Below are 69941 nucleotides of genomic sequence, written 5' to 3'. Positions count from 1 at the left end.
TGGATGTGGAAAAACTTCCTTTGTAATACGATTCCTGTCCAATTTATCACGTATGGTTAATACATCGTTTCGTCATATTTATTGGTACTATGCAGAATGGCAAAATGCATACAGAGAAATTTCGACAAAAGTACAATTTATTGAAGGACTACCTCGAACAAAAGACTTTTTACCTGAAACTGGACCACATCTTATTATTATTGATGATCAAATGTGTGAAGTGAACCGCAATATAGTTGATTTCTTTACAAAGGGTTCTCATCATAGAAATCTTAGTGTACTATTTATTACACCAAACATATTTCATCAGGGAAAAGGAAGCAGAGATATGAGCTTGAATTGTTCTTATCTCGTATTATTTAAAAATCCAAGAGATAAATCACAAATTAAACATTTAAGTTATCAACTAACTCCTGAGAATCCAAAATTTCTTCAAGAAAGTTTCAACGACGCAACAAAGTTACCATATGGATATTTTTTTTATTGATTTAAAACAGGATACGCCAGATGAACTTCGTTTTCAAACAAATATCTTTCCTGATGATATTTATCATTACGTTTATGTTCCAACGAAATAGAAGAAGAAGATGTGTTTTTAATGATTGTTTTAAACTGTGTTTCTTCATTCTGAAAATATATCTCCAAGAGTAAAACACGGAGATCTTCTTCGTACGCTGAGCAAAGCAAATCCTAAATTACGTAAAGCTATACTGGCCAATGCAGACTCTTCAGTGATTCGAAGTATTTGTGAATGTTGTTATAATGTATTAAAAGGGAATGTACCTCTTACAAAGACACAGAAAGCAAGATTAAAGCAATACAAGAGGACGCTTTGATATCTTGTGAAGAAAGGAAACTCCATCCAAAAGAAGAAGAAGCATTTATTAGTGCAGCAGCAGGGTGGATTCCTACCGGCGTTTTTAGCTCCTATTTTAACTGGTGCATTATCAAGTTTACTATTCCGTTAGTACAATGGAACACGCAAAGAAGATGATTTTAGTTCCACCTGAAGTTCTGAATCGTATACAAACACCATCATCATCATCATCATCAGCCCTGGAGAAACGTGAATCTAATTTGGATCAAGAAATGCAAGAGATTTTACAGTTATCATCGCTTAGTGATGAAGAAAAGTGGAATCAGTATAATAATATTCTTCAAAAATATTTACATTTAATACGAAAACAAGAAGAACCTGTGACACTTTCAATTACGTCAACTAAATCAGAGAAACCTGAAGTAGAAGAAATATTATTATCTATACCCAAAATGTTTCGTAAAAGAGCTGAATTACTACTACATAGAATGAAACATGATGATAATATCACGTGGGATAATAAAGGAACTGTTTACATCAGAGGTGATAAACTAGAAGGGTCTCACATTGTAGATTTAATTTCTGATGTGTCGCGACCCCGGAAACACACAAATCCACCGGGATGGGAGAAATTTTGTAATTATTTATCTTCTAATAACACACCTCAAGAACTTATTGGAAATCCAAAACGTTTGTCATATATTTTACGACGAACTAAAGCATCACCAACAGCATCATCGTTGGGAAAAAATACCTCTGAAATCTTTTCCAGAAGACGACGAAGAAGCAGAAGAAGAAGAAGAAGAAGAAGAAGAAAAGGAAAAAGTAATATCTCCTATAAGGAAAAGGAAACGTGCCTGTAAACGTCGAGTATGGTCAAGGTGGAAACCGTAAACAGACAGTTAAGTAAGATTTACTACAACCCTTCACATCCTGCCTCGTTTTCAACTGTTAAAAAATTGTGGATAGCTACAAAGAAGAAAATTCCTATACATTGTATAAGAAGATGGTTACTGCAACAAATAACATATACGTTACACAAACCTGTACGTCGTCGTTTTAAAAGAGATTTCTATGTAGTGAATAACATTGATGATGAGTGGGAAAGTGATATTAATGATCTTCAATCTCTTCATAAATTTAATGATGGATATCGTTATATTCTTACAGTGATAGATGTGTTCAGTCGATATGAATGGGCTGTGCCATTAAAATCTAAAAGTACAAATGATGTCTTAAAAGCATTGCAAATTGTGTTCAAAGACAGAAAAACAATTACATTCCGAACAGATAAAGGAAGTGAGTTTACTAATAAAACAATATAGAAGTACTTAGAGGATTACAAAATAAAACATATTACAACTAAAAATCCTGATATAAAAGCTAGTATTGTAGAACGTTTTAACAGAACTCTAAAAGAAAAAATGTGGAAGTATTTTACAAAGTATCAAACGTATAATTATTTAAATGTATTACCTCTTCTTGTGAAATCATACAATGAAGGTTATCATTCAAGCATAAAGATGTCACCTGCAAATGTTTCTCAAAATAACCTATTACAAGCATGGCATAATCAATATGATAATAAAATAAAGAAGAAGAAGAAGAATCCAAATTTCTCAAAACATCTTAAGATTGGTGATACAGTACGAATTAGTAAAACTAAACGTACATTTGATAAAGGATATATGCAAAATTGGACTTGGAAAAATATTTAAAGTGAAGAAGATAATACCAAGAGATCAACCTGTTTATGAAATTGAAGATTTAAACAAGGAACCACTGGATGGATTGTTTTACAAAGAGGAATTACAACCTGTGACGTTATGAAAGACATTTTACATAGATAAAATCATACGTACAAGAATAAAAGGCAGCAGAAAAGAATAACTTGTTCATTGGAAAGGATATCCTTCTTCTTTCGATTCCTGGATACCTGCATCATCCGTAAAGAAGATCGAGAAGTACAATGGAGATTTTTACGTTACGCTTCCCAGTAATAGTTCTATGGAATATTTTCCTGACAACACCTTAACATCATACACTACAAAACTTAATCGAAGAATGGAATTCCATGAAAAGTGGGAAGTGGCTATTGTTGAAATTCATTATCCTCACTCAATATTAAATATTAATGACGAAAATAATAAATTTTTTTACAAACCTGCAAAAAGTGATGAATGGAAATTTAAAACTATTCCTGTACGTTATTACACTGACATATCAGAATTGATAAAAATAATAAATACGTACAACAGGTTCACAAATTTACATATTTCTTATACTCGTGAGAGTAATACCTGTTTTATACGACGTCTTCATAAAGACATAGATGTAGACGTTGCATTATCACCAAGTGTTAGTGCGATGTTGAGGTTTGATCCAAGCGTTGATTTAAAGGATATGCAACAAGGCCAAAGCATTCCAAATTTACGTTTAGGACTTCCATCTACAATGTATGTGTATTGTGATATAATTCAATCTGTATTTGTTGGAGATACAGTAGCACCATTATTACGTATCATAAATATGAATCCTGTGAATCATACATTTGGAAGTAGTGTTATAGAAATTTTTAATCCGCCACATTATGTGCCTATAGAGAAGATGCATTTTGAACACATCAAAATAGATATAAGAGGTAGTACAGGCTCTCCACTGGCATTCACTTTCGGAACTGTATGCGTTAAACTACATTTTCGACCAGTGCGTCAACATCGACAAATATGAATAATCCATATTTACAATATTATCAAAAACAAGCTCTTTCTGGAACTGGAAACGTTTATGTTGGCTCCCCTTATCAGGTTGGACATGGTATTGGAAGTTTCCTTGGAGGATTATTTCGTTCTGTCATGCCACTAGTAAAACAAGGAGCTAAAACAGTAGGAAAGGAATTATTAAAATCTGGAGCAAACGTTATTACTGATGTCATCATCGACAATCAACCTATTAACGAATCCTTTCATCAACGAATGGGTGAAGCGAGATCCGTCTTGCAAGATAGAGCAAAAAATAAACTGAAATCTATGCTAGGATCTGGATATCAACGAAGGAAAAGAAGAATTACACATCATTCCATCTTTAACCCTTCATCATTACACATCATCAAGCGCAAGAAGAAGAAGAAGGGCAAGAGGAAACGTACACAGAAAACAAAGAAAAATCAGTCTTATAAGAAGACGAAGTTATCACACGATATCTTTGATTAAACCATCACCATTATGGCTTTCTTACATCATCAATCCTGCGAGTGTGTAAAAAGTGAACTAGATATTTTTTCTACAAAACCAACGCAAACCAGTATATTAGATAGTCATGTTGTTACATACAAACCAATGAGTTCACTAGCTGATAATGCTCCTATAGAGTTTGACATCCCAGGAACAAGTGATGAATACATAGATCTACCACATACTCTTCTTTACATTGAAGCTCAAATCGTTAAGCCTGATGGATCAGCATTTGGTGAAAGTGATAAAGCTGTGGCTCCTATTAATGACTTTTTAAATTCTATGTTCAGTGAAGTGGAAGTGTATTTAAATAACAAACTGATTTCATTTCCATCTCATAATCATCCATATCGATCATACATTGAAAAACTGTTAAATTATGATGATTCTGCTAAAAATACTCATCTTCAATGTGCATTCTGGTTTCAAGATACTGCTGAACATATGGATGCAACATCTAGTGGTAATAGAGGATTTCAACAACGTTATGAATTAACAAAAAAAAAAAGTGAAAAATTCGACATGCTTGGACATCTTCATTGTGATATTTTTAATCAAGATAAATTTCTAATCCAAGGAGTAGAATTACGTCTCAAGTTAATTCCTGCAAAGCCAAACTTTTGTCTCATCGCTAGTGATGCGTCTGTTGAGGCTAAAGTGAATATTTTAGACGCTGCTTTACATATTAAAAAGATTAATGTTAGTCCTACAATAAAACTAGCACATAACAAGCTTCTACAATCAACAACAGCCAAATATCCTCTCACAAGAGTGCAAATGAAGTCATTCGTCATTCCAAAGGATCTTCAATCAAAAACAATTGATAATTTATTGATGGGAGTATTACCAACTCGAGTGATTGTGGCGTTTACACAAAATGATGCCTATACAGGAACAATAATTTCAAATCCATTTCATTTCAAACATTTTGACATCAATTTCTTCTCTCTATACATTGATGGAAAACCTGTACCTTCAAAACCATTACAACCAAATTTGGAAAACAACCTCTATGTTTCCTCATATCATACCTTATTCTGTGGATCAGGCATTCACTTTTCCAATCATGGCAACAATATTCCTCGCCTTGACTTTCCTCAAGGATACACTATCTTTGTTTTCGACATTACTCAAGATGGAGAAGCCAGCGCTGTGCAGCATTTGAATCTCATCAAACATGGCTGTGTTCATCTGGAAGTTCATTTTACGAAGCCTCTACCAGCACCTATCTCCTGCATTGTGTATGGAGAATTCCAATCTCTCTTAGAAGTGGATCATCAGAGGAACATCACCATGGATTTTTAAAGGTACGTTATTTAAATATCATATCATATATGTACATGTCTGCATTTTTATACATGATGTCCTCTACACTAGATTTATTGAATGCTTTGCAAACAAATTCTTTATTTCACAATCATTTCGTTGGCGTATATGCAGCCAATGAATTACCAGCACATGTTCCACTACCTGCAGCTATCATCATAAATACAGATCCCTCGAACAAACTTGGCACACACTGGATTTCCGTATATATTCATACTGACGGACGTGCCCACTACTTCGATACATTTGGATTTCCTCCATATGTAATGCAACATATTCAATTTCTACGTAGAAATTCCACTTCTTATACATTTAATAATAAACAAATTCAAAGTGTGAAATCGTCCCTATGTGGGCATTATTCATATATTTTCCTATGCTTCAAAGCTAAAGGAAAGTCCTTAAATGAATTTCATTACACTTTCTCATCAACTCCAGAAAAAAAATGATCGTCGCTTGCTGTATTTACTTTTACAGGTTAATCATAACTTCATTCTTCTTCGTTTGTTTTGATTACTTTCTTTTCATATTAATGCAGGTAGTCATTTCTTCTTCTTCTTCTTTACTATAATGTGTTTGTATGTATTATTATTTGTTGTTTTATTTGTTCATGATTATAGATAAAATAAATTTTAAGTTTGTTTTTCAATTTTTTTTCATTTCAGAGAGTAAAAGATCGTCATCGTGTGTATGGACATTATCTTCATTGTACAGATTGACTTCTATCTACGTTTCATCACCATCATCAACAGCAGTAGTATCATCAGTGAACACTATATGGCAGTTGTGAAGTTATCGTCACATGAACAATGAGAACAAAATCTAACGTTCTTTTAAAATGTACTATACTTAACGTCGTTTTAATTGTGTAAATAGTTTCATCAGCAATAAACACTTTGTATTATTTTTTCTCTTTGAAACAAATGTTTTATTTCTTATTTTCTCCGTTCCCTAATAAATAAATATGTTTTATGATCAGTTATGTAATTAAATACACATATCATAAAACATATTTTTAAGTCATTGAATTAAAGAATTTCATAGTGATTTAAAAAAAAGATTCTAAAATTGATTTTTAATTCAATGATGTAATCATATAACTACATAATAATAATGAATTCAAATACTTAATCAGTTATTCTTTCGTAAATTAAATCATGTGAATTCAATATTATTATTATTATGATAGGACTTTTGTTTTTAAAATTTTAATATTAATTATTTTAGTTCCTTTTTTAAAAACTAAAAAAAAGTCCTATCATACTTAAGACAAAGTTGTATAATAATAATAATAATAATAATAATAACAATTTCAAATACTAATTTTTATTTTAACATTCATTTCAAGAATTTGAATTCATTATTATTATTATTATACGTATCACTTATAATATACGATGAAAAAAATGTTAGGATTTTTTTCTTATAAAAAACTTTAAAATCCTATCATATTGAGGTGTATGAAACGAACACAAAACACACACACAAATAAAACATTTCACTTTTCACTATATATATTTTTATTACATTTGATATTACGTTGTTTAGTATACATGAAAAAACAAATCAATTTTCTTCTTCTTCTCTTTGAAGAGACGTTCACTTCATTGATACCCTCCGAAGGTTGAGTATCGGTTTCCCCCCACCATGGCTGTGTCGATACACTATCAAATAAATCAGCCATAATTGAATCTATGAGTTTTTGTTTGCAAAATACTTTCATTTCCAATTTTAATCGTTCACCATCAATGTTCACATCACTGTTCTTATCAAGAGAGACACTTGGAAAACTAATGTTCATACCATTAATAATACTCTGTTCATCTACACAGGTATGGATTCCGGCAAGTCCTCTGCATGTAAGACACTGCGATTGTACATGATTACAAATAGTATCTGTACACAAGTCAAAATATTCACGTAGCACAACACTACAAACTTTACTGTTTTTCACAGCATGTTCAATACACGGTAATATTTCCAAGAAATAAAGCCAGTCACTTGAAGTTAAGTACACAGTGTTTCGAGGAGCATGAAGTGTTCCTTTCTTCTCTAACATCACTAATTTTTCACCCATTAGTTTTCGCACCACCAGTTCGTTTTTTCAACCAAGAGATTTTATAAATGTAATTTCCACTTGAGAATTTAAATAGTCCGTAACAAATGGGGTTAAATGTACAAGTTTCTCCCACTCTGCCAAATTTAACTCCACTCCAAACACAAGTCCTTTGCCAACACGAATCACTGGTTCAAATGTATCACTATCCAGTCCAATACAAATTAATTTCGTTTTCATTGAATTAAGTCCATATTCAACATTTAACAAGTACTCTTTCTTGGTATCCATAGTTGACGCACAAGCACTCAAAGACATGTTACTCCAGTCGCTGGTCAGCACAGAATAACGACACTATGCATACAGATGACTGCGCATGCATGAAGATGAGGGGCGAAGAGGAAAATTCATGTTTCATCTTGTTTGTACATGCTACCATACACTTACGATGAGTAAACCAGTTCAGTAAATTCAAGATCGTGCATGTTACGTCCAGATACATTAATCTTCATTCCTTTATATATTAAACAGACATTCCCACTTTGTAAATACGTTAATAATGCACCATTATCTGCTTCCAATTTTTCAGTACAACGTCCAGGTAAAATCACTTTTTCACCTTCAAATGTCACACATGCCGTCCTACCATATACCGTTGTAATTATCTCACAGTTTACAATACGAAATGGTACTCCAATCTCCAAATCTCGTATTTTTGTAAAGGGTACCATTGATGGCTTATTAAGCTTATCTAATAAACTCATTGACGATGACATCTTTAAAATTTTTGACGTTTCTTCCTTTGCAACAGCTGCTAACAGAATGATCTACACAAGCACATACGTTCCGCTTACGCTCTTCGCAAGAGGGGTGGGGGGGGTTTGGGGATTCAAATGGTTAGCCAATAAACGACAAGAACACGAAACGGTATGTTTTATCTTGTTTTTTACATCTGGTAGGCGTCCAAGACTATGAGCATAGCAACAGCAAACCAACATTTTCCCACGGGCTTCTGTGGTAACCGTAAAAGGCTATGAACATAGCAACTAAAGAGGAGTAGGGGGTGACGGGGGTTCAAATAAACCAAAATTTTCCCACGCGCTTCTGTACTACCCGTAAAAGGCTATGAACATAGCAACTAAAGGCTTGTCGAAACTTGCCTCCCAATTCCAGGAAATGATATCGATTTCTAGGAAAACAAGACCAAATTTCGCTGACTCGACCTTCTGAAGTGGGGTGCATCTACTTTGACTTTGTTACATTTTTAAAGAAATTATCATCAACTCGTTACTTAGCTAAGAAATTGTGAGATTTGTGCTGCGGTGACAAACAATGTGCTTAGAAATAAGTATTCTGTTTGGCCTCCTTCAAGCAAGCCATTTCACAGAATACATATGGGGTTCGTCAATGTAGGGATTCATATTTTTTGTTTTTGTAGATACGTTTTCGCATTTCATGTTGAGTGTAGACCTACTAATGCTGCTTTCACTTTAAACTCTTTGAATTAGTAGTTTTATCCGAGTCCATTGTAACTGATAACGGACTAAGCTTCAATGGTCAAATATTTAAAGAACATTGTATAAAGAGAAATCTTAATTTTTTAAATTCACAGCCGTATTCACCGGAGTGCAATGGAAGTGCAGAAAGAGCAGTACAAACTTTCAAAAAATATTAAAGAAACGATCTATTCAAAATGGATATAAAGTCAGCAAACAAGCTGTGTGTTAATGGCTAAAAGAAATTACTTAAGTTCTATTGCAAATTCTCTGAAGGCTATACAAACATCACCTGCTTTGTTCTTTTCAATTACGCCTGCTAATTGGATTATGTAAGTATAGGAGTTTCGAACATAGACAATGAGTGGTGTGTGAATAAAGACAAAACAGAACCACAATTAAAGGGTATGAGCATTCGGATAAGGAATTACAGAGCAGATCTTCCTAAGTTTATTAAATGAAGTTTTATTAGATATACAGTTAAATACACATTGGGAGTACTTGTTAATGGTTCGATAAGAAAATGTCATACACATCAAGTAAGAAAAGAGGATCCAGTTTTAAGTCAAAGTAAAGAAGCGACGGATGTAAAAGATGCTAAACTATTCTTCGAGAGAGGATACAGACCATTCTCAAGTAGATAAGGGAGTAGACAAAACTTATTTAAGACAAGAAAAAATGAAAAGAAATCTGTGAGTTCTACGTCCCACGGTTATGCCGGTTAGGTTAAAGGAGACGGTGATTATGAGAAATGAACGAAATGGTGGAATGAAGATAGTGGGAGGAAGCGGAAGAACCCCGAGAAAACCCACGAGCACGATGTTTGTCCACCACAAAGTCCACACGGAGCGAGCTGAGATCGAACCAGGAATCTCAAGCACCGGAGGTGTATTTAAGACAAGAGAATTTGTAAAACTTCCAAATGATCAATAAAGATAGAGGCAAAACAATTATCACTAAAAGGTAGAGTAGATCACAAAGAAGATGAAGACCTCATGAAAGATAGGGATACGAATAAACATTTCTTGGAGAAGAGGAGGATGTTAGGGACAGAATTTGTAATGAATTTGTGCACATGTCATTGTTATTAAAAGGAAGTAGAAAACAGAAGTAGAATATTGAATACTATAGAAGATTGTGAAAGATAGCTTCAAATGGATATTCAGCTACTGAAATAAGTTTTATACTGGTAGTATTTCCTTTAACACTGTTCAATAGTTAAATACATAATAAAAGGCAAAACGCTGAGTTTAGTCGATATCCTATAGTTATTCTATAAGTATTGCTTAAGTTTAACATTTACCACGAACGTCCTGAATAATCTTTCAATATCTCACTAGCTTTTTAGCTGACACCTCATTACAAGTGTATGGTGACTATTTTAATTGTTCTCACTGTTCTCACTGCTCAACGATGTTGTGTTGATTTCCCTTTTATGTAAATAAATATTTTTACGCAACTGCTCCGCTTCGTATAAATAGGAAACCTCCAACAGTCACTTTGATCTTGCAGCTTCTGTGTATCGATATCGGAAAAGTGCACAAATATACTATAGTTAATCGCAGGTGTGAAAGGTTCTCACCAATGCAACGTTCCTTTACTAAACAACCACTAAATCCTTACTGACATATCAACGTGCAATATAATTACTTTCTCACTACCAATAATAGTTTCAATGAAACATAGATGGCAGGACAGTGAAGAAATTAAAAGAATGTGGGAAGGTTAGCGGAATGAAGGGCGAAAATGCTCACTCTCAGCTGCGTGAGTATAGACTGGTTAAAGAGATCAAAGACTAAGGTGCACTAATGTTGCTCACGAAACTGAAATTTATCGCTCCATTTCGAATTTAAAAATGTGTTCTTCTTTTTGTGTGCTTGAGATACGTAAATAAGGAAAAATTACAGTGTCAGAATTTCGTTTGGAGACGTTTTCTTTGACAATTTAGAAGATATATATATAAAGCAAACACTACAATATCAGTTTCCAGGTTAAGAATGATATTCGATTTGAATGGAATATTGGTGATAGAAATTATATAAGAATGATAAAGAAAAATAATATCCTCATTACACTACTAAAACGATTGATTATAGCATGTTTTGAGATATTGAATCTCAAAATTGGAAGAATGTCAAGGTCAAGTGTGTAATACATATTACTCATGAAATTCTTGATATGTCTAGTTGGCTAATAAAAGTTCTTAATATCCATTATTATTATTATTATTATTATTAATAATAATAATAATAATAATAATAATAATAATAATAATAATAATAATATAAATAAAAAGATTAAATCAAGACATAAAGGAAAGCATTGTTACCGCACATATGAAATCTTAGTAAATATTAATATACAGCGGTTTTGAATTTATAACGATTTACACCCTCCTAATCTTGTGTGACTGCTTGCCTCGAAAAATAAAATTTAAATTTCTTGCTCAAAAAAATGTAAATTACTATGTTGTACTTACTCCTTCAATATAAGATCTATATTCCTTTAAAGGGTCTTATTAACATTATAAAACATATATTACGTGAATGTAAGACAGTAATTTCAATTATGGTTTATCTTAGAGAAAGAGAATTGAACCTGTAAAGCGTATGCGCTTTAATCACATGACAAACGGTACCAACGCATACAGAGTTGTTGCTGGAAATACTCTAAACTTATTAAATTCCAATATTTAAATATATGTAAATAACAGAACATCGAACCCTATGTTTTGTTGAGAATGTTTGCGCAATGTTTAATAACAATAGCAGCCAATTAGTGCAACAAAATGGTAGTACTAAACATTTAATTAATATGTTAATATCTTGTAATTTAAAGAAATTATTTATAATATAAAATTAAATAATTTATTGATTTATTTGAAGATATATTGATAATACCTTTTTTTTCATATATTGATAATAATACCGTAATTGTTGCGATCCTGTAAAGAATTATGCATACAGGTAATACACATTCTACTTTTATGGAAAACTTTTGCAAGATCTTTTGCCAGGTTTAATGTATTTAGCGCCAGGTTGTTTTAAATCATGTTGATTCGAAATATCGACCTCCCGTTTGTGAAACAAAATAATCACATATATTTTATTTCCACCTATTTTACTTCTTCGTCATCCTTACTACATCCAACCCAAGAGTAGGCACTGTTTTCTGCTAATACTCTCTCTGATACATAATTTTGCCCAAGAACACTGGTGAGTAAGAGTATAATTATCTTAGCAGAATTGTACTTCTTCTGTCGATTGATCCAATTGCCGTAACCAAACGAAAAATATACAAGAGAGGATGAGTTGCAGTCAATTGGATTTGCTTTGATGAGGAAGATATTTCCAGTGTAATTTAACAAATAGTCAGAATTACTTCATAAACATCAAAAGGGTATCGTAAGAAAACATGAATTTCAAACACTATTTCTAGCAATTTCACCCCTTGAATATATATGAAAATATACAATACTAAATGAATATTTACTTATATATCTGTAGCAACTTACCAATAGTACCATCATAATTATGGTAATTAGGATTATAATTATTCGAAAAGTAAAATCCTTCTTGTATAACACTAGGTATAAAACTAATAATACCAAACAATTCAAATTTAATAAAATATTTTATTCATTACTATAACATATATATTACAGTATTGTTAACCAAGGTATCCATAACCTCCGACTCCAGCGTGAAGATTGCCACCAACTCTTCTCACAATTGCATTAAATCCATTGATATCATCAGCTCCGTAAGTGACTTGTCTTACACTACCATCGGGTTCAACAAGGCTGTATTGCCCTCTTACGACTCCACCATCACGAACTTCAGTCTGTTGCTTGTTGTCTCCTGTAAGGTGGTCACTCACTGCGTAACCAAACTGGTATCGTGGATAAGCCTTAAAATAGAATATATATATATAACATGAATAATAATTTTTGTAGGTAATATAATAAGATAAACTTCGTCGTTCGTATTGTGAAGACAATACTCATTTAGTATAAAAGTTAATATTACTAAAATGATTTTTATTATCGATGAAAATACTATTTTTTTTATTTCTTTGTTGGAGTTGTTACCACGTATCACTACCAACACTATAAAAGGAAAATACTTATAGTATAAAGTAGAACCAGAAGGGCAGTAAAGCTTTTAAAGTTTTTAATTCTTTCACCAAATCTTCGCTAGAGCAGCTGGAAGGACCACGGTATAGATAAAATAAATGTTCAATTCATTTGGATTGGCACTTTTAAAAATCTTACATACTATGAAAATTGCAGATCATTTTATTTAAACTTTTGGATAGCCAACGTGTGGCGAAAGGTACATCTTTTAAAAATATAGTTTCTATAATCTATTGATATTGAGATATATATTTAGCAAATCCTATTTTAAAATTTAGGAAGTTACAATCGTACTCTATCGTTAATATTAAATATTAGTTATTTATTGTACTTTGAGGAATTATGAAAATACTAACTCTCATCATACTTACATAGTAATCAAGACCTGCTCCAATTCCACCAAGAACACCAACTGCATAAGCAGAGGAAGCCAGAGCAACAAGGACGAAAATGAGCTTAAAGAACATATTAAAATGATTTAATTTGAAGAGTTTTTTCCGATAAAATCTACAAATTACATATGCAGTATACGCTTATATGTAAACCAGATTTTTTAAAATTAATTTTTGTTCAGAATTACAAGGAATAACATGCATTTTTTTGATTTTACGAAAATGATTTTCTCATTGATATTCTGTGTATTGCTCAATTGAGTATCAGCTAGCAGAAATACAGTAGTAATTTTGTTTAATTTGTAGAAGGTTTGCAAGTATATGAACAAGTTTATGCAATTCTAATTGTTTGTGTTATCAATATGCTTTTAGCAATATCAGATATAAATATGATTTGTGTCAAAGATGTTGTACTGTCAGACAATCTGTTGGTTCATTTTTCTGTGAGAGCCTAGTAACTCTACCAGTAAGGAAATGCTTTCCACAAAAATGTTCCATTTCTAGGTAGAGTGGTTGCTACTTTTCATGAAGAAACTGTATATATTGGAGAAATATAGAAGTTCATGTATTCTTAAATTCTGCAACACCTTTGTTTTTTGTAGTGAGAAAGAAATCACTTTTCTGAAATTAGAATGTTCGTTCGCACAGAGCTAATTCATAAGATTGCTTTCTTTTCTTATATGTGATATTATATATACACAAAATTTTGCTTTGAGAATACAGAAAGGAAAAAATGTCAATATTTTAGAAGTAACCCTTGTTTCTTTCCTCAAGAGCAGAATTTTCGAGTTATACGCATCCTGAATTTAAATCAAGCATTAAAATACATGGTTCCCTATTTTTAAATAAGAGTTTGTTTTCCTCGTTACATCTACTTTAGAAATGAATAGAAATTAATACTAAATTGCTGATAACAAATGAACTCCAACTAACCTTCTTCTGGTAGAGGACTGCATGGGCCTCAATATTTATCCCGGGCCCGGCCTGGTCCGTGAATTTATAACGTGAGGTCTAACCCGAGTACGACATATGTTTCAGCCTTTAGACCCGAGCTCGTATGATAATCAAATGTGCCCGAAATAAACCCAAATCTCAGAAGTTTAATAATTAGCGTAAAATTGTATTTTTACTTACAACAATTAGAGGCTTAATTTTGCAATTTGAAAGCTTACATGATTAAGAGACAATAACGAACCAATTTAGACTTACTAACTATATGAATTCTCTAAAGAAAATTATCATTTACATAAATTTACTATCTCTTAGCCTCGATGCATAATTGTGGGACGCTAAACTAAATGTGTCATTTCATTTCATTTATATAAATTATCATTGAAACATGAACACCCGAAATATTTTTTAAAAATATCAATATGTGGAAATTCTTATGGAAATGGATGTCTACTGATCTCACTCCGTTAGTTCTCGAAGCAGTCATTGATAATTCCTGTGAAGAAAAAAATGAAATCCACACTCTGGCTGCTCAAACTTGCACTCACAGATAAGCTAAACATATTTGTTTCTGTGACATTTATTATTTTTTTCTCTCGACTACACAATGAGCTTTATTCGCAATTGCACCGTTATTTAATCAGACTTTTAGTGCGGAAGCTTGAGTTACAAATTTAGACGTGCTTTAAAAGTTCTCTAGAAAGAACGGTCAGATAAATTTCGTTGCAAAGCAGTATATTTAAAATGTTAGGCCCGAAAGGGCCCGATAAATATGGTTGTATGTTTAAATATTTACGGCCCGATCCCAAGCCGAATCCGACGTCATCGATACTTTGAAAGCCCGTTGTCGGCCCACAGGTCAGGTCAGGCCGTACAGACCTCTACCTTCGGACACGTGTTTCACAGATCCGTTTCTTATATCTTTTGTTAATGACAAGAGCAATATTATTTTAACATTTCAAGTTTCTACCCATTAGAGAAGAGCCTGGGGCCAATGAGTGAGTCAATACTTTATACTGTATAATAGTATAAATAATTTATACATAGTTGCATGATAGTTAATTTTGATGATTATAATGTAAATTAAATAACATGGTCTTACACCTTACTACATACTCACATAAATTCAGAAAACATGCATATTCAATAAATATACGATTGGTTAAGAAAATTAATCATCATTGAATTTAAGAATATGGAAAGTACTCACAGTAAATGTGTTCATATTTGTTGTGGTTCAGATGAGACTACCTGATACTGTGATTTAGTAAAACAATTCTGCCAATTTTATTCCAAAGGAGAAGGAAAGAAAGTTATGCTCAAAGACATTTTAGGAAGAAGTTGTTTATTAACTTCCGATTTTTTTGTTTTAGCTAGAATGCTTTCCAATATTTGAAATATTTTAACGCAAAAATATAAATAATATATCCTTCATCAGATAAGAGTTACCTAATCATTTAGAAACAATATTGTTGTCAATTACAATGAATTCCTTAAAATATAAGATACCGCACTTTAAGCACTTTACTATTAGGCATTTTGTAGAACGGAAACGATATATTATATACGTATTTCAATTATGTACATTCTTCTCGTTTCTGTTGTGATTTCCGTAGGCACTTTTATATAAAAAGAGCAAAATAATTATTTTTGCTATTCAGTTTAGTTTATACGAAAATTTTTACAAGACAAGAAGCATCGAAATACGGTTATAGATATAGGACGTATATTTATTACTACGTATTTTTCTTACATAGTATTTGACAAACCGCAGTCACGACTTCATATGAATATTAAATAATCAGATTGTTGATTTCTATGCATTTATGCACATATATGCGAAAAAAAAAACATTTGTCCAGGCATTTTAGTGACTATTTTATAGCTTATAAAATTAAGTAATTTGCCTTTATATTACTAATTAGTTCTACAGTCACGGAAACGGAAGATCACAATTGCATGGAAGGAAATGAATGAATAAGGATTATCTTTGTTGTATCGCATACTGTTTGAATGATTAAATCTACCCTTATCATCATTAACCTTGTATACAATAAACTATTTTTTCTCGTAATTTACTTAATATATGGACTTCATCAAAATAACATAATCTCCTTATGTACTTTTCCTTTTAATATATGTTATGCAAGATTTTTAAATACAAATTAAATATTTATCCTTAATAACAGTTAGTATTCTGCTTATATTTTTATCAAACTTTCTTTCTGTTTATTTATATTTTAAACTGAAAAACTCTTAATTTTCAATTAATTTAGGTACAAAATTAAATTCTACGTAGTACTTGTGGAAGTTCTTAGTAGTACATGAATTAATACTTAATTCCCATGCAATTTCAATCAGCTATGTTTTGTGATTTTAGTTTAATTTTAATTTTTACTTTCTTGCGGCTAACTGAATAACTATTGCCAAGCTATAGGTGTAAGTCTACTATTTGTACTTTCATCATTTATAATTTATATATTAATTTTTGTTTGTTCGTAGGAAAACATAAAATTATGAAAGAGATCTACAAAAAGTTCCAGGTATCATTTCAGCTACCCGATAGTGTATTTTTATTTAATTAAAAACTTATATAACTAAAACATATCAACAAGTTCATGTTATTTTTATAGGATAAGTTTCTCTTTTTATAATAATTAAAACTGTTATGTAGTATACTCCTTCCATGTTCAATTGTGTCATTTCTAAAGTACATCCACTCTGCTTCTGTTCCTAGAAATATTCTATTCAATATAATCAAAGTACTTTGTCATTTCAATATAGTAGATTATATAATACGAGTACAGGTTGTTTGTTTTATGTAAAGTCTTAATGAAACCGATATTAGCCATTTATATCTTGATTGCAAAATTTCGGGTTTTATCTCTATTTTCTCCACTTTCACTGTTTATATACTAATATAATATCTTGCATTGATGATTGGTTGTTAATTCTCACAGTTTTCGTTTTGTGGGTTATGTGAAATAAATCAAGTAAACGGCTTATACAATGCAATTTTTGAATTAAATATACCGAGAATGTGTAACTATAGTGGTCATTCATCTCTTAAATCAGAATAATACGTTTATATCGTTCACAAATGTTCACTGCTCTTCTTCTGTGCTTTGTCCTGTTCCTTGAAACATACTATGCTAAGTATGTATTTCCTTGTCTGAATAATACTTTAGTGACGTATTGATTTTATACGTTGGAAAGTATTTTTTGATTTAATAATAAACAAACAATCTGAAAATTTTCACCAGCTTTACTTGCCGGTTTTCTTTAATACGATGAATCATTCAATGTTATGAAATTTATTATATAAGCGTCGCTAATCTTAGCGGTGCTTGACATATTTATAAGTTCATTTGAATATAGAAAAGGAAATTAAAATGTATTGCTTAAGCAAAGCTTGACCACTACCGAAATTCAAGGATTATCTTGTAATATATTAGTCTTGAGGGCAATATGTTGTGTTTCGAACCGCTTGTGCACAATAGCTAACATTTATAATAATAGCTCTTTTCATGGAACAGTAGACAAGTCTCGTCAATAATTTTAAGATGGTAACTAATAATTTATATTCTCAATTTTTTAACTACTTCCTTATAAAATAAAGCTCGAGTTAACACATAAATAGCATTATAGAAGATGATTTTCCAGACATTTTTTAAAATCATATATAATAATAATAAGAAATTTCTTATTAACTTTATCTATCTAAAAGAAAACATGTATTTAAGTTTTCGAATGTTTTATGTCCTTATTCAGTACTGTAGCTACGTGATATGGATCCGAAACACATGATTTCACACAAAGAATCGAACTCGGTCTCCTGCTAAGAAGAAATGGTTAATACATTAAAAAAACTAATGATCTTTTAAAAAAGTGTGTTCACAAATTTATGATTCACTGCTTCTTTGTTTGTTTGTGACTAACAATGAACAAAAAGATTTGATTGATTTTCAATTTAACGCCCCTTCTCAGCAGCGAGGCTATATGAGACGAACGTGGAATCCGAACCACATTAACTCCCACTGAGAATCGACCTCAGGTCTCAAACAAAAATGGCGGTTACGCTAACCACTTAGCCATGAGGAAGCTCAATACAGAAAAAGAACAGTCATTGCTATTGCTATTAAGCCCTTTCAGAAATACATTAACAGTCGTTCTATCGGTCGGTATTCATATCCGATTACAGTTGGTATTCATCAAATTCGTTTCCGGTGCTAAAATATAGATGGACGTCTAATATAGCCTTGGTGCTGAAATGGAACTAAACTTAAACTCAAATAACCAATCTGTATTTTAATGTCATTTCCTTTAAATAGTGAAGAGTTATTAATGAAAAAATAAATTATTCATTCTTGTAGGATTGAAATACTACATACGAATGGTATCCTCAATTTGCATATAATTATAGTACTGATGGATAAAATTTTGTACATATTATTGTAATTCAATAGGACATAGAGCCTGAACAATTTTAAATTAAATTTTGGCTATTGCATAAGTTTTTGGTTAAACAAACTTTGTAAACCGTTACCGTTTTGTCTCACATAAATAATCGATAAAATTCATTTTGTGTTCCATCCAACCGTTCTCCAGAGCAGTGGAGTCAGCAGAAGGAATAGCAATCGTATCTTTCTAGCCACAATCCCTGTAGTGGGTGTTTATGGTGATTATGGACTTGGTGAGGGAAATGGTTTTGGGGGCTATAGACCTGGTGGATACGGAGTTGGAAACTATTGACTCACACGTGGAAGATACGGACCCTGGGATTATGGTGGACAAGGTCTTTGCATAAGAGAGTTTGCATCACAAAATTAATCAATCAAATCTACTGACCAAAACATATAGTGTTAATGACCAAACGCATTTAGTATAGATGTTCTCATTTTGAATAACTAAACAAATAAACTGACCAAATACCCTGACCAATAAATTGGGTATTCCTGATCAAGTCATTTTTTTGGTGTAGTCTCCTTCTAAATAACACCTTCCTTATTTTGTATTACTTTATTCACTAGCTGAAAGTTTTTTTTTTTTTTTTTAACTTCCGTCTACGAGAGAGAAAATTGCTTAATTTCTTAATACTTGGTTATTCGAATTGTAATCAGAAAGTATGGTGATTCATTTTATCAGAAACAAAGTCATAAGCTTAAATGGATTTGATTTAGTCTTCTTCCAAGTACTGTCCTTGGCTACCAATGCACTTATCCTAACATTCAATCCATGACTGGAAGCATTTCTGGAAGACTTCTTTTGGAAGAGCTTTCAGCTGCTCCGTTTTGGCGCTCTCAATGTCAGAAATGATGTAAAGTCTTTTCCTTTAAGCACGCATTTAAATTCTTCGAGGAGCCAGAAGTCGTATGGTACCAAATGTGGTGAGTAAGGTGGATGCAAAACGACAGGAACACTTTTTCAGGCCAAAAACACTTTTCCCGGCCAGACCGAAAGTAAGGTGTGCCACAGAGTTCTCGTGGTCAAGGAAAAAGTCATTTACTTACTTAATAGGTGATTCAAATGCTTTTTTTGGACCCATAAGGGGTTTTGTTTCTTAGGAAAGCTATTGAATAGTCTTTCACCTGTTTCGACAAATCATTTGTGTCATTTCTTTATCGTTTGCATCTGTTTCTGATATCAAAGGACGTCTTGAGCTTTGCTCGTTTTCAACTAACTCCTTGCCGCTTTCGAATCGCTCATACCGCTAGTAAACAATCTTCATTGACACTGCTTCTTCGCCAAACATTGATATTGGCATTTTGTGAGCTTTGTTGGCACATTTTGCAACTTAGAACATAACTTAATGTTGGCGTGCGACATACACTCTTAACACGTCCTCATTCTACTGCTCTGTTAAGCAACTAACTTGTCACAACTATTTCAAACTTGACACTGACTGTGGGACCGCGATGGCTCAGTGGTAGACCGTTCACCTCTGGTGCTTGGGGTCCAGCCCCCGCCAAGGGAACTTTGTGGTGGACAAACACCTTGTGCGTAGGATTCCTCTGGGTTCTCCTGTTTCCTCCCACTTTGAATTGATTTTGAGTTGATTTTGAGTTTAACGTCCCGTTCAGCACCGAGGGTATATGAGACATGGACCTACTGATTAACGTGGAATCCGAACCACATGAGCTCCCGTCGGGAATCCAACCAAAGTCTCCCACGCCAAAGGCGCGTATGCTAACCACTTAGTCACGAAGAAGCTCTCCTCTCACTTTCTGCGTTCCACCATTTCATTCATTATTCATCATCAGCGTCTCCTTTAGACTAACGGCATAAACGTGGGACGTAAAACTCAAAGATTTCATTTCCTTTTTTTCGACACTGACTATACCAAACGTTCAGGTTATTGGACTTACTAGTTGGAATGAATAGAACATCGTTAGATTGCACTGTAAAACTACATTCATCGTAGTTTTTGATTACACCTTGAATACTTTCCACGAGCTTTCTTTATAAAAGTTTTATCATAATTGACATATTTCGAGTCCAGGGCAAGTTTTTTTAAAACAAGACAAGAGGCACATTGGTACATATTATTCGCATTCGGTTTTCGATAGAAGAAATGTGTTTAGGATTATTAAACGGTTAGTTCATATTGTTTCTGACTCAAAATATATATTAATTTTAAATTCGCATGATTAAAGTAGTGACACACACACATGACTGGAAATGTTCGACCTCAGAAACGTCGATAACAAAAAGAGATTGAAATTAAATTTTATTCATAGATTACTAAGTTGACTTAGCACTTAATTTTGTACTATCTTAAATTTTCAATGAAACACTAGTTTGCGTTATTTGGAAGATTGATCTATCGGGTCAATATCTTGTGTTTGGTCATTCGTATATATTTTACAATTGATTTTAATTAAAATAGCAAATATTAGGATGAATCATAGCACTAGCAGTCATAACATTTAAATTAAATGTCTTCTTGACGGGCGAGAATTGTAACATTTTAACATTAACTATTATTTGGCAAAGAAAACTAAATTTCTACTGTGGTTATACTGTATAATTGCTTGTCAAAGAGAAACAGACCCGGTACCTGGGGCCAAAGTCACACCTTAAACTATACATACACATCTCGTATAAAGTTAGACACTTATTTTACTAGATAATTACTGTAGGATTCATCCTTGTTGAGTTGGCCAATTTTAAGTATCGCTATGAAGAATGTTTGGAAAAGATCATCCGTACACAATTGTATTTGTGCGACTGTACTTTTTGACTTTAGTATACTGGAAGATCAAAGCATCACTAGAGAATTATATTGTAAAAAGGCAATGCCTATCTAATATTATTTGTGCAAAATTTGCTTCGTGAATAAGTATGTAAACATAAATTAAAGTTTCGTAATTAAAAATATTTCGGAGTCATTAAGTTTTTTTCTTTTTTTGCAAACAGAAAAAAATATATGAGAATTATGATTGTGCTTCTTCAACAAAAAATGATTAAGTATGTTCGTACTAGTATATGCACATTGGAAGGAATAACTTAAGAAATTCAAATACGCTATTATGATTTATTCATTATTTTAAAATACAGTTTATCTTATATGAGGAATATTCAACCTAGATATCCATAACCTCCGACTCCAGCATGAAGATTACCACCAACTCTTCTTACAATGGCATTAAATCCATTTACGTCATCAGCTCCGTAAGTGACTTGTCTCACACTACCATCGGGTTCAACAAGGCTGTATTGCCCTCTCACGACTCCACCATCACGAACTTCGCTCTGTTGCTTATTGTCTCCTGTAAGACGGTCATTCACTGCATAGCCAAATTGGTATCGTGGGTAAGCCTTGAAACAAAAATGTATATCTCACTATACACTCTCCCATTATTTACCATTATATGTTACGTGTCAGCAAATATATTATGTGTGATTATCTTTATAAATGTATGTTGTATAAATACATATTGCAAAATAAACATAAATGAAACTTTCTTCTTAATGTTATGGTTCACATAAAATATTGCTAGATTCATTTACAATGGGAATTGGTTTGTTTTCTATTTGTCCAAGAAAGGTTTACAATAAATTTCTTCATGATATCGCTCAACTACTTGCAGAGATGATTTGGAAACTGAAACAGTTTATGAAATACCTGCAGCTGACTGGACTATTTGATCATAACATACAGAATGTGATCAACACTATCCGGACACCTGGCTGAAAATGACTTACAAGTTCCTGGAGCCCTCCATCGGTACTGATGGAATTTAATATGGTGTTGGCTGACCCTTAGCCTTGATGATAGCTTCCACTGTCGCAGGCATACTTTCAATCAGGTGCTGGAATGTTTCTTGGGGAATAACACCCCATTCTTCACGGAGTGCTGGACTGATGAGAGGTATCGATGTAGGTCGGTGAGGCCTGGCACAAAATCGGCATTCCAAAACATCCTAAGGATGTTCTATATGATTCAAGTCAGTACTATGTGCAGGTCAGTCTATTACAGAGATATTGTGGTCGAGTAACCACTCCGAAACAGGCTGTGCAATATAAACAGGTGCTCGATCGTGTTGTAAGATGCAATCGCCATCCCCGAATTGCTGTTCAACAGTGGGAAGCAAGAAGGTGCTTAAAACATCAATGTGGGCCTGCGCTGTGAGACTGCCACGCAAAACAACAAGGGGTGCGAGCCCCCTCCAAGAAAAACAAGACCGCACCATAACGCCACCACCTCCGAATTTTACTGTTGGCACTACACACTCTGACAGATGACTTTCACCGAGAATTCACCATACCCACACCCTGCCATCGGATCGCCACATTGTGTTCCGTGATTCGTCACTCAACACAACCTTTTTCCACTGTTCAATCGTCGAATGTTTACAGCAAGCGAGGCGTCGTTTGGCATTTACCGGCGTGATGTGTGGCTTATGAGCTGCCGCTCGACCATGAAATCCAAGTTTTCTCACCTCACGCCTAACTGTCATAGTACTTGGAGTGGATCCCGATGCAGCTTGGAATTCATGTTTGATGGTCTGGATAGATGTCTGCCTATTATACCTTACGACCCTCTTCAACTGTAGGCGGTCTCTGTCATTCAACAGACGAGGTCGGCCTGTACGCTTTTGTGCTGCACATGTCCCTTCACGTTTCCACTTCACTATCTCATCAGACGCAGTGAACCTAGGAATGTTTAGGAGTGTGGAAATCTCGCTTACAGACTTCTGGCACAAGTGACTTCCAAACATCTCACCACGTTCGAAGTGCGTGAGTTCCGCGGAGCGCCCCATTATGCTTTCTCACGATGTCTAATGACTACTGAGGTCGCTAATAATGAGTACCTGGCAGTAGGTGTCACCATATGCACCTAACTTGAAAAACGTAAGATTTTGAGGTGTCCAGATACTTTTGATCACATAGCGTATCATGAAGCTTAACACTAAACGAATAACTATTAACCAGTGTATGTGTATATTTTAAAGATGCAAGAGTAATTGAGCACAATCTAAATTCTACTGTAATATATAACCCATATTGTCAATACTTACACTAATGAATGAAATTATTTCAAATGTTTTCACGTTTTGTTTCCTATTTATTTTGTTTAACAATGGAGAAATATATCTGACAAACGTTCTCTTTTTGTAGTGTTCTTGGTTGTCTTATGTTCATGAACATTCACACATACACATCTCGTAGATCGCTTGACAGTGAAACGCACATACACTACTAAGTTGTTTTTGTGTATAATTAATTTTAAGCTTAGTATCATAATTTGTTTAATTTATCAACTTACTCATTTGAAATTAAATATTGTCAAAGCTGCTCTGATTACAGCACTATCCATTGATATATTTTCAGTGCATTTATATTATCGAGAAAGTTGGTAAGAACTTGACCACATTTCAAAATAAGATTACACTATCTTAAGTTTTCTAAATAATCTTATATGTAGTACAAACTACACAGAAAATATGTATTGCATTGCAAAATAATTTTAAAAATATCAGAATGGTAAGGTGTTTAGCTGTTGTCTTATGATATGCTCTAATCTCAGTGGATTTGAATGTGTAAAGGTAATATTTTGTAGTAATCTTATTCTTAAGTGCCAGTAATTTATAATATTTCCAAGAAAGTTACAAATGTAATTCTACTTACATAGTAATCAAGACCTGCTCCAATTCCACCAAGAACACCAATTGCATAGACTGAGGATGCAAGGGCGACGAGGACGAAAACAACCTTGAAAATTTAAGAAAAAAATATCTATGAAAATATTTCTTTAAGGTATTTAAGTATTAAATTATTTCAGAAAAATATGAAATTTTACATACATTATAAATAAGTGAAGGTTAAGTGGCCATTGAGTTTTGAAATGTACATTTATTTACAATTACTGAATAACAAGCACGTTGTCTAGTCGACGCAAAGTGTTGCAGTCCCTCTTGTTACCGATAATAGTGAGATCAAGATCGAGATAGACCTTTATAAATTGAAACGTGACAGAGACTCAACATATCAAAGAATTAGACCATATGAGACTAAATCCGATACAAATACCTCTATTTCGTGACGAAATTGGGACAAGATCAAGCCAAGTCTTGGTCTTGTCTCGAACATTAAGAGCAATTTCTGAAATTAAGCTTTTCACTCAACATTTTTGTATGCTATGTTATATGTAACGTAGTGCAACGATTGCCTTTGGTGGTCGTAGCCATAAGTATATTAATGAGAGAAGGGGGAGCGGATGCTACTTGTGATCACTCGATGCATAGCTATATCAAAAATATTGTAAACAACACATATTTATACTTTAATACTTTTAGAAATTCTCTAGAAAAACAAATACAAAAAGATATCTTGTTTTATTATAATTGCCGTAAAAATACTTTATTCTGAAACTAAGAATAAAATGTTCAGATTGGACGATCTATTTCAAATAGGATGGGACAAGATTATGGAAAATGCAAAATGATCAAATTAAATCACAACATTGGTTATAATTATCAAGAAGCAAATTGTTCATTGGTGGGATGGGAATTTAACGTCCCTTTCAACACCGAGGCTATAAGAGACATGAACCTGCAGTTTAAGACGGAATCTCAAACACTGTATTGTGTTTGAAAATTTCAGTGCTCTCCTGTTACCGGGAATCGAGCTCAGAACAATTTCTCACAAGTTATTTCATGACTAACAGATGACATCGAGATGGAGGTAAGTGTATGTTAAAGGAGACGACGATTGAGATCTATACGATGATTTTCGGCTCAATATGAGATTGAGACACCTAATTGTCAATCAAAGAGAGCCTGAGACTGTAGTATACTTCATCTCATTTCGTTTTGATGCCATCCTTATCAAGTGTATGACAGCAAGATAGGTCAGTGATAGAGCGTTTACTTTCGGTGCGTGAGGTCTCTCGCTCGATCCCGGTAAAGTATGTTTGTGGTGAATAACATCGTTTCTGTGAGATTTCTCGGGGTACTCCTGTATTCTCCACTTACTCATTCCACCGATTCTTCCATCATCATTCACTTGCTTTAATCATCATGTCCCTTATCCTAAGAACATAATCGTTGGACGTTAAACTAAAGAATTCATATCTTATTTTCCAGTGTATACATCCTTCATAAATTATATTGTAATAACAAGAAACAAGAACCAAAAGCGATAAATTGAAAATGACCACAGCAAAGATATTATCCTGAATAAAAAGGTGCATCTGTTGGAAATGACTCAGGATGTAGTATTGCCAGAACACAAAGAACTAAGACCAACATGTTACTTTCTGGCAGCTCAAACCAGTCGTTGGTGTTAGTAAAGGGATCAGAAGACGTTATTGTTAGTTTAACTTTAAACCCTTGTGCAACTAGTTCAATAGATATGTGCATTTAGAACCACAGAATTCTTGGAATTCAAATAAGCGTTTGGAAGTGATTAGTATTACACAATAAATCATATTATCATCATTGTTTAAACTGGACGGAAACACGCGTTTATTTCTTCAGTGAGTTATGTGAATTCCGTTAAATGAATGGCAATAAAAATACAAATCAAATACTCTTATTCTATGGGAACTTTAAATCCAAGGGTATTAAGCGAGTAACGTTTCAAGTAATCTTTCCTGATTTAGAACTTATTTATCACTCATGAAAATTTTCGTTGTTCAGGGTTCTATTTTTTGTTTCAAAAATAAACATTCCTAGATAATTCTATGTATGTGTAGCTTTCTCATTTAGAACCACAGAGTCTCCGAGAAGTACTAAAACCATGTGAGTTTAGACATTAGGTTTGTATTGGTATCTGTGTTTTTCATAGTCACATATAGCAGTGTATGTTATATTTGCATTTAAGGTCAGTGGATCATTACCATTGTGAAACTGTACGTTTAGAAAATACAGCACGAAATAATATGTTTACATCTACTTTCATAGTTTGTGTATGTACGTACTCAACTCTAGTAAATGGAAAATTAATAAAACAAAGATAAATTGACTTTTGCTCTATGCATAACTCAATCCAACCAATGCTAGAAATTCTCGAATATTCTTCTTTCTGTTTAATGGCAAAAGAATATTTGTCTCACATAGTAGTAAACACTGTGTAATTGATCTCGTCATCTAGCTATCATAAAATACATTAGAAAACATACAACTTTTACTTAATGGATATCGTCAAATTATTTTCCTGTCTTTAGTGAGACTGGAAGTGGTTCTTTCTATCATTAGATTTTGTTTAATGCAGCTAATCATAGACTAACCTCTCTCTCATAATGATATCCATGTTAATTACCTTATAGTGCATCAAATTTTAGCTGCTGCATTTTCCTCATAAACATACAGCGTATTCTATTCTACATAAACAAAAGTACATATTGACTTTACGTGACAATGTCTTGGCATGAAATTCCGGTTGGGACTGCTACTTTTGGGTGTTACATAAAAAAATTCATTTATTAGTTCATAACTTATCAGTTTGGTATGAAATAATTATAAGGCAAGAGATTAGCAACATTTTTCAGGAGCATCTATACAAATGCAGAAGGTTTGATTTTACGTTCAGTGTCTTTTTTAGAGTGCTGATATTGAGAAGTGACCAACAGTTTAACGTGGGATTCGAACCGCATGATCTTCCGCTGGAATGGAACCTAAATCTAAACGGAGTTTATACTTATCGTGTAGATTATATTCCAGAAACATTATGGAATGAAAAATTCTAAACTTTAAATTCTACTCACAGTAAGTGCGTTCATTTTTGTTGATCAGATGAGATTACCTGAAACTGGTTTTGTCAAACAATTCTGCCTGTTTTATACACTAACAAACGGAATGAAAGTTATACTCAATTACTATTTTAGGAAGTTGCTAATTGATTTATATTTTTTTTGTACACCATTTTCAAATATTTGAAATACTTTTATGCGATAAAGAAAATATTTTTTCCTTTAAGGATTTCTTCTTCAGACATCTCTTTTGGAGTAATTTAGAAACATGAACATTTATTAAGGAAAATGAAGGAAACAGTACGATTTAAAATCGAATACCTGTAGAAGCTATAAGTTTAAATTTGGGTATAGGGAAATCACTTGTTATAATGCTCACACATATTTTCTTAGAAAACCTTCATCTCATGTGTGTGACGATTTCCTTCAAACTTTGTATATAAATGGAGGCTACAAACTTTTCTTTTACAGTTCAGTTAATACTGAAGAACCAAGCATTAACAATATGGTATGTGTAAAAAATAATACACTTTTCTTGAATATATTTTCAAGAGTCAATTCTAGAAATAATTTCTAATTAATTATAAAATCCTTGAAAGGCAAGATCATATATTTAAGCAGAAGAAAATGAAAGGTTGCGTTATGTTTGTTCTATCGTCTGTTTTACTATCATTTAATTCTTTACAATTACTATTTATCTCGTACCTATTGGAAGTTATATCATTCTCTTTCAGCTTCATTTAGAGCGTCTCTTCATCATGATTTAGCAAATTTTTACACTGTTATTCAATATCTCATACAGGCATATTGAAGTAAAACGTAATTACTTATATACGAGAAACAAGTAATCATAGTTAACACCCTGTATCCTTAGTTGTTGCCACCAAGGCTCAGTAAATACTTTCTTGCAGTATTGGATCGAATAAATATAGTTTATTCCATTTTAGGCATTTGACATTTATCTTATATCAGGGAAATCTCGAATGCAAACTTCTTTTTTCTTCTACCACAACTAGGTACATATATCATTACATCTAAAGATTCTTTCTTGTTTTCTGAAAACATTTGTTTTTTTCCTAAAAAAATTACTTGTAGAAATAAAAAGCACATACTTTAATAATGACTCTACTTTTATAAAAATAGTGTATTTAGAGTTAGTGAAAATAGTAACATATTTTTGCATTTTTATCGTTTTCAGATGTCTTCATCTCTGCTCTTGTGCCTCGCCTTGTTCTTCGGAACTTCTTATGGTAAGTACAAATCTATACTGGTTCTCTCTCTCTCTCTCTGTATATATATATATATATATATATATATATATATATATATATATATATATAAAAGTTGTTAGGCGATATGTATATCATTATTTTAAAAAAAATCCAAGTTATAAATACAATAAATAAGTTATAAACTTTTGATATGCTGCCGATTATAATTACAGAACTGTATAAGCTAGTCATGGATCGATATGAACTTAGCCATGATAAGTAGTCATTTGAAAATGCATTATTACATCGGTAATTGATTACCTATGGGATGGGAATATGATTTAAAATAGTGTTCTCTATCTTACATTCAACAGCAACGTTTACAGTACCGGTTTCTGATAGTTTAGTTTTGAAATTGAATCTCGCATTTGCGTTACAGTACTAAAATAAAACGTAATATACGAAATTGAATCTTAGCATATGGGAAATCAAATATAATATTATATACTAAGTACTACGACACACATTCTGAAACTCAATGCACAATTAGATTTCGTTAAGTATGTTGCCAATAGATCTCTGATATATCTCGGTTTCTGAGAGTTTCGGAAGTACGTTAGTTTCCAGTAATTAATTGCTGATGATTTTCAAATATCATCCGAACTTCTCACAAATTAAAATTTCAATTATATAATTCCTTTTAAGAGCAAATGCAATTAAACCATTTTCCTATAAATATAATAGATAATATTGAAGCGAGATCGAATTTTAATTACAAAGTGCTCTTATTGAGTTTAATATCATACAATTGAAAAGCTGTATTATAATACTAATAGTTACCATCGTTAAAAGTTATTGGAATTCTGCAGAAGAGATAGCCTGAAATACTTAATAATGAAGTTTGAATTAATTTTAAACATTTAACCAAGGAAACAGATAATAGGTATATAATTATGAAGTAATTAATATAGAGAACACCGTTCATCTTACGTAAAGAATAATACTAATTTATTTATTTGTTCGTTTAGCTGTTCTTCTAAGTACTGGAGTCAGCAGCCAAAATAATAACCGTATTTCCATTGCTACAATTCCCGTAGTCGGTGCTTATGTTGGATATGGACTTGGTGCTGGATACGGTCTTGGTGGATATGGACTTACAACCTATGGTCTTGGTGGATATGGGCTCGCACGTGGTGGATACGGAGCCTGGGGTTACCGTGGACAAGGCATTCGTGGAATCGGTTATCTTGGTTAGATATTTCATAAACCTGTGATTTCAATATTAAAACAGAAAATAAATGCAATCCGAAAGTTCATTGTGCTGTATGTTCTTCATTTATTCACATAATGAACAATCTTACATCGCGTTATGATGTTTTCTTAAAATAATGTTAAGTTAATTACTTTACTTTGTTCTGTCACTTTTCCAAGTGATGAACGTCGAATATTCTATATATTTAATCTACGATCGTTTTGCTGGTCCTATCATACTGATGAAATGTGGAAAGCTCAAATCTGTAACACAGCACAATGGAAATATTGACGAGATAATTTCCCAAATGTCTGAATACTGAACATAGGCTACAAGGAGTTCAGTTTTTTCTATGTATAGTTCACCTATTCTCCTTTCAGAATTGAAACATCGAAATGCGCCTCAGCTAAGATATGAAATAGTGTCCAAATGTGGAAACAACTCATTTTGATTGCCTCCCGAACAAGCTTTTCTATAGGAAAAAGTGAGCAAATTCTCCCTTGTGAGCACTTTATTTGTGTTTATAAAGAGGATTCAAACAGGTTTTAGTAAAATTCGTAATTCAGGATATGAGTTACATCACCCACTTTTATGAACCTGAGACAAAACAGATTGAAAAGCAGAGCAAAATACAATTCATTTCCAATAACAAAATACTCATGTGAGATTGCTCGGAGTAAACTGATCTAAGGTGTTTCTCGGAACTCTGAGAGCATTTTTATGATAGACTCTCGCAAATGGACGTCTGAGAAGTTGTCCCGCCCAACCAATGACTTTTTCTTTTTGGTATCCATATCGTTAGTTTATCATTAGTTTACGTTAGTTATGCTAAAACTATCGTTAGTTTTGCAAAAATAACTATTTTATTCAAGAAATAATACTTCCCGCCAAATGTGAATTAGCCCCCCCATATTGAATTCTCATAAAATTCCAAATGATATCGTTAGTGTTCCGTTAGTTTACGTTAGTTTTCTAAAATGAACATTTGTTTTGCAAAAATAACAATTTTATTCGAGAAATAAAGGTTCCCTCCAAATGTAAAGTTCGCCCGCCCATAATGAATTATCATAAATTTCCATCTCACATCATTAGTTTATCGTTAGTCTATTTTCTTTTTTTTTTTACTTTTACAGCTTTTAAACATTTCTGGGGTTCCAAACCTCACAAATTTCTTTCACATCACATCCATAGTTTATCGATAGTTTAAGTTAGCTTTGCTAAAACTATCGTTAGTTTCGCAAAAGTAACGATTTTTTTAGAAATAATATCCCCGCCAAATGTAAAGTTAGCACGCTAGTAAAGAATTTTCATAAATGTCCAAATCACATCGTTAGTTTATCGTTAATTTACACTTGTTTTGTTAAACCTATCACTTGTTTCGCAAAAATAAGACTTTTATTTGAGAAATCATGATTCCCGTCACATCTGAATTTAACCCGTAATTAAGAAATCACCCCATATCATAAATCTATTTCAGGTTTACTAAAACTACCATTGGTTTCTTTTAAATGTACTTTTAATTCAAAAATAAACGTGTAAGTTATCAGAGATTGTAAAGCATCTTATGTGAATAACACATGGAGTACGCATTTCTGGTATCTATACAACTTTTAGAACTTGCTACCACCTTGACATTAGCAACTAAGTTTTAATATCCATCTAACATCCATCCAGCTCGTTAAAAGAAATCAGAGTATATTTTTCTCAAGAAATACACATCAAAAGATGCTATAATAAACTAAATAATCAAGATATTTCAGAATAAACATGAAATAAAATTTCTTACAGCTCTCAGATTGAATTACAGGAAATAAAAAAGTAAATAACTTTCTGTAATAAGTAGAACTCGTGAAAGTATAAAATGAATTATATAGCGAAATGGATGTACGAGGGTGAATAGGAAACTAAGGTTACAAGGGTGATTCTTGAGATTCGTTTGTTATAGAGAAATGAGAAGTATGCGGTAATTTTAATATACGGAGTTGGCAACTGTGCAGAGTTTCAGCCACCCATCACCTACAGCACTAGGTGTAGGTGAACACAGGTGTCGACTCGTTTCGAAAACTAGTCTCGCGAAGAAGTCCGATCAGTTATTCGATTTTTAAGGGCGAGACATGTAACCGTGGCTACTGTAAGCGCAGTGGCCGACCCAGCACGGCATCAACAGATTTCACACCATCGACCATCCTTCCTCACTCCAAGCCCGGATCTCGCTCCAAGCAACTTTCACCTGTTCCCCCAGTTGAAGGAGAACCTAGGAGGCCGACGCTTCTCTTCAGACGAGGAGGTGAAACACTTTGTGGCTAAACACGTAAGAAAAGGACTTTTACCACGAGGAAAATTTCAAACTCATCCCACAATGCGATAAGTGCCTCAACTGATATGGAGACTATGTCAAAAAGTAACCTAATGTATGTACTACCTACCTGTTGGCTGTATTGGTTGTATGAAATAATATATACACGTTTCACAGCAGGCTTTGTAATCTTACTTTCTGATCACCCCTCACAACAACAACAAAGAAAAAGATTTCTGACATTTATTTTTCATTCCAACCTACATAGTTTATATAATTTCACTAGTTTATAAACTATATTATAGCCAAAATGTAACATTTGCCTTTTCAAACTAAAATTGAGAGAAAAACGCTTAGAACAAATTCAACTGTCAAATTACACTTATTATGAAAATTATAATTACAGGATTAAATGTCAAAATAGCTTCTCACAGGCTTGGTAGAAAGGAAATTCTTCTAAAATTATTCACTGGTTACCCTATTTACAACACTTCGTTACAATTACACCAGGCCTGCGCAACATACGGCCTGCGGGCCACTTGCGGGTCTCTAGTAAATATATTTTGGCCCGTCTGCGTAATTGAAGTTAGTAGTGTGAATAGAAATACGTAATTTTCTAATACTAGGCAAACCTGTCTCTTTGTATCGCACTTCTCTGAAAGTGAAATTGCGAGTAACCGTCAGATATGACGGGAATCATTATTTCTCGAATATAATTCTTATTTTTGTGAAACTAGCGATAGGTTTAGGAAAACAAGTGTAAATTAACTATAAGCTAACGACATGATGTGAAAATTTTACGGAAATGCTTTCTGAGAAGGCTAACTTCACAGTTGGAGGGATACTTTATTTCTGGAAATTGTTTCTTTTGCTAAATTAACGATAGTTTTAGCAAAACTAATGATATGATATGGAAGTTTATTTAAATTTCTTATGGGTAGGCTAATTTAACACTTAGCAAGAAAACTTTATTTCTTGAATAAAAGATTATTTATTTATTTATTTATTTATTTATTTGCAAAACTAATGTAAACTAACGATAAATTAACGATGTGATATGAAAAACTTTTGACATTCGTTTGTGGGTGGGGAACCGTGAAGTTGGCCTGCCCATTTATTTTATGAATAAAAATTTTATTTTTTTCGAAACTAACCATAATTTTAGCAAAACTAACGTAAACTAACGATAAACTAACGATATGGATACGAAAAAGGAAAGTCGTTAGGTGGGCGGGGCAACTTCAAAGACGTCGCAAATAGTGATACATGAGTGGAGTATATTATTAAAAATTATTGAGCCGATTAAGTGAAAGGAATAGCGGAATCTACTTGGAAAGCTATCTCAAAAGTTTTGATGCACCAAGACAACATATAATTCAAAAGATGTAACAAAAAAATTCAAAGCAATACAATTGTAACTCATCAAATTTAGAACCCTCAAACCATTTCTCTTTCTCATAGCTTAATAATAATAATAATAATAATAATAATAATAATAATAATAATAATAATAATAATAATAATAATAATAACAATAATAATAATAATATCATTATAAATATCTATCAATAGTAAAACCTACTAATATTTATAATGACTCTATATAGCACTGGGTGTTACTGCTACCGCTGTGGTGTTGACTGGTAGAGTCTCTCTTGACTTGAACTAATTATTATCAAATTGTTCATGATTTTTAATTTCTAAAATTTCCCGACACAACTTAGGGAACTATGCGACACACCAATGTTTCGCGTCATATCAATTGATAATCATTTTCCTTATTATTATTATTATTATTATTATTATTATTATTATTATTATTATTATTATTATTATTATTATTATTATTATTATTATTAACCCTTAAAGTGCAAAGCATACAATGTTACGTAAAATACTAAGCCTGAGTCATTTTGACCCACGCGTGATTTTTGTTAAAAAATATATCGAGTTTGATTCAGGGAGTTAAAATTCCAAACGTACAATAAAAAGGGCAATGTAAAAGATCTTTCTTTATTTTACAGTAAATTTTATACGCTGTATACACTGTCAGTGGCGGCTCGTGACACTTTCATACAATACCTGAATTATGGTACTGTAATATTGGACATTTATACAGAAATAATCTGTGTTTGCTACGATTAGTATCTGTCACCCCACATGGCATTTTGATTACACCTAGCAGTTCTTGCAGAACTGTTCGCTGGTGCAGTGTGCTTTGCATACACACTTGTGGCAAATTGCACACTTTTGAGGGGTGAAGAATCGCGTGACTTGCTAAAAGTAAAACCAGATATTGTAGGGAATTGAACAATAATGTAGAAATTGCTGAGAAAGAAATCTACAGCGGTAAGCGTGGAGGGGGGAAGGGTGAAAAAAAACGGTTTGATAAAATAAAGCTTTCTATTACTCTCACCCAAATCAAAGCTCGGTAGAACGGGGGAAGTTATTGTTACAGGTAAAAGATAAAATTACCGTTCCAATCAGCATAATAATAATAATAATAATAATAATAATAATAATAATAATAATAATAATAATAATAATAATAATTATTATTATTATTATTATTATTATTATTTCTGCCATAATTTTGGCTATTTCTTGTTTATTTTATATATGGATTTTACTGAAATGGTTTCCAAAAGTAAAAGTGGTGGTTAATGGAGGAATGCCTAAAATATTAGCCAACTAAGGCTCTTTGAAATTAAAGCATTTGTTTTAAAATATTATCTGGATCAAATTGACCCAGTCTTGGTACTCGAATGGTTAATAATAATAATATTATTAATAATAATAGTAACAAACTACGTTCTAGTAGAGATGAAGGAGTTATTACTGCTTATAGTGATTTTCTGAGTACTAGAAGTTTGGATTTCTTTTCAGAATTACTTATATATTATAAATAGTTTTAAGAAGTGATTTGCATTAGGGAAGAATCACGGTGGGATTTAAGTATTTTTTTTTTCGAGAATCTGACTTCCTATTTTTAATTAGGTTAGAAAGTTGTCAATCATTAGTATGTAATAATATGAGATTGTACAACAAGAATAACAAAAGTGTTACAAAATAGAAATAAATAGAAGTTGGATTTGAACCAGAAGAAGAGTATTAAATCCCTAGAAGAAGAAAGAAGTATCACACATGGCTATGAAAAAAAAACTATTAAGATTTCCTCCAATTGTAAGGATAGATAAGGAACATTTCACAACTATGTTTTCTTAAAGATTTTTGGGTGTCGCACAAAGTGTATGTCTTCATACAACCAAGTTTTGTGCATTTACCAAGTTACGCTCTTGTTCTCAAAGTGGAGTAAATTATACAATAAAAGAGAAGCTCAGTATTTAAAACAGCATTCTGTGAGCTGCGGGCGGAAGTCTCGTTACTTTGTATGACTTTCTTTCCAAATACTTCGAATACGTTGTTGCCAAATTAGCAAATTTCAGGGACTTGGAAATTCAGGCACTCAATTACATTTCTGAGAAGCTCACATAAGTGAGTATTATGTACACATAAGTATGGCTATTTGAGGATGCGTTTTTGATGCGTTACCCTCTTTTCTCCGTAGCGAAAGCAGTGAACGTGGCTAACCATTAATTTTATTTTCGCCAGAATTATAAATCATACTGTGAGCCACTCAGGGTTTCCGGGTCTTTTTGCCAGGTCCAGCTCTATAATAGCATAGTTCCAATACTCTGCACAAAGCATCTTCCAAGCAGCTGTTTCTTGCTAAAATTCCCTTGCCTGGCAACACGTCTTTCCCTTTTTGTCTTTCCTTTAGACATCTTTTAAACAGCAGGCGGTCTATGGTTCCAAAATGCACCAAATACGCTCGAGCTGACTTTTTATATTGCTTACGCTTTTGCAGCGCATTGTGATGAGCCATTCACATTTAAATACATGGTTAGCGTATTCCAAGCGTACGCATGTGTATAAAAAAAATTGTGAACGCTTATGAATAGCCTAGGTCTGAAGAACACTATTTCACGTACTTACATCAAGATTTTCTTCATTTCACGAAAACTATCAATTTTATAAATGGAGAATTCAAGAGCAACAGCATGAACTAATGAACCAAGAACCTTTTAGTGGACTTGATTCCATCAACCAAATTGAAAATTAATATGCGTTAGAGAAACGTTTATTATTATCTTGTGAGATATGTGCTGTTGAGAATGTACAGGGTATATGACACTTGCTAGTTTCATCAGGAAAATCTCATTTCAAATTCAATAAAATTTCTCGAAACTTACGTGGTTATATTAATCCAAGTTGCGTATATTAAAGACAAGTTAAGTGAAATACAGTTAGAAAATTGTATTTAGTGCTTATTGTTAAATACAATCATCATCATCATCATCATCATCATAGGTATTCTGCCCTTATTGTCAGGCCACTTGCCGCAGCTGAGAAGCCTCCATAGTCCACGGTCCTCCACCAACCTCTACGTCTTCACGTATGATTATTCTGCTTTTATATCGTCCATTAATTGTATTGTCCTTCAGTCTCTCCCTCTGTTTCCTGCCACATACCTCTAGGACGTCCCTCATGATACAGTTTCTTCTTAGGCAGTGTCCCATCTAGTTTCTCTTCCTCTTCTCAACAATATCTAGAAATGTTCTATTCTCTCCCATCATTTCTAAGACCCTCACAATCGTTTTCCGCTCGACCGAACTTATTCTTTCCTTTCTTCTTCACACCCACATTTCGAGGGCTTCCAATAATTTTTCATCACTTTTACGTAATGCCCACGTTTTCGCTCCATACAATACAACACTCCACATTTTATGAGCTTTTTTTCTCAACTCTTTATTCAAGGTCCCATAAGACAGACTTTTCTTATTCATAAGGGCTTCTTTCGCCATTCCTATTCTTGTTTTTATTTCACGTTCTCACTTCATGTTATTCCTAAGAATACTACCCAGATATCGAAAACCATTAACTTTTTTCTATATTCCCCCCTCCCACATTTATATTTGACACAGACCGTTTCGTTCCAATCACCATGGTTTTTGACTTTCTGACATTTATTTTCATCCCATATTCTTCAAAGTTCTTCATCAGATTTTCTAACATCTTATTGATGTTTTTTTCAGATTCCGCAACAATTGCTATATCTTCTTCAAATCTTATGCATCTAATCAGTCTACCATCTACTGAAATGAAAGGCTCTTTTTCACTATCTCTTCTAGATGGATATTAAATAGTGTTGGCGAGAGAGCATCCTTGTCGAACTCCCCTTCCAATTGCACTTTCCTCCGTGAGTTCTTTCCCTATCCTAACACTCACTTTTTGGCTCATATATAAGTTCCTTGTAAGTCTACGACCTTTCCATTCCAACCAAATCTTCTTTGGAAATCCTAACAACAATTCCCAATTCATGCGGCCAAAAGCCTTTTCTAGATATATAAATACAATATATACCTCTTACTCTTTTTCTATAAATCTTTCACCGATCACTCTTAATAATCCAATAGCATCTTTTTTGCCCTTATTTCTCCGGATCCCGAACTACTCCTCCTCAAATTTTTCATTTGTTCTTCCAGATAACCTTCTGTTCAGTATTCGGAGCAGAATTTTAGCTGCATCAGATATGAGACTAATAGTTCTATAATCCTGATGCCTCTTTGGGTTCGATTGCTTAGCCATCGATATTATGATCGTGTTCAGGAAGTCTCTTGACCCCATTCCTGTTCCATATATTTCATTGCATAATCGGAACAATTCTTTCTTTGGCTTGTCTCCCACATTTTTAATAAATTCGGTTGGTATATTATCTATCTCGGTTGCCTTTTCGTTCCTAATCTCGAATATAACCTTGTCACATTTATCCCGAAGAATACTAAATCCTTTATCATCCTCGCTTACTTCATTTTCTACTTCAATATTTAGACTATACGCTTCATCCCAACTCATGTCATGAACATATTTTTTCCATCTTCCCGTGACCAAATTTCTCTCGCTGACTATCTTCCCATTCGTATTTTCTACAGCCATTATAATACCCCTTTGTTTCCTCCGAAATTCCGTAGATTTAACCTCCTTGTATATTTTCGTAATCTTCCAACTCCTTCTATTTCTTCCATGTTCTCGCATTTTCTTTTATAAAACTCTTCCCTCGCTCTGCCTGTTTCCCTTCGTAATACATAATTTCTGCCCTACATATTCTGTATCGACCTGTTTCCGCGTCTTCTTTCCCTCATTTTCTGCAACATCTGCTCTCTAACGCATGGTTTCTTAGCCGTTTTAACTTATTGCTTCTTCTGCAGCTTGCTGTAAGCAAACTTCAATATGTTCCCACCATGCCTTGCTACCTGCGCCTATTCTTTCCTCGTTTGAATATTTTTCTTCAAATGTTTCAACGAAAATATTTCTTATTTCCTTGGTTTTCAATTTTTCAGTACTTAACACTTTGTTACCTACTTTTCTTCTGCTACATTTTTCAATTTAATATCTACTTCGGCCAGCACAAGACTATGATCAGAGAAAATATCAGCGCCGGGAGGGGTCTTCGAGTTCTTTAATCTATGCAGATACCTGTTCTGAATCATAATATAGTATATCTGATATCTTCAGCCGTCTATTGTCGATTTCCATGTATACCGTCTCTAGAGCTGATTGAACCAAGTGTTCCTAATTACTAGTGAATTCTGTCTACATACATTCACCAGTCTCTCTCCCTTTTCATTTCTTTTACCTAAATCATATTTACATATGATACTACCTTGCTGTTTTTATTCCACAACTGCATTGAAATCTCCAATTACAGTTACGCAGGGACCCCTTATTTCTGTGTATATATTTCTTCTATTTTCTTATAATTTTCCTTTACTTCTTCCGCTGCATGCGAAGTCGTCGGTGCATATGTCTTTATCACCACTAGACACCTCGTTTTCCCTTTAAGTCTTAACATCATAACTCTATTGTCAATAAATTCTACTTTCACTACCTTCTCCTTTAAGCGCTGTTCCTTCGCTGGTCAACTTTCCATCTAACTTCACAAACTCCTACCAAATCTAGATTATTTTGTTTTATTTCTTCTTTAAAATTTTCTAATTTTCTTCCCTGTAACATAGTACGTACGTTCCGTGTTCCTACTCTAAACCTGTTACTCTTGACTGTCTTTATTCCTCTGTTTGCTTTCCCCCATTACCACTTTCTCGTCCAATAGTCCTTCCCAAGTCATCCCGCTCCCAAAGATCCAAATGGGGGATATTTTATTTTATCATTAATGAGTCCTATTAATTAAATAAGACTATTGATAAATGTACATATATTAATGTAATGTTGATATGCCAATTTTAAATGAGTGAAGTTCAGCTTATATATATTGTGGACCTCTTAATAAACTCTAGTAACTTTGAAAGTAATGTATACAAAAGACTGAACTTTTGTGTTGACTACAGAACGTTATTTGATAAGCACTGTAATACAATACATTAACAGCTATGCGAATCCAATATAAAGTTACATTTTTCACACAGCACCACGTCAGATTAACATACGTTTCAAATCTACGTATTAAGTAAACAATTAGAACAGCACACTTGTTATTATGTTGTAAACTAATGATGCTACAATAGTACCAATATTAAAACCAATAAAATTTTGGACGCGTGTACAGCAATAATAACGTAAGTGAGACGGAGGAGGTAATGCATTTTGAAGTACCTTTGTGCCGAATAGTACGGTTATCACAGACGTACTTCAAAAAAGTAAAAACAACGGTACAAGGAATGGGCAATTCGGGTTTCTTCAAAGAACTTAATTTCAAAAATTGATTAGATAAGTATAATGTCCAATTACGAAGATAATTTTGAAAAGACATAAACATCATAATGCCTTTAAAGCAACTTGATATTTTATAGTGTACCTGAGGTATTATAGACTGACAACTTGATGTAGCTACAAACAATTGATCTAAAGATGGTTACCTTACTAATCACTTGAGGAAAGGTATGCCATTTTTTTAAAAAAAATATAAATTTATTTTGAGTTGGCAATGCTGTTATACTGATGGTATTAACGAATTTGTCAAATGATGCCTTCCTGTCGATATTTACAGGTAAAAATTGCAGTTTATTTTACTTACAAATTGACTAAAGAATGAAGCACACGGAGGAAATTCAGGAAGTGAAATGAAACTTGAGAGTTTGCCAGGCCATGCAACTTTATGGCATTGATTCCAATATTAAATGAACTCGATAATGGGTTTGGTTGTATAAGTGCAAAAGGTGTTGAATATCAATAAGCTGTAGCACCTGCACGGGAGCGGATATATGTGTCCCGGAAGTGAGTCGTAGAATTATGGTTTTTACCTGAGGCAAGACAGTCCATTCCTACCTCGTTCTCAACTGCGCCTCGATCCCACAGATTGGCAGAGTCTTGGAGTTGGCTCCTGAGGTAGTCCCAAACGTGCTTTATTGGGGAGATATATATGAACTGCTTGGGTACCAAGCATGTATGTGGCAAATTTCATGTCAAGAGAGCAGTAAATAAGAACAATAAAATGAAAATGAAACTTTATTTTCTATTTAGCAACATTTTGTTTTACTCATTCTAATTTTCGTATTTATAACTCTTTTCCTATAAAATTTACCACAAATATACATTTCCCGCTTATAAACACAGTATCAGTATTAAAAATACGGTGTAAAATCATTATCAAATTATATTCTTATAAGAAGACAGTCTTAAATATGTGATAATCATTTTGGGCATGAGTGTACACGAGATATTTAACTTAAAAGCTTATTTCTAGAAAATGACAGTTTTGGAGTTAGGTCATGTGGTTTCAGGAGTTCATGAGCTCTGGAAGACAGAACTGTATGTCACATTTTCTAAGTTTCGAGTAAATTAAAGAAATAAAATATTAAACATTAGTATACAATTCAATGCAATGACTCATACCAAACAAGCTTCTTCTGCCATCTGCAGGCACATTTTCTAAATTTAACTAGTTACATGTTTTTCTTTGGTTTGATTCTAACATATTCCAACTAATAACTTGTCGATTACCATTATGTTTCCCTTAACCACTCAGACGTATATTCAGACTTCAACGTTAGTCGCATTTAAGTCTGGAATATGTTGCTAATGATATATTGTACGTACACCGCGTATTGCCTTAAGCAATTATGAATTTTTATATGAAACTTTAATAGTGTATTTAGTTTTAAAATATTGTCTTTTGGAACTTTATAAAAATCTTATATTGCATTCTTCATATTAGTGCCGCTCAAGTAAGTTCTACGTTTTCAGGAGCTGTTTATGTTTAAAGGAAGAGCGAAGGACTGAGATGAGAAAGTGTTAACAAGGTACTATATTAATAAAGTAATAGCATAATATGAACCGACCTCTGGATCTTTTAAGATTATAAGATCTTATTGTCAGAAAGTGGGTAGTCACTTAAGTGCTGTGTACCGACCCTGAATGTATACGTTTTGCGCACAAATACAAACCAGTTAACTGGTTTTGTTTCTGCAACAATGATCCTAAATCATAGGTATTATACACTTGGTTAGCTCTATCATTCATAAATATGTATGTGATTATTTGAGTATGCGGAACAGAAAACAACGTTATAAAACTGAATAAGTTAGCATGAAAGCGATATGTTTGTATGTCAGTTACACGCACGGTTAAGTGTAACATAATATAATTGTCATGATTTAACCATGCATAACTATGTAAGAGGAAGATAAATAACGTGCATTCAACAACTGTAATCTTTTGAAGTAAGTAAAATGAAATAAGTATCGTTTATCCTAATGGTAAAATATCCATACTTGAATAATAGCATTTTTATGCTAGTGTTTGATTGCTGAATCCAATAGGAATATTATACGTAAACAATATACATTTCCTTTCTCATGGTATCAATTACCTCAAATTTGAACTAGCGCCTATGCTAATGGAGAAAGTGCCCACGCTTGCATGGTTTTCAAATTAGACTTCTGATCCTAATCTGAACACGTTGAATCAATTGAAACTACTAGTAACTATTTTAAACCATATTCAGCTGTGGCGTTACGATAGAAAAAGTAATTCATAACTTTATAATATTTAATTTACATTTTTTTCATGTGTTAAAATGCACTTTCTTGGACAAATGTAATAGTGCTGTTCACAGGAATTTAAGGACGTTAAATACCATATGATTTGTTTTTTAACTACTTTAACTCATAATGTCACGAGAAAAAACTTCAAATTTTGGATTCTTCCAAATTGATTCTATTAGATTCACGGCCTTAAATTATTAAAAATGCAAATTTGGAAACGCATACTAGTTCCTATTCTTTTACTATTATCGTGAGCTAGAAGTATTTCAGAAATATGTGTTGTAGTTCCCTTCTGATTTACTTTTATTATTATAAGTTTCGCTCATATAACTATCTACAAGTCTCATGGAAGAAACAATTGGAATGAAACATATGAGTGAAGATTACGTAATAAAGTGAGATTCTTTTAGAGTTCCAACTATTTCACTTAAAGCAAATATTTTTCCGTATTTCAAGCATTTGCATATGAATCCTTAAATAATAATTTATTTATGCATGAGATAAACTTAAATACACAGCTAATAAAAGCTAATTAAACGTGTTCCTTTTAAATAAATCCACCACAAACGTGATAATTAGAGAAACGTTCCCATTCATTTATGACCTTGTTCGGACTGAAAGAAGATGTAGATCTGTAACTATGCGAAAACGAAATTTAAAACTTTAGTAATGAAAACAATTTTCCAAGCACAAGCTTTAGCGGAAGATATTGTGCAAAGATTCCTCCCAGTACTAAAATTGAAAACCCTATTTTTCTAATTTTCAGATTAAAATATAACTTGTTATCGTATCAAATCTCTATCTTCTCAGTAGTAATGGCCTGACTATAGGAAAATTTGGACTTTGACCCCGACCTTTGTGACGTCATAGGTCAAAGGTCAATGACCTTGGCCCGGGGTCAATGACCTAGGGGTACCTAGGACCACCCCCTCTAAATTTTGGCAGGGGTACCTTGGCCCACCCCCTAAATTTTGGCAGGGGTACATAGGACCACCCCCCTTAAATTTTGGAAATTGCCAAATCTAAAAATTTGGTATGGTAGCCTAGGACCATAGTATGTACCTCTATCAGTATTGGGTGTCTATGTCGTTCCCTTTCATGGGTAAAAAATTGCCAAAAAGTCAAATTTCGGGGGGTTTTGACCTAATTTATCCCCTTGGATGAGGTGTTATTACCCTATATGGTTATATGGGCGTATACAGGGGTCCATTCCCTTTCATAAGACATGGGTATATTAATGCACCCCTTGAAAAATTTGGGAGGGGTACCTTGGCCCACCCCTTAAATTTTGGAAATTGCCAAATCTAAAAATTTGGTATGGTAGCCTAGGACCACAGTATGTACCTCTATCAGTATTGGGGGTCAATGTTGTTCCCTTTCATGGGTAAAAAAATTGCCTAAAATTCACATTTCGGAGATTTTTGACCTAATTTATCCCCTTGGATGAGGTGTTATTACCCTATATGGTTATATGGGCGTATACAGGGGTTCATTACCTATCATAAGACATGGGTATATTAATGCACCCCTTGAAATTTTTGGGAGGGGTACCTTGGCCCACCCCTTCAATTTTGGAAATTGCCCAATTTCAACATTGGGTATTATAGTACAGGACCCTAATATGTATTATGATAAATTTGGGTGGTCCACCTCATTCCCTTTTAGGGGTAAAAAATTGCCAAAAATTCAAATTTCGGGGGTTTTTGACCTAATTTATCCCCTTGGATGAGGTGTTATTACCCTATATAGTTATATGGTCATGTATAGGGGTCCATTACCTTTCATAAGACATGGGTATATTAATGCACCAATTGAAAAATTTGGGAGGGGTACCATGGCCCACCCCTTAAATTTTGGAAATTGACCAATTTAAACATTTGGTATTATAGTACCGGATCCTAATATGTATCGTGATAAATTTGGGCGGTCCACCTCGTTTCCTTCTAGGGGTACAAAATTGCCAAAATATAAACGTAAGCAATACGTTATACCACGTGTTTGGTTTTTGATCGATTTTATCCCCTTTGATGAGGTGTTATTATCCTATATAGTTATATGGTCATGTATAGGGGTCCATTACCTTTCATAAGATATGGGTATATTTGTGCACCCGGGAGGGGTACTTTGGCCCACCCCTTTAATTTTGGAAATTGCCCCTTTTACATGTTTGGTATTATAGTATAGAACCCTAATATATATTACTATAAATTTGGGTGGTTCACCACGTTTCCTTTCATGGGTACGAAATTGCCAAATTTTAGTACAACCACGTGTTTGGTTTTGGCTCAATTTATCCCCTTGGATGAGGTCCTATTACCTTATATGGTTATATGATCATGTATAGGGGTCCATTCCATATCCCCTTAAATTTTGGAAATTTTCCAATTTAAGCATTCGGTATCATAGTACATGACCTCAACATGTATCATGATAAATTTGGGTGATCCATCTTGTTCCCTTTCATGGGTAAAAATTACTAAAATATAAACATAAGCAATATGTTGTACCATGCGTTTGGTTTTTGGCCCAATTTCTTCCCTTTGATGGGGTTCTATTACCTTATATGGTTATATGGTCATGTATATGGGTTCATTTCCTATCATAAGACATGGGTACATTGACGCACCCCTTGAAAAATTTGGGAGGGGTATTTTGGCTCATCCAGTCGGTTTTAGAAATTGTTTTAATATAAGCATTTGGTATCATAGTACAGGACTTCAATATGTACCACTATAAATTTGGATGGTCCACATCGTTCCCTTTCATGGGTAAAGAACTACCAAAAATCGAATTTCGGAGGTTATTGACACCTATTTAGCACGTTATATGGTTTATTACCTTTATATGTTTATGTTCCCTTTTAAATTTGGGAATTATCAAATAACAAAATTCGGTAAACGTTTTCTAGGACCCATTGGTGTTCCTCTTATGGCCAAATATTCAAAATTTAAATGTTATTGACCGGTTTTATTATTGAATAAGTACAGGATTTATTACTTTTTTTTCATAAGACACAGGTGTATTTGTGTACCAATCTTAAATTTTGGGAGGGGGTACATTTCTTATTGTCGTATCAATAATTGGTAATTGGATAGTATATCATTCATTGGGTAAATCATTGTCAAATATGAGTATGATCACGTGATCAGTTATTAACCTATGATGGGATTAGGAGTCCAGGACATTGGTACATTAAAACTTTGTAGTATAATTTAAGAATTGTCAAATGAAATTACGTCATTGGTTTTGATTATTCACGCCAAATATAAACGTAAGCAAGACGTTGTACCACGTGATTGTCCTTGATGAGGTAGTGTACAGGGATTCATTTCCTTTGTTGTGGTACTTCTTAAGTTTGAGTACACACACTTCTAGAAAACAGTTGGTTCTACTCAGGTAAACAATTGACGGACATTATTGACCTTATTGAACATATAATAATATGATTAACTCTAAGACTTAGGTATATCAGGAGAAGTATTCTTTAAATTTGGGAATGGTGATAAACAGAATTTTAACATAAGGCGCGAAATTAGAAACAATACATTGAACTTTAGTCACAGCTCATAGTCTAAGATCATTGGTGGTGATTGATTTGAAATCTGATAGCTATCCTTATTGAATCTTATGACTCATAGACGAAAGGCAATACATGCTACAACACTGGCAAAGTTATTGTTAATGCAATTTGATTGGTTGATCACTATCTTTCCTGCAATCTGATTGGTTGATCACTATCTTTCGTGCAATCTGATTGGCTGATGATTTTCAAATCTTTGCTGTATTCAGTTTTAAGTTTTGTTTAACATTTAAAAATCTTGGTTTCGTTCAACATTTTGCACTCACTGATAAATATGATCAAAACCGTTTATTTGTTAATCGAATAGTTAAAAACCGGATAAAGTTTGACGGTTAACCGTGAAACGTAATTTTTTTTTAGTTTGAAATTTTTTTGTTTGAAATTTTTTTCGTTTCCAAATTTTTTTTGTTTCAAAATTTTGTTTGAGATTTTTTCGTTTGAAATTTTTTGTTTGAAAATTTTTGTTCGAAAATTTTGTTTAAAATTTTTCGTTTCCAAATTTTTTGTTTCAAAATTTTGTTTGAAATTTTTTTCGCTTCAAAATTTTGTTTGAATTTTTTTTTGGTTTGAAATTTTTTGTTTGAATTTTTTTTTTCGTTTCAAAATTTTGTTTCAAAGATTTTTGTTTGAAATTTTTGTTTCAAAGTTTGAGTTGACATTTTTAAAAGTTTGTGCACCTATTAGTAAAGAACCGGAACTGTTTAGAACAAAAACCTTTGACAACATTGTGGTGCAATAGTACACGTCAGAACCTGGGGTTGTACTTGAAATGAAAAAACACAATTCATTGAAATGGATCATTTTATTACACTCCACATACATCCATACCAGATAGTGGTTCTGGATATTGTCGATACAATGTATTTTGAACTTCTTGCACTAGTTTGTCTTTAGCATATAATTTTAATTCCAGTTGAAGTCTTTTAAGGTCTAATGCAATATCAATTGGTGGAAACTCAATGTCCATTTGATCACAAATAAACTGTTTATCAATACAGTTATGCACCCACGAACGATGTTGACAACCATCACAATATCTAGATACATGTTGTACAATATGCATGACACATTTTTCAAAATAGTACTTTTTCAGGAATATACTAGTTTTGTTGCACACTTCCACTGCATGTTTAACACACGGAAATACGCTGATGAATTTGTTCCATTCTGTTTCCGTTAGATACACCATGTTGCGAGGGACATGGAATGTACTCTTTTTACGTAACAGCACCATCTTCTCTTCGAGGACTGTACGCAGCACCACTTCATGATTTGAGCCTAATGATTTGACTATGGTCACATTTAGCTCATCATGAAAATAATCGTTCATTTGGTCGATTCGTGAACATAATATTTGCCATTCTTCACAGGTCAGTTGTACACCAAATTGTTCTGCTTTGCCCAATCGAATCACAGGTTCAAATGTTCTAGCACTGATACCAATCATCACATGTTTTGTTTGAAATATATTTATTGGATAATAGCTTGCGAAGATGAACTCTTTATCGTTAGAAGTACACATCTTTCCTCCTGAAAAGCACTTGCTCAAATGATTTCGTGGGATGACAGTGTATTGGTTAATTTATAGAACTACGGCTGACGTCATAGGAAGGAATGTGCTGACGTTTGAATTCATGGTTTCATCACAGTTGCTGACGTCATGCCGACCAACCACATTCATACAACTATGTCTGACGTCAAAGGAATGTGCTGACGTTTGAATTCATGATTTCATCACAATGGCTGACGAATCTGGCTGTGTACTAAATTCAAGTTGATGACTTCGACCCAAGAATCCTTTGTAACATAAAGATACAGATCCAGTATTTAAGAAACGCAGCAGTTCTTCTTGTTTTGATGGTTCCATGGGTAAATATCTTGCTGGTAAAATTATATTCTTATCATTTTCAAGCTTCACTACGATTCTTAATCCAAACTTTGTAGGGATCATTTGGCTAGCTAAGATTCTATAAGGAACATTCTGTTGTAAATCAGTAATCTTGGTAAATGATTTCATCACATCACGTGTGTTTAGAAACTGCAGACAAGTAGCCATGATGACGTTATCATGAATACTAACTCGAACGATACTTATATATGATGCAAAACTGATGACGTTGCATTATTATGTTCTGACGTGTACCATTGCACCATGATAAACAACGTTGCCAGATGTTTTTTTTCTAAACAGTTCCGGCTAGTGCATACCTGTATTGATAAACAGTTTATTTGTGATCAAATGGACATTGAGTTTCCACCAATTGATATTGCATTAGACCTTAAAAGACTTCAACTGGAATTAAAATTATATGCTAAAGACAAACTAGTGCAAGAAGTTCAAAATACATTGTATCGACAATATCCAGAACCACTATCTGGTATGGATGTATGTGGAGTGTAATAAAATGATCCATTTCAATGAATTGTGTTTTTTCATTTCAAGTACAACCCCAGGTTCTGACGTGTACTATTGCACCACAATGTTGTCAAAGGTTTTTGTTCTAAACAGTTCCGGTTCTTTACTAATAGGTGCACAAACTTTTAAAAATGTCAACTCAAACTTTGAAACAAAAATTTCAAACAAAAATCTTTGAAACAAAATTTTGAAACGAAAAAAAAAATTCAAACAAAAAATTTCAAACCAAAAAAAAATTCAAACAAAATTTTGAAGCGAAAAAAATTTCAAACAAAATTTTGAAACAAAAAATTTGGAAACGAAAAATTTTAAACAAAATTTTCGAACAAAAATTTTCAAACAAAAAATTTCAAACGAAAAAATCTCAAACAAAATTTTGAAACAAAATAATTTGGAAACGAAAAAATTTTCAAACAAAAAAATTTCAAACTAAAAAAATTTTACGTTTCACGGTTAACCGTCAAACTTTATCCGGTTTTTAACTATTCGATTAACAAATAAACGGTTTTGATCATATTTATCAGTGAGTGCAAAATGTTGAACGAAACCAAGATTTTTAAATGTTAAACAAAACTTAAAACTGAATACAGCAAAGATTTGAAAATCATCAGCCAATCAGATTGCACGAAAGATAGTGATCAACCAATCAGATTGCAGGAAAGATAGTGATCAACCAATCAAATTGCATTAACAATAACTTTGCCAGTGTTGTAGCATGTATTGCCTTTCGTCTATGAGTCATAAGATTCAATAAGGATAGCTATCAGATTTCAAATCAATCACCACCAATGATCTTAGACTATGAGCTGTGACTAAAGTTCAATGTATTGTTTCTAATTTCGCGCCTTATGTTAAAATTCTGTTTATCACCATTCCCAAATTTAAAGAATACTTCTCCTGATATACCTAAGTCTTAGAGTTAATCATATTATTATATGTTCAATAAGGTCAATAATGTCCGTCAATTGTTTACCTGAGTAGAACCAACTGTTTTCTAGAAGTGTGTGTACTCAAACTTAAGAAGTACCACAACAAAGGAAATGAATCCCTGTACACTACCTCATCAAGGACAATCACGTGGTACAACGTCTTGCTTACGTTTATATTTGGCGTGAATAATCAAAACCAATGACGTAATTTCATTTGACAATTCTTAAATTATACTACAAAGTTTTAATGTACCAATGTCCTGGACTCCTAATCCCATCATAGGTTAATAACTGATCACGTGATCATACTCATATTTGACAATGATTTACCCAATGAATGATATACTATCCAATTACCAATTATTGATACGACAATAAGAAATGTACCCCCTCCCAAAATTTAAGATTGGTACACAAATACACCTGTGTCTTATGAAAAAAAAGTAATAAATCCTGTACTTATTCAATAATAAAACCGGTCAATAACATTTAAATTTTGAATATTTGGCCATAAGAGGAACACCAATGGGTCCTAGAAAACGTTTACCGAATTTTGTTATTTGATAATTCCCAAATTTAAAAGGGAACATAAACATATAAAGGTAATAAACCATATAACGTGCTAAATAGGTGTCAATAACCTCCGAAATTCGATTTTTGGTAGTTCTTTACCCATGAAAGGGAACGATGTGGACCATCCAAATTTATAGTGGTACATATTGAAGTCCTGTACTATGATACCAAATGCTTATATTAAAACAATTTCTAAAACCGACTGGATGAGCCAAAATACCCCTCCCAAATTTTTCAAGGGGTGCGTCAATGTACCCATGTCTTATGATAGGAAATGAACCCATATACATGACCATATAACCATATAAGGTAATAGAACCCCATCAAAGGGAAGAAATTGGGCCAAAAACCAAACGCATGGTACAACATATTGCTTATGTTTATATTTTAGTAATTTTTACCCATGAAAGGGAACAAGATGGATCACCCAAATTTATCATGATACATGTTGAGGTCATGTACTATGATACCGAATGCTTAAATTGGAAAATTTCCAAAATTTAAGGGGATATGGAATGGACCCCTATACATGATCATATAACCATATAAGGTAATAGGACCTCATCCAAGGGGATAAATTGAGCCAAAACCAAACACGTGGTTGTACTAAAATTTGGCAATTTCGTACCCATGAAAGGAAACGTGGTGAACCACCCAAATTTATAGTAATATATATTAGGGTTCTATACTATAATACCAAACATGTAAAAGGGGCAATTTCCAAAATTAAAGGGGTGGGCCAAAGTACCCCTCCCGGGTGCACAAATATACCCATATCTTATGAAAGGTAATGGACCCCTATACATGACCATATAACTATATAGGATAATAACACCTCATCAAAGGGGATAAAATCGATCAAAAACCAAACACGTGGTATAACGTATTGCTTACGTTTATATTTTGGCAATTTTGTACCCCTAGAAGGAAACGAGGTGGACCGCCCAAATTTATCACGATACATATTAGGATCCGGTACTATAATACCAAATGTTTAAATTGGTCAATTTCCAAAATTTAAGGGGTGGGCCATGGTACCCCTCCCAAATTTTTCAAGGGGTGCATTAATATACCCATGTCTTATGAAAGGTAATGGACCCCTATACATGACCATATAACTATATAGGGTAATAACACCTCATCCAAGGGGATAAATTAGGTCAAAAACCCCCGAAATTTGAATTTTTGGCAATTTTTTACCCCTAAAAGGGAATGAGGTGGACCACCCAAATTTATCATAATACATATTAGGGTCCTGTACTATAATACCAAATGTTGAAATTGGGCAATTTCCAAAATTGAAGGGGTGGGCCAACGTACCCCCTCCCAAATTTTTCAAGGGGTGCATTAATATACCCATGTCTTATGAAAGGTAATGAACCCCTGTATACGCCCATATAACTATATAAGGTAATAACACCTCATCAAAGGGGATAAATTAGGTCAAAACCAAACACGTGGTACTACGTATTGCTTACGTTTATATTTTGGCAATTTGGTACCCCTAAAAGGGAACGAGGTGGACCATCCAAATTTATCATAATACATATTAGGGTCCTATACTATAATACCAAATGTTTAAATTGGACAATTTCCAAAATTGAAGGGGTGGGCCAAGGTACCCCTCCCAAATTTTTCAATGGGTGCATTAATATACCCATGTCTTATGAAAGGTAATGGACCCCTGTATACGCCCATATAACTATATAGGGTAATAATACCTCATTCAAGGGGATAAATTAGGTCAAAAACCCCCGAAATTTAAATTTTTGGCAATTTTTTACCCATGAAAGGGAACGACATAGACACCCAATACTGATAGAGGTACATACTATGGTCCTAGGCTACCACACCCAATTTTTAAATTTGGCAATTTCCAAAATTTAAGGGGGGTGGTCCTAGGTACCCCTGCCAAAATTTAGGGGGTGGGCCAAGGTACCCCTGCCAAAATTTAGAGGGGGTGGTCCTAGGTACCCCTAGGTCATTGACCCCGGGCCAAGGTCATTGACCTTTGACCTATGACGTCACAAAGGTCGGGGTCAAAGTCCAAATTTTCCTATAGTCAGGCCATTACTACTTTCTCTCTCTCTCTCTCTACGGCCGGAAGAAGTCATAAATGTACGACTACTAGGCTCTATTTTTTAGCATTTCAATTTTTGACGGGATATCAACACTTTCTCAAAAGCCTTTAAATATATATTCCTACTATCTAAAGTGGTAAATATGCAATTAAAGTTCTCCTGTAGCAAATAGTGTTGAATATACTATCTTTATATTCCTTAGAGGTATACATTTTGAGTATGTTTTTCATTTTATCTTAAAATGTAACTTATCTTCTGTATGTGTGCTAAATTTCACATGCCCACATTTATAAGAAGGATCCTATATCTTTTACAACTTACTGATTATTATTGCTTTTGCATTGTACCCCAATTTTTACCCATGGCTGAAGAAATTTGGATCTTTTATTATTATTATTATTATTATTATTATTATTATTATTATTATTATTATTATTATTATTATTATTATTATTATTTATCTTCATTTGTAAAATAAAATTTACATTTACGACAAATTTCAAGAGTATGTCAAGGTTTCAAATCGTTTCCATAAGTGACGTGTTACTATGTAATTTTGCAGGTGCTCCCTAATTCTTTAACTTTGGAGGGGAAATTTTAAGTTTTTGGATTATTTTCTTTACTTTCTTGAAATATTCTAGATTTGTCCCAAAATTTTACGTTGTATGTTTACAGGAAGTACTAAATAGATTTTGAATATTCTGTAGTACTCTATAAAATGTACTGTGTAGTGAGTCACCAGTTATGTCAAAATGTCAGGATTTCAGGAATCTCGTAAATGCTTTGTAAATAAACCAGGAATCTTTTCTTTTTAGATTCAGGCCTGGAACAGCTTTGTGACGCATTTTTCTTCATTACTCTTTATTTAGAGAAAATGACGTTCCAAGTGGGCAAGACTTTGGCTTTTCATACTACAATGCACCTAGATAAAACAAACTATATTTTAAGGTATTATCATCGTGTATTATCATCAACTATTGCTACCATTGCTTTTCTGCTTAAATTCTAGCCCAAAATCATGTATCATATTGCCCTATTCCTATTTACAAAACTTCTCCGTGAAATCAAGATGGAGGATTTCAATATGGCTACTGTCAAGGTTCACCTTACCGTACGACTTTCCCTTAGGTATAGTATCCCTTAAATACCCACATTGTTGTTATTGACTTTTTATTATTAACAGGCCGTTTACAAGGGATGGTACTGAACGTATTGTGCAATTGTCGACATGGATACGCGACATTTCAATCTGCTATTTTGGTTATTTTCACTTCGAATACGCAGCTGCTTTCTTGTGTGTAGTGTTTTTGTGGGACTTCCTTCCTCTGTGAATTTTTACGGTAGGTTTCGATATGAGCTCATTCATAGTTCTCTTGTAAAAATCTTTCATCCACAACCTATTAATTATTTAAATTTTGTAAACCATCATATTAAATATTACAAATTATTCGTTTAACGGAATTAATTTAATAATTTAAAGCAACTTCCTTTCAAAGGTATCATTTATTTATTAGTTGCCTTTCCTTTGCTTATTAATGAGACTGGAGGATAAATGTACACAACTGTACCTGAAGATAGCAGGAAAAACATTAACTCAATTAGAATAATTAATCATTGTTTATCACTTAACATTGTTGTAAAGATATACAATTGTTGAATATTCATATGATATTCTTCTTACTTATGGGTAGGGCATAACACATAGCTATATTATACACTCAACCACGCATGTAACTGACATACAAGTATATGGTTTCAATGAAAATTAATTCAATGATGTAATTTGTTCTGCATTTCGCATGCTCACATAAGCATACAAATACGGATATTAAAATTCAGTAGCTAACGCCGTGGTTTAATGTTAACTAAGGTTCATCAAAGGAGAAATACAGAAATAAGACAAGCTTATCCAGCGCGAAACAATGCAGTTGAGATTAGTAAAACCTACTAACCGAACGGTTTGTTTAACATAATTTCCGAGTCCTCTTCCAGGTGTATTAGCACGACAATAATATGAGATACTCAGTAAATTTATTTGTATAGTGGAAAAATAGAATATTTCCAAAATTATATACGTTACTACACTAACAACTCATTTTATACTTTATCAAAATTTTAATGTATATGCAAAGACAAACTTCAAAGGTCGAAGGTAATTCATCCAAGCGTGGATATTTTATCGTTAGCAGGGTCGTAATTTATTTCATAAGAAAGCGATGGTGATTCAGTGGTAGAGCGTTTACTCCTAGTACATCAGGTCCTTGGTTCGATCCCAGCTCGTGTCAAATGAACTTTATGGTCGACAGACATCGTGTGCGTGTGTTTTCTCGGGTTTTCCTTGTCCTCCCAATTTCTTCATTTCACCATTTCACTTTCTCGTCATCACCGGTTCCTTTAGCCTAACCGGCATAATCATAGTACGTAAAACTGAACCATGTTGGTCCCGGCGTCCCCAACATAGAATATGGCATAAAGGGGACATAAAACATGACAACATTATTATTGCTTTACAACTTACAACGGTACGTTGTATATTTTTGTAATATTCACTTGTAATTTTGGGTCATAAAATATTTCAAATTTTGTACTAGGCTGGCTGATGTTTTACTATAAAAAAGAAGAGAAAGAAATGTTTAAAAAATAATTTAAAAAATAATTTAATTGTCATGTCAATGCATAAAGATATGAGTAGTGACTTTTAAAAACTCGCCTTCTCCATTTTAGTAAATTTTTTTCAGAAAACGCAAAAAACACCTTATTATTTTATTTTCCAATCTTAATATGCGAAAATTTGACTGTTGCTTCTCTGTAATCTTAGAAATGGCTTTAGAATTTCATTTTAAAATTTAATGCGTATATACTACGAAAAAAATGTTTTGAAAATTAATAATAGCAAGTTTTGCACCGGCAATATGGATAAGGCAAGTTATGTTGCGGAAATTTTGGTTTAAATGAATAAAAGGGTTTAGGTCAATGTAGTATTTATGAAGTTTTATGCAACATTGTCATTATAAAAATGGGTCTTTCCTTTCTATTCTAGTTTAGAAAAGTACAAAGTTGAATACTGTGGGTAGGATGGATTAAAACAGCTATCATTAGGTTAATTTTGTTAAAGTAAAACTTAACTAAATACTGTAAGGAGACTACAGTGAACCAGCTACTATTAGTTTGGTTTAGTTCAAGTAAGCTAAACTAAAATAATAAATGGGCTTAAGAAAATCAGCTACCATTAGTTTGTAACACATATTTCTATAAAGCTGCAAAATCAATATTAGATCATAGGTTCACTACAATCTGGGTCCCAATCTGATGGTTCACACATGGGATTTTACAAGTGTGATTTTCCGCCTCAACAGTGATGTTGCTGTGCAACTCGAATACACTGTTATAAAATCTCAGGACATCATTTGCAGCCCAAGTTTCCCCATAATGTTTTACTAAAAGATTCTCAACATCTTTAAGCTTAGCTTGCTTAATGCATACCCCTTGTTCAACTTCCACTTTATAGTAGTCCCGTAAGGTTTTACCTTTTTTAAGAATACATTTTCCAGCTGCACTATCAGTATTGTAGCTTTGTTCCCCACTGATATGAACATTTTTGTTAGTAGTCTTCAATAGATGAAATCGTTTGGTAACATTGAATTTGAAATGCCACTGGGATGGGGGTTTTACCACTTGGCCAATTAATTTTTTCCAGTCATACACACTTCAGTCCTTACCAACTTTCACAACCGTTCCAAATGTTCGTATCATTTCCAGATAGGTCTCTGGTTCAACAATAATGAATTTTCTTCTTATTTCCCTCTCTATATTTCCAAAACCTCTGTTAGCGGGTAGGAATGAATTTCCAGGGATTGGAAAAATAAGTTGCACTTCTACCACATGTTCAGGAGCGTGTTGAGACAACCAGTGTATACGCATACTAATCAATATTGAATTTCGGTTCTGACCATCGCATCAATCAGCACACAACCGTACAATCTTTATTCTGTCATCAAAGTCAATTTTCTGCAAACAGTTGTAGATACACGATGCGATTTCCACGGAACCTTTCGGGTATTCATTCTCGAACCATGTGTAGGAAAAACATTACTAGAGCTCAAAGTACATGCATGTTGACGGACCACTGTGAAATTGTACAAATACAACTGCCTACTGTAGTAAGTTGCTTGATCTGGCAACTTTGGAACAACTAAGTTTTTCTGACAATCAAAGGACAGAGTGACCATAAAGGGATCCTCTTCGTTTAATTTAACATAAAATGCTTCAGCCCGTCTCTTGTGTACTTTCAGCTGCATGTTCAGATCAGTTTTTTCTCCTGGTCACGCTCGTTTTCGGCTATTTCGTTTAAATAACAACATTGAGAGCAGACATCAGTTGCTGGGGACTCAAAACCAATATTATATTCACTATAAAACACATCATTGAAAAAAGTTTTCTTAACTTGAAGTTCTGGACCTACAGATTCATTGTACATCTTTCTTAATTTGGAAACATCTTATCTCTGTCTAAATAAACGGCTGATCGTCTGTCGCCACCTCTTTTTTTCTCTCGGCAATGCTCCTATGAGTAGGCGATTTCGTGCAATTCTTTGAACTCGGTCTTTACTAACAATAAGTATACGAAGGAAAGTCTTCTGACATACCTGCATCTGAAATGTTTTGCATCCAGATACTTTCACATAATATTTAAGTGAAACACTTTTACGTGAACTGTCTTCACTACTTGGTCTCTCTCTTTTGGGCTTGCTCATTTCTATGTATTTTAAAATATACAAATCTTGCATGACCTTAGTTTCATTTTGGTAAAAATTTCCATGAAAATAACGCACATCTTTCATTGATAGTTTTCTGCAGCAAAATGTCTTCCCATTGTGCTCGCAAGTGCAATACCTTGGCATATCTTGGGCTTGGTGACGTCTAATCTTTTCTCTTTCATGTTTTCTCAGTCCAACTTGATTACGTCGCCCTCTGGTTGCTTCTGAAGGCTGAATATTAATTTCCATATTCCACTAAATTTAAATAACTTCACCTATTTGGAACACGAAATGACAGTCAGTGATGAGTGATGGAGGCAGAAACTACAGAACACCTTAGTAAGACTTAGTAAGAGTGTCATCTGCTACTGTACCCATAATTCCTGCTCGTCAAAAACAAGCCATATGATTGGTCGAAATTTATAAGACAAGTTTTGCACCGGTACAGCTTCAAAATATAGCAAGTTTTGCACCGACAACCAGAATTCAGATGCGAATTACTGTTATTTGTAGCCACTTTTGACAATAATCGACATGAATTTAGAAAGAGCATATCCAACAATACTGAATTCAGTTTCTAACTCAAAAATGAAAAAAGTCGATAAGGCGAGTTTTGAAACGTCACTACTCATATAGATATTAAAGTGTTAAAATGTTTAAATAATACTATTTTGGATATCTAGTTGTCAGTATCAACCAGATAATAATATATAGATAAATAAATGGAAGTATTATAATGAAAGTTTATGTTATAAAGGCTCAATTTTAATGTAATAAGAAGCATGAACCGTTAAAAATATTTGGTGCCGAAACCTCGGAAAGAATGTGTATTGTTTTGAAGAACAGTAGAACGTACACCATTGAGCCTTATATTGATTTTATCGTCCTCAGAAGTGCAAAAGTTATACCTAAAAAAAGAGAACTACAAGTAATGAAACAATAGTTCAGGCTGAAAGGAATGTTTCAGAAAACGTTTTAGATATCCTGAGAGGTATATCACAACAGATTAAAGACGTTCAAGATCAGTCACAGCGTTTTGAAGAAAAGCTAAAGCAATTGCAAACACGCAAGGACAGCCAATGGGACCTGATACAGGAACAACTGAAACAGGTAAATCAAAAAAAAAATGCTGTAAAATTTGAATATCATGACGAAGAAATGGACAAATGTGACTCGATAGAAACCACAGAGAAAACAAATTTTGAATCTGTATTGGTAGAATTTGCAGAGTCTTCACGGAAGCACACTGCCGTATTGGTTGGAACAAATTATCCTGACTTTTCCTTTCAGTCGAAAACTCTTGACTGCTCTACTGATAATGTGTATAATGAAGATTCGGGTATGTATCAGGGTGTGGAAAGTTCTGATCATCCTCATTTTGAGAACGCTATTATCTGTCTTCGTTACTCATATGTTCAAATCCTGTGGTTCGTGTAGCAGAAGATAAGTTGATTCCAGTATTTGTGAAATTCAGGAAGAAAGCGTACGTTCATACCAATGTTTGTAGTGATTGTTGAACCGAATTGGAGATGTTGAATTGTGTATTCAACGAAAGCACCAGAATGATGTTGGTGAACGGTCTGATGGTGTCTTCACAGAACGTAATGCAGTGCGTGGGTTTCCATCATCCAAATGTGATATTGCATAGTTTTGAAGATCCAGTAATGGAGTGATACAGTGCTAACTTGAATCAAACTAACCTTCGGAGACAAGCTCGAAGTATTCATGTGCGATTGAAGTGTGATCCCAATGTGCAGGAAGATATTAAATTCATGTGTACCGATGATGGAAACCGAACCTAACCACAGAAGAAACAAAACCCGTGGTAGAACAATGTTCCGTGCTTATTGTGGAAAGAAGAGATACAAATATGTTAAGAAACATGACATCTTGTCACCATTAAAAGAAATGAGAACTAAACTTAATTTTACCGGTAAGGTAATCGAATCTAATCGTAATAGCAACCATAATAGTAATCATGTAACTAAACCTAAACCTAGTAGTGACAGTAACAGTGGTAGTGATTGCGCAACCGAACCTAATTTTACCGGTAACATGACTCAATCTAATTACGGAAGAAACGGAAAACATTGCAGGACAAACTGTTGTGGATGTCATGTAAAGGATAAATACAGATCCATTAGGAGACACAATATTTCACCACTTGTGAAACGAAGAAAAACTGAACCTGATTTGGCCGATAATACAACACAGTCTAAATACAACAGAAATACTGCGATTTGTTTGAAACACTGCACAGATGGCATTTATCATGGCAATACAAGTAAGAAACTAAGAACTGTAGAAGCAAAGAAAGCGGAAAACCGTATTCCGATTTGGGACATTCAATGTGACTTGAATGAACTTGTTGGTCATGCAACTTAACCAGATGTAGAGGCGTCAGAAAAGACATATCAAATTGATTCTTAATTTGACCAAATGCCTTAATGTTATGTGTTTTCTTTGATATTTGTATTATCAATCTCATTATTCGTGTTCCATGTTATTGAAGTATATTGAAAAGCATCTTTGTAATGCGAGGATATATATTGAAGTTACTAAGTTTTGTCTTCTCTAAGGAATTTTTTGGTCATGTAACTTAGACTGGAATTACGGCATCTGAGGGGATCGTACTCAATTGATTTTACTTCAAACGTCATTATGATTTCATGTGTTGTTCGTATCTTGAGTTCATGTATATGATTGCAATTACTCAAATTACTCTACAAATATCGGAATGTTATGCGCTTTTCTTATGATTGCCAACATATAATATCAATCTCATTATTCATGCTATGATGTGACGTTAATTATTATGTTATGTCCTGATTATTATCGATGTTTCAATTTCAATCTATATTTTGTTTAACTACATCTCTGCCGTGTCGTGACAAAACACTGTAACTTTGGCGGAGCAGTTTTGCGAAAAAGAGCCGTAAAATTTTCATCAGAAAATGTGATCTGTAGAACCAGTGTATCTTGACTTTGGAAACACGTGGTTACATGTAATGTTACGAAAATGCATGTTGTGTGATTACATTTGTTGAAAATTGATTGGTTGACCATTATTGCCTAGTTACACTGGTTCTACACGATACGGATAACATTTTCGGATGAAAACTTTACGGCTCATTTTCGCAAAACTTCTCCGCCAAAGTTACAGCGTTTTGTCACGACACGGCAGATCTTATATTCGATCATGTTGTATTCAAAGAACAACTATATGAATATCTCATACATCTTTCTCGAAATACTCTTCATGAAGCCTAAGTAAATAATTAATAGCTTGTAACAAGCCTTTTTATAGACCCGAAAGGAACTTAAATAACTTGCAAATGGACCCGAAAAAGGACTTAAATAACTTGTTAATCTAATTTCGAATGCGCCTTATCGTCGATGAAACGTATAAATAAATGAAAATGATGATAAAGATTTAAAATAAATATGATAAATAAATATGATAATGATATTGTCATAGAATTAAATATAATATATACGTGTATAGTTATATGATTTGTAATTTTTAAATATACAAGGTGCATTTGAAAACTCGAATGACTCACATGTATATGCTAATGGTCCAGAATTCCTTTTCTATTTATGAGGTTAATGAATAAAAAGAAAAGTCCGGGCGTCATAATATACAACGGTACGTTGTATATTTTTGTAATATTCACTTGTAATTTTGGGTCATTAAATATTTCAAATTTTGTACTAGGCTGGAGGATGTTTTACTATAAAAAAGAAGAGAAAGAAATGTTTAGAAAATAATTTAGTTGTCATGTCAATGCATAAAGATATAGATATTCAAATGTTAAAATGTTTAAATAATACGATTTTGGATATCTAGTTGTGAGTAGCAACCAGATAATAATATATAAATAAATAAATGGAAGTATGATAATGAAAGTTTATGTTATAAAGACTCAATTTTAATGTAATAAGTAGCATGAACCGTTAAAAACTTTAAAATCAGACTGACAACATTGAAAACTGTTTACAGAATAATCATAGATGGATTATTCCTTGTAAACAGTTTCCAATGTTTCCAGTCGGATTTTAAAGCTGTAAAGCAATAATAATGTCGTCATATTTTATGTCCCATGTGGGAGACGCCGAGACAGACATGGTTAAAGATTTCATTTCTTTCACATTAGTTGCTTCAAACCATATATTGTCTTTGAATGTACAATATTAATCTTCCTCTTATATGATTTTGCATGATTAAATCATACAATTATATTACGTTACAATTAAACGTGCATTGAAGTGAGATATAGAAATATCGTTTCCATGTAAAGGTACTCTATTTTAAAGTTTTTTTCCTGTTTCCGAGATTCAATTAACACATATATATTTATCAACGTTACAGATAGCTAATTACCAAACACTGTGAAACTTATAGGGCCATCGCTGCAGAAACCAACGAAGTTCGTTGGTTCGTATTGTGTATGCAACTTTTACAGTCTGAGTTGGTACTGCCTACCTGCTTCACGTCTACCCGCTTTCTGATATTAAGATTTAATAATTTTAAAAGATCAGAAAATCTGGTCAATTGTGTTATTACTTTACTAATTTAGTACCGAGTTAATACTTTCTACCCTAGTTATTCACTCGTTCCTTTGTGTAGAAACAATTTCCCTAAGACGTAGAATTTACTATAGCTAATTAATAACTAAGAAGACAGTCATAAAATAAAAATTAACTAGTCATCCGCACACAACACAGTTCACTGTTTGAAATATGAGCTTCTCATTAGTTAGTAAACGTAATTATAATTTCAAAACAAAATAGTAGCATTGGAATTGCAGAAAACTTTTTTGTAGGTAGGGGACAACGCTTTTCGACCAACGAAATCTTTAAGAAAGCAAGAGATTCATTAAGATTTTCTTCATATATCCATACAATTGGAGGAAGACTATGCTGTTTCAATAACTATTTTGCATAAGGTAACTAATTTCTTTTCGTGGGGGTTCAACAATTCTGAATCTGGTTCGAATCACACTCGCAAGTTATCAGTTATTCTAATCGTAGAGATTTATTTTATATTTAGTACACGGGGATGATTGACAATTTTCTGAAATATCTGAAAGTTCCTAAGGCATAAAAGTTTTTCTATAAACCCCATTGTGATTCCTTCTTAGAGTAAACCACTATTATCTTTATTCTTAAAATATTCGTAAACCTGGAAATAGATCCGGAGTTCTAGTTGGGGAAATCACTACCACCCTAATAACTTCTTTATTTTTACTATAATGTAGTCTATTATTATTATTATTATTATTATTATTATTATTATTATTATTATTATTATTATATTGCCAGGGAGCAGAGAAATGGGTTTGAATGTACTAAATTTAGTGGTGAGACTCTTTAATTCTTTTCAGTTTGTTGTTACACTTATGAACTATATATGGTCTTGGCACACCTCAAAAGATTTTATACAGTTTTCCACTGTGATTTCGCATTTTATTTACTTTATTATCTTCACGGGTCTGGTTGGGGCAAGGTCCCCCCTAAGTAAGATAACTTATAAATTGGGAACACATGTTAAGTTTTGTGAACGTTCTTTTAGCAAATAGCATCTCAGTGCAGTTAACCTTTGCTGGTTTTCGCATCAAAATTCTCTCGAAAAAAACCCGATCCTACTAAAACAGGATATTTGTAAGTAAGTAATACTCATACTCAATGTCGCGTTCATTCGCAGATAAATTAGATATTTTACATTTGCACACTCACTTTTATCCAAAATTTTGTATTATTTTACTTATTGAAGTTAACTAGCTTACAGGAGACTAGACTTTGAGATACATAATCAAGAGCATGATGAAAATTGGGTGCTTTTAGGAATTATTCCTCATCGTACTAGGTAGAATCTCAAAGAAGCCAGCTGGTATTAAACATGGGTTATTTTCCTCAAATCCCTAATCCCTGATCAGATTCTCACTTAAATCATGCCTACTATACATAACGCGATAAGTTTCGTTTTGTGGAGCCATATCCTCTTTTGTTCTATTGGAAGATATTATTTTTGATCATCCTGTGTCTCGGAGAGCATAAACATGTTTTACTGAAGTTTTATCATTGAATGCCAATATGAACAGCTTATTAATTTTAATCAAGCTTGAAAAACAACTCAGTTGGTGTTATATTTTAACTTTTCAATTTATTCTTACATCCATATTAATCTATGTATCTGTATAAAAAGGGTCTGTATGTATGTTAGAATGATATAGAGACCAGATTGAATTCAACACACTCTCGGTCTCGTCTAGAGTCAGAAAACATCGTATCAGTCTCGGTGTCGTTTCGATCAATATATGGAGCAACTTCGTGACTAAGCGTTTAGCGGACGTGCCTTTGTCGTGGTAAACCCGAATTCGATTCCGGAAGGTCATGTGGTTAGGAACCCACTATAAGATGAAATTCACGTCTGATGTAGCCTCGCTTATTTAGTCGAAAGAGACGAAATAACAGTCATTTTGCATGAGAAATCATCTGTATCGAAAACCAGCATTGAAACCGAATCAATAAATTCCAATCTTTGCATTACATTATACTTGACTAGCCAGAGCACATACGTTTGGTGCATACGGTTCGGGCTCGAAACTTCGTGGGATATCATTGAAGAGTTTCAAAGCATAACGGTAGCTTAGATTCCACGTTAAACCGTAGGTTGACATCTCGTATAGCTTCGATGCTGAAAGGGGCGCTAAATTCTATGCTAACTTACTATGAAATTTACATCGTAATATTTTAAACCAATTCTCTTGTTTAATCTCATTGTTTTCCTTTTCCATTGATTTTGCCTTATTCTGAAATTCCTACTGTCTAGCAATCTTAGCACTTTATTGTTTCAAAGCAAAGTTGGTACAACACGAATAGTCGCAGTAAAAAGTAAAATAAAATAAGCATATCTTTCCAAGGAAAATTTCTAAGCTGTGTGAAAAGAGTTGAGTTGATTTTGAGTTTTACGTCCCCTTCAGCAGAGAGGCTATATTAGACGTGGACCTACTGAGTAACGTGAGATCCGAACCACATGAGCTCCCACCGGGAATCGAACCCAGGTCTCCCACGCCCGTGTGAAAAGAAATGTTTGAAAACTGAAAGATTATGATTGTTTTACAAAACTAAGTTTCGGAATATTATGGCAATATAGTTTTTCGGTCATTTCAGTGACTTGAGAGAGAATAAGATATATTGAACACCAATTCGAAAGTATGCGCTGTTTAGAAAATTTTCCTTATACCTAAATATCAAACTATTATAGGTGGCATTTTCTCCCTTTCTCTCCCTGCATACGTCTATGACTTAGACCATACAAGGGCAATTGCTCTACAATCTAACATACAATATGTAACAAATTTTGGACAAGGCACGTATTTCAGTAATTTCTATTAATATTTGACACAATACCAAGACATTCGAGATTGAGCTCTGTCTTATCTCGGTAAAGTCTCTAACTACAACTGTTTGTCTCGTTCAAGATTTTGTTTGGGACTCTCGAGTAAGACTCCATATGTTGAATCTCGGACGCGCTTCAATTTACTTGGTCTCGAACTCGGTGTCGTCTCGAAATTGCAAGACGAGAAACAAGACAACTTGGAGTAATCGCGGTCCCGGTATCACCAGTAGAGCATGTTGTGTATGCTCAAGCATAATTCTGAAACGCTAGGAGCAATTTCAATCAAGTTTGATACACATATGATATACAAGCAGAAAATAATATTTTAGGTATATAACAACTCCTGCCACCGTGCGGTGGACATACATGTAAAAATAACCAAGAACGACGTACCACAATTTTAAGATTCGCTAAGTGGATTGATTAGACTCTAGATAACATTCAAACTCAAGGTTAGTCTAATAGTAAAATAGATCTCCGTAGAACATTGTGATAACTTTTAGAGATGAATAGAACTATTGAACCTACCAGAAGATTGTGAAAATAAATTTCATTTGAAATATGCATTTCGATTATTTTGAATAAACTTCTTATTCTTCAGTGTATGTAGTTCAAAGACTAAACCATATTCGATTGCTCATTAAAAAAGATCTTAATTGAACCTCCCACCATTATGGTCTTTTGGCTGAAGGAGATAATTAATGAAACTGAATGACGATGAAAAACAAAACTTTGTGCTCTCCCAGCGGGAATCAAAATTGGAATCACGTACAACAATGGAGCACGCGCTAGACACTACATCAGCACAGAGGACTGCAGACTGCAAACGTTCAGAGCATCCCTTTGAGCACCGAGGTTATATGGCACGTTGCTCTACACGTTTAAGGTGAAACCCTAAGCACTGTAATGCGTTCAACTTTCAACGCTCTTCTCGTTGGGATTCGAATCCAGGACACCGTTTAAGAGAGGCGAATGTGAGTGATTGCAAGTGTTTTGCCTTAATTTAAAAGTAATCTGTGTAAATAGTAAAATAGATTTTGGGCAAAGAAGAAGAAAAGAAAGGTTGCTTATTGTCCCAGTATTACGCGTACGTCCATCGACGTACTGAATTCTAACTTGTGACCCTCTATTATGATCTGACCAAATTTATGGTGACTTCTCAAGTAGTTCTCGAATTCCTTGTCTTTCGAACGGACATAGAAAAATACCGAGCAAATATATAAAGTTTTGGTAAGCCAAGCTCCTTAAATTAGAAATTAAATTTGTTAATTTAACGTTCCACGAGTATGCCCTTTAGGGTAAGGGAGACGGGTACCAATGGAACTGAATAATGATAAAATTATGTCCTTGTGTAAGTTCACCGAGAACTGAACCCTAGACTCTGTGCACCAGTGGTGCACACGATAAGCACTAGAGTAGCAGTGAGGAGGTTAAGAAAAATTTAACAGTAGTTTAAATTAGTATCAATTAAAGTTGAATTAACCATTATTTTTTTATACGGGAGTGACAAAACATGATGTGTACTGTACACTTAAAACGTAAACACAATCTCAAACTTATGAATTAAAATTGAAATACTTGAAGTGCACTGGTGAAAATGAAAAAAATATAGTGCTAAACAGGCATATAATCTAATATTTCAAACTATTAACTTATGGATCATCCGTTACAATGAATGTCATAAAAACTTGTGACATGGATAGGTTCTACACGGAATACTTTAAAAAGAATTGCAGATTTAAACATTTCGTGACCTTTCCACCCCTTTCGAGCCTCTAGTTTGCATCTGACAAAGAGAATGTCTTATCCTCATGAATAAGTAACTATTCCAAGAAAAAAGTATGTGGTTCTAACGACTACAAACATATTTGTAACCTGTTCTAAGTCAGGTGTTTTCGCTTGGTTATTTAAAGTACGTTGTTATCTTTTCTATCTATTTGACCACTCGAAAAAAAAATCCTAGAGAGGAGTAAAAACCAGAATGTTCTTCAGGAAGGGGACTAAATTTTGGAGAGAGGGTCCTTTCACCTTTGCTGTCAGTTCATACACTGGGGCAGATGATGTTTTATGACCAAATTACGCCGATATTTGCCAAGCAGGTTCTTACTCAATTTGAAGTTAGCAGGAAAGTGCTATTTCAACCATTTATATACAAATAACTTTCAAACAAAATTCCTGTAAGAATTCATTCCAGTGAAGGACCATTTTCCTAACCCTCACTCGCAGTCACTCTCACCCTCAGTCGACTCAATCACACTCACCCTCATCACCCTCGCCATCAATAGACTCTATCACACTGACACTCGTCTACCAAAATGAGTGTCGGTGAGGGTGAGGGTGGCCCTCTTTGGATAAAAATGAGCTAGGGTGCCCATCTCTGCTATACATCTACTTAATTAATTACAAAATTGTATTAAGCGTTTGAATAATCCAACACTTTCTGGAAATCAATAATATAAGTTATAATGCAAAATAATATTGTTTTATTTCATTAGAATAAATATGTTATTATGATCAAGGGAATTAACCAAGGTATCCATAATCTCCGACTCCAGCGTGAAGGTTACCACCAACTCTTCTCACAATGGCATTAAATCCATTGATATCATCAGCTCCGTAAGTAACTTGTCTCACACTACCATCGGGTTCAACAAGACTGTATTCGCCTCTCACGACTCCACCATCACGAACTTCAGTCTGTTGCTTGTTGTCTCCCGTGAGATGGTCACTTACTGCATAGCCGAACTGGTATCGTGGGTAAGCCTTAAATACAAATATTTATATTACATAATCGAACATATTACTTAATTTTTAGCTATGCTTATGATTAGTTGACTTTGCTATGGTTCTTACAAAGTACTATTTAAATATATAGAAGAAAAAAGTTATAATATTGTGATTAATGTTTGAAAATAAATTATGCAAAGTACAGAAATCTTAAACTAAAAATAGCGAGTCCTATTTTATCAAAGAGGTTAAACTTTCCTACAAAGGTTTTAGTGAATTTTATATTGACTTAGAAATGAAATTTGATAATATTTGTTTAATCTGTTTATTATATTGCATCCTAAAAGAAACTTCTATTAGTTAACGTTAAATAATTTCCAACGCGGTGCGAAGTATCTTGGAGAATATGTAACCCCTATTCTTATAATATTTCTATTTCATGAGTCGAAGGTTTTTCATGTTATATAACCTAAGTTTTGATGGCTAAAGTGGACTAATATTTAGAAATGAAATTCTCTTGTTTGAACAGAAGATGAATCCATATTGATCTTGTGTGTTGTTCTGAAAGATGATTTTGAAATTTAGTAAGATTTTGAATCCTTACATCTCATGGGTATACCATTTGGCTGATTAATAAAATTGAAAAACTAAAGGAATGAGAATATATGAGGAACATTTAGGAGAGAGACCTGGAAATCATTTACATGTCGTTGTCCCTCACATACTCATTTGGCTCGGGATCGAACCAGAGATACTTAGATCCAGAAGTTTGCAATCTACCACTGAGTGGCTGTGCACCAGAACGGTGATTTTGAAATATAAGATATAGAATTGTTTATAAAAATGTATAGTACATCTCGATATTTCACTATGAAATATCATGCAGTCAGATAACAATAAGGTATATGAATAACATTATGAAAGTCAATATGTAGTTAGTAATATAATAATTAGCTATTATTAATTAGCTAATTAATAATTAGCTATTATTACTAATGTCAGTAATTTGAATTTTAAAGGCGCAATTCTCCAGTGTCATTTTCCAATTTTAATACTGTCAAATCAGAGCAGAACTGAACTAAACTGATCACTCTACACATGTTGTTTTCACTTAATGTCATTACCATTAGGAAGAGCATTCGTCAATACATGAAACTCCAGATATCTTATGTTCACTAGTTCGTATTTAGATACTAGTTGGTTTGTTCATTACTATCCATTTAAAAACATAATATCAGTAATCATAAGAAATTTGCTACTTGCGTTAAATCCCTGCCCACTCATTTGGTATTACAGTTGATATTGTCGAGATGCTACTTACCGTTGTGTCACCAATGGATAATATTTTTAAACGATTGCGTTGTTACAAACTTAAGAAATATAAGGAGGGTTCTGAATATTTTATTCGTTATAATTTAGCAAATAATAATTTATTGATATCAATTATAATATTCAGTTCTGTAATATTTTAGAAATAAATAATTGGGTACATACAACTAACGGACATTGCAAAATTGGTTATTGCACATCATTTTCTCATATGAGGCATCATTTTTGACCTGATGTAGATCGAACTTCCCAAATCACAAATCATGCACATACCTGAATTTTAAAAGTTTATTGTGTATTGAAATTATAATAAGTATTTACATTTTCTCATTATACTTACATAGTAATCAATTCCTCCACCAATTCCACCAAGAACGCCTACTGCGTAGGCAGAGGATGCAAGAGCGAAGAGAGCAAAAATAATCTAGAAAATAATAACAAAATACATATAAACAATATTCAACTTGAAATGGAATTCGAAGAAATTAACTAAATGGTATGTTTAATAAATATTTACTTACTTCAGAAATTTATCTACTATTTTCAAATATGCGCTTGTTCAGAATTTCTTAGCACAATATGTGTATGTAAACAGCTACTCTAACTAGAATTCAAATAGTCCATAAGAAGTGTAGAAACTGTATTCAGCTGTTTCTCAGGTTGTTCCCCAGCTATTTATAAACAACAAATTCAATGTGTAACTGAATTTTAATCGATTGTTGAAATTTTGTTACACACTCTAGGAAGAATTATTTTTACGAATAGAAAAGTGTAAAATATATTCCATTAATAAGATGGTGCCAATTTTGACCTCTATGAATGCCCATGCAGTAAACTTACTGAGTCGGCGATAAATATTTCTAATGTATGGACAAGGAAATTTCATACTATACAATCCTACTTTTATTATAAAAGGAAAACATCTTATTTTTTGTTAAGCTAATTCATGAAAGTTAACACTTGTTTAAATAGTTGCCGCTACGTCCCCATCCTGATTGACGTCCATAGATGGTACATACAATTTAAAGCTACAAACATTTATTTGTTTTCAAATATAAGAAAGACTAATCATATTTAGATTTGCGAATTAATATTCGTGTATTTACAATAAGTACTGAATTGATTCAATATAACAATTTGAAAATACACACTATTATGCTGAATTTGAACGTGCTATTACGACAGTAATCTAAATAAGAAAACGACCGTAAACCTTAATAATTTCAACATTAATACATGCGAACCGCAAGTCGATTGTTGGGGACACTATAAATGTTAACGTGTGCAATTAGAGGATTTAAATATAGACATTTGAAAAATTTTTTTGTGCATCGATCGAATTCGAAACTAATTTTGTGAGATATGAGTATTGAACGTAAATATCAACTTGTGAAAACGATGAGATGTTATAATAAAATGTAAATGCAATGAAAACGAAACACAATTTAAATGAAATGTAAATGCAATCCACCGTAAACAAATTTTTCTCTTACATTATTTATCTCCTTGACTAAGCCCCAAGATTGCATGATGTCATTTCCATGTTAGTTCCTTCATTAATTATTACTTAAAAAAAAATAGGATTCACTTCAAATGACAAAATATTACTTATTGTGGTATCAATGGTTGAAACTAAGCAAGTTTGGAGACAATTGGTCTATTCGAGCAACATCCAGTTGTGTCTGCAACAATAGGGCAACAAGAACTTTTTACAGACATTAGCA

At 33.3% G+C, this 69941-nt stretch overlaps 1 protein-coding gene across 1 annotated transcript; it reads right to left on the bottom strand.

Annotated features, from left to right (window-relative positions):
- Window positions 1-12597: 12597 nt before the first annotated feature.
- LOC145685569 (uncharacterized) lies at window positions 12598-23669 on the bottom strand. Its single transcript, XM_081757961.1, has 4 exons — window positions 23598-23669; window positions 22045-22224; window positions 13435-13518; window positions 12598-12837 (listed from the first exon to the last, which is right to left on the bottom strand). The coding sequence occupies exons 1-4, from the start codon at window positions 23667-23669 to the stop codon at window positions 12598-12600; spliced, it is 576 nt and encodes a 191-aa protein (XP_081614087.1).
- Between the last annotated feature and the right edge of the window lie 46272 nt (window positions 23670-69941).

Source organism: Thermobia domestica, chromosome 5, assembly GCF_964235325.1.
Source record: "Thermobia domestica chromosome 5, izTheDome1.hap1.1, whole genome shotgun sequence".
Taxonomy (NCBI): Eukaryota; Metazoa; Arthropoda; class Insecta; order Zygentoma; family Lepismatidae; genus Thermobia; species Thermobia domestica.
The sequence above is the reverse complement of the archived record's forward strand: the minus strand, read 5'-3'. Positions and strand labels throughout refer to the sequence as shown.

Coding starts and splice junctions, on each gene's coding strand:
- LOC145685569 (XM_081757961.1), bottom strand. CDS start 23,669: ATGGGGCGCTCCGCGGAACTCACGCACTTCGAACGTGGTGAGATGTTT. Junction 13,519..22,044: donor TAAATGGATTTAATGCCATT/GTAAGAAGAGTT, acceptor ATGTTCTTTAAG/CTCATTTTCGTCCTTGTTGC. Junction 12,838..13,434: donor GAGCAGGTCTTGATTACTAT/GTAAGTATGATG, acceptor TTCTATTTTAAG/GCTTATCCACGATACCAGTT.